Genomic DNA, 72,089 nt, shown 5'->3' on the forward strand with positions numbered 1-72,089 from the left:
ACCTCCAACTTTAGGGTTAGGTTTTGTACCATTGCGAATTGGACCCTTGTCTACCAAAGTGACCACGTGTAGAAAAGGGCATGACTCTGATGATGAAACAACACCTAAGGTTACTCGACCTAAAACTGATTCCAATGAATGGGAGTGGAGTTCCTTTTCTTCTAGCTCCTATGCCCTTGACAATATTTTCCTTGACCCTGATGATTTGCCCATGGAAGACAAACATGAAATAACTCCCCCTCTTAAAACATGTCCTAATGCTTGGATAGAGTCATTCTGGGACCCAAGCTCTGAATCAGATACGAGCAGTTTAGATAGTGTTACCACAGACGTTTACATCTTTACCATCTTGACCCTTTGTCTCCTTCAAACTGATGATGACATGCCCCTTGTCTATCCTCAGCTTATCCAACGTGACCAACAAGAACCACTCACATTAGATTGTTTTCAAAATGACGAAGCAATTGCCGAATTTCTTGGACTACGAAAAGGCATACCACAAGGTGATCATAAGGTAGGGTTTACTATTGATCTAGATTCCACAGCATATTTTGGGGAGTCAACTCCATCTTCTAGTCATAAAAATGAAAAAGAAAAAGAAAAAGTAAAAAATCAAAAGAATGGGTCTTTGACTGAAAATCATAAGGCACTCTCTGATCATGAAAAAGTAAAAATAAAAGATGTACCTGCAAGTGAAAACCTCTCTGAGGTTCCCAAAGGTGGAAGATTGGACATACCCTCATCAAGTCAGGATAAATCAACATTGTTTGTGGAAATGACTAAAGAGATAAATTTGGGTACACCTGACAACCCTAAGGTCATTCATTTCACCGCTTCTCTATCAAAACAGGAAAAGATAGATTTTGTCAATTTCTTTCTTGAGAAGAAGATTAGTTTTGCATGGTCCTATGCAGATATGCTTAGCCTTGATCTAGAGTTAGTCCTTCATCACTTGCCATTAAAATTAGATGCCAAGCCCGTCAAACAAAAACTCAGAAAGATGCATCCCCAAGTGGCTCTCTTGGTCAAGGTAGAACTAAAAAAATTATTAGATGTGGGCTTTATCAGACCCATTGATTATGTAGAATGGATTTCAAATTTGGTACCGGTTAGAAAAGTAACTGGAGGCATTAGAATCTATACGGATTTTAGGGATCTTAATAAAGCATGCCCTAAAGATGACTTTCCACTGCCAAATATCGACATCATAGTTGACATGACTACCGGATATGAGATGCTATCATTGATGGATGGTTTTCTTGGATATAATCAAATTTGTATTGCTCCTGAAGATCAACATAAGACTGCATTCACATGTGCTTGGGGTACCTATTGCTAGAATGTGATGCCCTTTGGTCTTAAAAAAGCTGGTGCAACATATCAAAGAGCTATGATGACAATTTTCCATGATTTTATGCATACTTTGATGGAAGACTATGTTGATGACCTATTGTGCAAATCCGTCACAAGAGATAGTCATCTAGCCATCCTTGGCCCAATCTTTGATTGAATGGAAACCTACCATATCAGTTTGCAAAAAGCATATTTGATTTGTTGATTCTTCCATGTCTTCTATAATATATGTGGACCGGGGTTCCCTATCAATTTTTACCTCCTATCCATTGATTGGAATCATAGCATATGATAAATCTAACTGCACATACCCACCAATCATGTTCGACCATTGCCTAGATAGCAACATCCCATAGTTTGGAGGGACATCCACCACAGTAATATCTGTTTTGTACAATGCATCTAGACAAGCTGCCAATTTGAATTCTACATCCTTCATGATACCAACCACTGGGACTGACCTGTTGTCCATGGCATAACACTTCCCAAAGGTAGTATCAACTTCCAATCCAAGCTCTTTCATCACTCCAATAGGCATAACATTCATGGCTGCACCTGAGTCGATCATACAATTCTTCACTTTCTTATTATTTACCACCAAAGTGAGATAAAATGGGTCCACTTGTGTTGGGTTTTTGGTTATGGTGGACCCTAAATATATAACTAGGGCCATTTGTTCATTATTGTCACCTTTTGGAACCTCTTGTTTCTGTTCATTTACCTTTTCCTTTTAGACACTTGAAATGATTTCTAGAGTCTTTTCTCTATATTCAGGAAATTTCATTATTTCCATCAATGGAACATAAAATTTTAATTGTGTTAATGCATTTGAAATATCAAATGAAGTGGAGTGTTGTGCTAAAGGAAATTTTTCTATTTCTTCCTTTTGAACATCAAGACCCCTTATATTATTCTTTGGTACAACTTCCTTAGTCTTAGCTACTTTATTTGTTTGCTTGGGTGTCTCATCAGTTTCTTTTATAAAAAGACTAGCAAGTTTACCTTGCTCTGGATTCACCATTCTATTCCTCAAATCGTAAGTCCTTTTTGCTTGTACAATGGCATAAGTTGTAATTCTTCTTTTTTCTTCTTCAGTGGGGATTCTGAGCTTAACACCTTCACCTATGTTGGTGATTATGGGTAATATAGAGCATTGATCAATGTCCATGGAATCTGATCCTCCTTCTCCTGCAAAGGATATCATGTTAACAGTCGGGTCGCCCATATGCTCTTCATAACCATTCTCTTCCTCCTGCAATCCTCTTGCTACAACACACAAAGAAGGAGCATGTGGCATATTGCAGGCATAACACCACATGTCATCATCTTGAGTGTAGTTTACTATTTTTTTAAAAGGATCTGGGACTTGTTGGTTATCTTTGTGGTTCCTGTCTACTGGTTTTCCATCTTTCCATGTACTGTTATAGGGCATGTCATGCAACCTGGGCCTTTCAGGATGATAGTATTGCTGCTTCTCTATTTTGTTTACCCTCACAGATAAATCTTTTAGAGCATTCAAAACTTTGTCAAGCTTATCCTCATCCTTATTAGTTTTGGGTGCTTTAGGATTGTACAACCTTGCATCTTCTCTTTTTCCCACTTTACCAGCGGCCTTCCTGTTATTTTCTATAACAATGGTAGCTTTCATAACATCCCAGAGGTCTCTAGGATTTCTGGTTCTCAACTCAAAGTTTGTTTTACTATCATAAGCATTGATGTAGTATGGAATGCTTACCTCAGGTACCGGCTTCATCCTATTGGGAATTTTGTTTAGAACCCTGTTAAATCTTTTGTTAAAATCTACCACTGATTCATTTTGCTCCTTTTTTATGCTGATGATCTCATGCAAAGCAAATTCAAGGTTGTTATGGTCTCCATACTATTCAAGGAATAAGCTTTTGAATTCTGCAAGACTTCTAATGGATGCATCAGGCAATGCTCTAAACTAATCTCTTGCATCTTCTGTTAATGACTGCATAAATAACCTAATCTTAACATCTTCATGTGGTAAGCCAAAATCCTCTATTACTACATCAAAAGCCTTACAATGAGCTTCCCCTATAATTGCATTACTTCCAGTAAATCTTGGTATTGCAGTCCTGATTTCATTCGGGATAGGATATGGGTACACCATCATTCCTGAGAAATCAAACTGCCTCATTCATTCCATATTCATTAGCCCATGTCCCCCATGAGGATTCCTAAAGTTTTGGTTCATGTTATCATATAAGGGCATTTGATTTTGATAAGGAAAAGGGTATTGATTCTGGTATTGATATTGAAATTGATCAGGGGGTGGACATTGGTTATAAAATTAACCTTGAGGCAGAAACTGGTTATGAGTAGCAAAGTTATTATGTAGATTCGGCTGGACTGGTGGTGCACTTGATTGCACATGATCATTCCTTTTGTCACCAAACAAGGGGTTCTCATAAGCCTTAAAATCATTACTCTTTGTTTTACTCACTCCCTGATCTGTCTGAGCATATTTTTTTCTGTAATTGTTTACATCTTGATTAAAGTCATCCTCACCAACATTTATGCCTAATTTAGCACATAGCTCCAAACATTCTTGAGTCCTTCCAGAATCTCTCATTTCAGCAGTTGCCTCCATCATCTTTTTAGTTAAATCTGTAAATCTATCTGCAGGATCTGCCATACCTGATCCTAATGAAGGCGATGTGTTTTGTCTAGATCATGCTTTGTGATATTCAAAACCAGAGGGAATTTGATATTGGCCCTTTTGGGCTCTATATGCTGCAACCAAATCCTCGTTCACTGGGCTTGAAGTAGTTGCTTTATCCTGTTCTCTTAAAGGTGAATGTTGGTTTTTTTCATACTTATACTGATTGTACCTTTCTCTCATGAATTCATGCATGGATTCTTCTTTGTTTTTGTTCTTTAGTTGAGAGAAATCTAACTGGGATAAAGGCTATCCTTTTGTGACTAATCTCCTTCCATCCATAGATGTTCCTCTCCCTTTTTTTAATTCAGAGTCGCCATCTCTCTTCTTAAGAGGAAAGTTTTTTCTTTCTTATGAGTTCTCTCCCACAACAGAGTCTTAATAATTCATCCCCAGCAGAGTCGCCAATCTGTTGGGTCTCAAATCAATAGATTGGATAGGTTCTAAGGAAATGCCAACTCCTATGATCAAACCCTCCAATTGACTTGGCCAACTTATAGAGTGAACCTATTTGGTTACTAACTCTCTCACTTTAGGCTCTGTAGAACCTAGGCGGGTATACCTATTCACTAGTTGTTTTCAATGACTAGTGCCTTTTATAGCAGATTAAGTATCTTGATCTGGCTTCCTCCTATCTCGGAATGGCATAAGTTCCTAGGATGGAGATATAGAAGATGGGTTCAAGATTGTTGATGTTGAAGCTATTTGATCTTTGTGCTTAGAATTTTATATGTATACACTATTGCCAACTTACTCTATGCTTCCTACTCAATTACTCCTATTGTTTTAAAATAAAATGTGATGAATATGGTGATAAGTTGTAACTTATAAATGGCCAGTGCCTTCTTTGTTGTCTGGGCTATAGAGTCTTTATATTTCCTTAGGACTTACTGTGTGAACTTGTGAGACAGTTTTTAAACCCACCCCTTTATGGATCTGTCAGTTACTATTTCTTATGAGATCAATTGAATGCCTACATCATAAGTTGCTTGAATGAATTTAACCCTACCTTTAAGGGACCATTGAAGTAAGCACTACAAAGAACAATTATAATTCACAAGCAAAACTTTTATTTCAACCTTATAACATATAGCATAAATTTCACTCAAAGAATATGAATAACCTTATCTCCTTTAGATAATATCACAAGCAACTGCCAACAAAATGAAACAATCCACAACACATATGCAAAGAAAAGATGACTGATTATATTATGTATCCATCAAAATTTGTATAACAGGAAACTTACAAGCTATCATATATTACTGTCTTCTTCCTATGATATCTCTTTTAAAAAAAAACAAATTACAAGGAACCTCTCTCATATATATATGAGAGAAAAAGCTATCTATGAAAAGACGTGTCTTTTCGAAATACTAATTGTTGATTTGAACACTCCTAACAAACTTAAGTAAAAAGAGATTAAGCATCCTTAAATGATGAATGTAATCATCTTCTTTAAAAGTCTTGATCTTGATGCTCTGTTTCTTTAATTCTTCTCCTTGTGAAAGGTATTTGAATATCATCTGGTTGACGGTAGGGGCCATGTCTTTGCTTCGATCCAATCTTGACAGAGCCTGATCCTTGATGCTTATAAGTTCACTCCACCATTCCTCCATAGATATTAATTCTCCCTCTTTATAAATCGAGGGCATTCCAATAGGGCTCCCATCATCCAATTCTTGAAGATCTCTTTTTAGCGCATCTTCGTATTTAACATGATTCTCCATATACAAAGTTCCTTCTATTTTCTCCTCTATCATCATTACATCATCATTGCTTATTACTTCATGCAATCGTTCTTTTAACCTTTCATGCTCTCTTAATGCCTTTATGGTTCCAATGTACACCCTCCAATAATGTTCAACATGTATGAGCATGGTGTTGAACCTGTGTTCAATGATATCATTAACCATTTTATCCATCTTTTGTTGAATATTACTCACCTATTTGGTAGCCTTTTCTACTTGATATTTCCAATACAGAACATCAGAGACATCATCAAAGCTTCATCCTATGGGATATGCACCATATTCATTTAAAGGAGTTTCTGTCTCAAATTGCAATATCCTTGCTTGTAGCCTCTAATTCTCCTCTTTAGTTCTTTCATATAAACCCTTATAGGTAATGTTTTCCCTGACCAAAAACTCCGTCTGATCCAAATTTAATTTGGCTACATCCAAGTTTAATTTTGCAGTGACTCAAGGGTCAGTCTTTCCTACCTGATGGATCATAAGGTGTCCAAAGGTTTCTTCAACATCCACAATAATTGGTCTTTTTCCTCTCGGATACAGTGCCCATTGTAAGAGAGCATTTTGATCAGGATCACATCCTAAGCCCATGAACAATTTATCTATCTCTTGAGGCAATACCTATTGATTTAGGTCTTGCTTCTTCAAGAATTCATCAAATAGAAGTGCTGAATTTATATCCCAACCTGAAAAGATGATAACACTAGCCTCCTTTAATATTTTCCTCCCTTTCTCAGGGGTCATGTCTTTCATGTGGGCATCTATCTCATCTTGTAGCCTTCTCATCTATTCTTCTTCTGATCTCCTAGCCATACTTCATCTCACATGAGCCCCTTTGTACTGGTATAAGAATGAAAGGAATTCTCCTGAAGAAGCCAATCCGTCATCCGCAACAAAGTTTTCATGCTCTGTCATCCTTATATCAACTATATCTTTAATATTAAATTCACCAGTGTCCACATCTACCTCTGCTTCAAAACTAGGGGGATAATCTTCTCTAGGGGAGTCAGCACCGATGCTACTAGCAGCTGATTTCAGTGACATGTGAGCCAATGGTTTACTATCTTTTCCAGTGTTGACAAAATGGAGGAACTGTGGGGGTACTCTATGCATAATCTCTACCTCATGCTGAAGTAGTTTTTTGGCTATCTCCAAAGGATCTTGGAGGTTTCCAAGTAGGTCTCCATCCACCATCCCCCTTTCTCTTTTCCACTTGAAAGCTTCCCAAGTCATCTCACTTCTTTCTCTCAAAACCTTGGCTTCTTCCCTTTCGAGGTTTCTGATTAAATCATCTGGCATTTGAGCCACATGTATTCCAGCTTTTAGTTTCTATGATGCCCTTGCAGCTCTTATATATTCCTCAGGATCAAAGTTCTCTCTAGGATCACCTAGAGTCATACCATAATAATCCAGCTTATTTTGAAGTAAATGATAGCTTTTAGAACTTTTAACAATGAAATCAAAAAACACCAATAACCCTGGCACAATAGATTGTTTACCAAAATCTGTGAGATGTTTGGCACTGACAGCAGACAGTTGTCTTACAATCTCTAGACTAGCCACCCTGTTTGGCACTGTAATTGGAAGCATGTATGGCTTTCCTTCATACCCGAATACCCTAATTTCTATATGATTAAGGTGGCAATACCAGTCACCCTAGTTGTGATCGATCTGAGACTCTGGAGAGAAGTCTTTTGGCCTGAGGAATCTCTTGATTTCAGGAGACAAAGTATAATTTCTATGTTGTTCGAAGGCTGCACTAAGTGGTTTTACAAAATACTCCTGAAAGTGCCAATATTGGTTGTTTATAAATCTTTGATCCCATGCAGAAACCCACAACTGGACTGGTTTCTTCAAACCATTTTTATCATAAGCTCTGATGCAAAAATCGTCTGACCAAAAATTGATTTCTTGTCCACAATAAAGAATAATGTGCATTAATAAGGAATACAATGAGAAATGAACATTTACAAGGTCTCCTTTTAACTTTTCCAACCCATGATTTAGGGCTTCCACAACATAAGTGGCTTAGTCAAATGGCCTAGGGTCTTTTGATTGTAGATCAACACATAGAACCATAACCCCAATATCCATGAGAGGATGAGCCTCTAAGCCTAATACTTGGGCTGCAACATAGTATGTATACTTGAAATATGGCTGAAATTGGTTGACATCAAAAGGCACCTTGTCATCTTTACTAAAAGGAACTAAGGACTTTCCCACTTTTGGCTAGTGAATGGGTAGTCTCCATGTCCTATAGATGTCCTCTAAATTGAAGAACTCTTGCGACAGTTTCTGTATGTCAATTTTCTCTTCTACCTCCCAGTCTAGATCGAACACCATATCAATGGTTTGTTTGTTAATTACCACCATAGGATTCCCTTGGTAGTCACATATGGTTTTGGTTTTTGGATCATAACAATCTACTAGGGCTTTCATTAATTCGACATCCACAAATACATTCAGAACTGCCAATTTCCCTAGATTTTTCTTCCACAGGTTACTCACGGGCTTAGGAGCATCCCTTCTCTTGTAACCAAATAAGAACAACTCATGTCCTCTGATTTCAATCCATATGTCTCCTAGATGTTCAAATCTATCTTCCAGCCCTTCCTCTTCACTTTTGATTTTTTTGGACCTCGCACTGGATGTTGGGCACTGGTCTAACAGATCCTGAGCTAAAGCTCTACCCTCCTTTTTCTGTCGTTTGGGTTTCTCTTCAGGGTTCAATTCCTTTCCTTTCCTACTCTTTTTAGAAGAAGAAGAAGGTTCCATAATTTCAATCAATGTGAGAAATCACACTTACTTGGAGAATTGTCGAGCTCTTCTGACTGTTGTTTACGAACTTCAACTAATTCCTTGTAACTTTCCATCTTTTGGCAACAATTTGGTTCTTATGAATATTCGATCAATTCAGCTGTAATTGTGTGAGCAACTTGTGCAATAGTTAATGTCTCTATGTTTATAACAGCTACTCGAATGTTTAAACTTAATTGCAGATGTGACATCCTCAACTTGAGCTTTTAATTCCTTCGTGGGAAGTACTGTACAACTTAAATGATTGTGAATCGAGTTTTCGATGAAACCCTTGTCTTTAATTGAATGCTTTAATCTTTTATCAAAAGTTCACTTTCCTCAATATCACCTTATTAGTGAATGGCCCTTTTCGAAAAACCATCTTCTAGTCTCCCTGAAGTCATCCTTTCTTCGATGAAATCTTTATCGATGAGTTATTCATGAGTTTCATCGAAATCATACTTCGATGAGTTTTATTCTTCGGTGAAAGTTCATGCAAGTCCTCTGAAATCCTTTTTTCTTCAATGTCCTTCTTTTATCGATGAAACCCCTCTGCTTTTATCGACATATCATTGTCGATAAGATTTGTTCTTCGATGAATGTTTTTTTAGTCTCCTCGACAATTTTATTTCCTCGACTTCACCTTTTGTTGGCCTTTCGCTTTTTGATGAAACTGGAATATTGATGAGTGGTCTCTTTCATTTGCCAAAAGAGATATTTTGCTGAAGTCATCTTAACTTATTGTTTTACACTTTATGCTTTATTTCGATGAAACTATTCTTTCGGTGAAACTCTTTCTAAGATGCTCGACATGATATTTTTGGCCGATGATCTTTTAGCTCTCATGCCTTTGGGAAGATTTTTAAGTTCAAATATATTGTTCAATAGTATGAATGATTATAGTCTCATCTTATGAAGATAGGATTTCAGAGAACAAGTGAGGATAGCAACATCTACTTGAAATCTAAAGGTGTTCAGATTTTGATGTGTGAAGTGTTTGTAGATGACATAATATTTGGAGGAGATGATGAAATGAGCCATGGATTTGTAGATGAAATGAAGAAAGAGTTTGAGATGTCTTTGATTGGAGAGATAAAGTTCTTCTTTGGTTTATAGATTTAGCAAATGAAAGGGGTTATCTTTATTACCCAGTCCAAGTATGTTAAAGAGGTATTGAAGACCTTTGGCATGGAGGAGAGCAAACCGGTTAGTACACTGATGGTGACTGGATGTAAATTGACCAAGGAAGATGATTCAATGTTGGCGAATGAGAAGGAGTATCAGTCAATGATCGGTAAGCTACACTATGTGGTACACAATAGACTAGATATTGCTCATGTAGTGGGTATTGTGGCAATTTTTCAAAAAAGTCCAAGAGAATCCCACTTGGTAGTAGTCAAGAGGATTCTTAGATACCTAAAAGGGAAAGTTGATTATGGATTAGGGTATCCATACAATGGTGATTTTAATCTTAAAGTATATACCGATGCAGATTGGGGAGGTAATGTGGACGACCAGAAGAGCACAACTGGTGGAACATTCTTTCTTGTTGGAAGACTAGTCTCATGGACAAGTAAGTGATAAATAAATGATGAATAGTGAGTACCAAACCAGTACTGAGAGGGGGGGATAAATCAGTACAGGCACAAATTTTTTTTCCTAAACTAGTTTAATTATAGACTGTAAACTACTAGCAATCCCTAACACTGGTGTGAACCACATTACTACCGGTTAAACATAGTGCAACTGTGAAATACATGAACTGGTCAATCTTCCTAGCTTTCCATACAACCTACTCCCTCATTTCCACTTTGTCCTTATGCATAAATAGATAATCTATCATTAGAGATACAATGATTTACCACTAAACAAGAAATAACAAAACATCACATGAAAGAGGCATCACACCTGACACACATATTTTTTCATGTGGAAACCCAATTGGGAAAAACCACGATGGGGATGAATACCCACAAGCTACTTTTGAGCTCTTTAGAAGTCTGCTTTGTTAGGAGCCAGGTCCTATTAAAGACTATTACATGAAGTTCTATTAGGAACCAATCCTGTTAGGGATCACTCGGTTAAGGGATGGCTAGAATACCTGATTAAGGGTTAAACCCTATTAGAAGTTACCTTGTTAGAGGATTTTCTAAACTCAATGGCTTTGAGTCACCCTGTTAAAGCATTTACAGCAAGCTCGTTAAAGCTAACCTATTAAGGGATTTTCCAACTATTGAAGTGGTTAGAGATCAATAGGTATCACAATGATCTAGTAATAGAACTCAATGCTAATGTAGATCCACTTTAGTTCCTTCCTTCTACATACACACTATGCAGGTATCAATCCTCTCAACTAGTCTGGCAAGAATCACATATCTTTGCACATAGATACACACACAACATTTGCCAACAACCTCAGCATGAAACAACACATCAACCTTATAGGAAACAGATAGGTTGGTAGCATAAACCCTAAACCCTAAACACTTATGTTGAAAAATTTAGTTGGTTCAATCCTAACCATTGAACAATTTGCATTTGAATACAATGGTCTTGAACAGATCTCAAGACATTCTCCATCATTCGTTCTTCACTGCTCCTTGGAGGCAATAACCCATCACGCATTCTCCACCATTTTTAGAGACTTATACATTAGATAGGATCAATCTCCTTCATGCAAGATTCTTCATGCGCACAAGGATGACGTGGTGACACGCTCTAACCTCCATTATAATGCTCACTTCAACCAGAAACCCTGAGACTAAGACTACCAATTGGTAGTCATGCCATATGAACCCTTGATACAAAACATTCCATATACCAGTTCTCATTCTGACATACTAGTTTCGGTTCACAACATCATACCGGTTCTCTTGCTCTCTTTGCGACATACTGGTTCACTTGGACAAGCATACCACTTCAGGTTTTTACATATGTCAGTTCACAAGATCATACTAGTTCTCTTTGTCAATTGCTTAACTTCAATATACTGGTTCATTCAGCACATTGACATCAATGACAACATACAGTATTAACATGTCATCATGTTCTATACATATGCCAACAATTTCCCCTTTGGCATTGATGGTAATATACAAAGATATCTCTCTTTCTACATCACATCTTCTCCCTATTGTTGCAGATATCTTCCCCACTTTGCATCTTCTCCCCCTTTGACAAGAATGCCAAAGTGGAGGCACAAGCTCCCTTGTTCCACTATGATGCTCCCCCTGAGGAGTAGCATCCTGAAACACATCAATCCTGAAACAATATATCAATGGAAGACCTGACTGATGTGGAGCATAGAATTTTAATTTACCTCTAGAAGGGGCAACACTCCTAATTCACCTCTCAGATAGGTAAAGGTAACCTTCATTAGAGGCTTGGTGAATATGTCTGCTAACTGCTCCTTACTGGAAACATGTTCTAATACCACCTCTTTGTTCTGAACCTTTTCCCTCAAGAAATGATACTTGAGTTCAAAGTGCTTGGTTCTAGCATGTAAAAATGGATTCTTGGAAATGTTAATTTCACTTGTATTGTCACAAAATATACTTACTAGCTCAAATACATGAACTTTGAAACCATTCAATACATGCTTCATCCAAATAGTCTGGGTTTAGTTCATAAAAGCTGCAACATACTCTGCTTCTGCTGTAGACTGAGAGATACAACTTTTCTTTTTACTCATCCATGAGACCAGTCTACCACTCAGAAAGAATGCACCACTGGTTGTGCTCTTCCGATCATCCACGTTACCAGCCCAATCAGCATCTATGAACACTTTTAGGTTAAAATCATCATTGTATGGATACTATAATCCATAGTCAATAGTTGCCTTCAGATACCTAAGAATCTGTTTGACTACTACTAAGTGGGATTCTGTTGGGCTTTGCTAAAACCAAGCGGTAATACCCATTGCATGTGCAATGTCTGGTCTACTATGCACTACATAATGGAACTTACCAATCATTGATCAATATTCCTTCTCATTTACCAATGTTGAGTCATCCTCTTTTGATAGTTTATAATCGGTCACCATTGGTGTACCAACCAGTTTGTTGTCTTCCATGCCAAAGGTCTTCAACACCTCTTTGACATACTTGGACTGATTAATAAAGATTCCATCTTTCATTTGTTGAATCTGCAGTCCAATAAAGAACTTAATCTCCCCTAGGAGTGACATCTCAAACTCCTTTTTCATCTCATCTACAAAGTCATGACTCATCTTGTCATCTCCACCAAAGATTATGTCATCAGAAAATACTTCACAAATAAGAATCTGATCTCCTTCTGATTTTAAGTAGATATTGCTATCTTCACTTGTTCTTTCAAATCCAATCTTCAGAAGATGGGAATGCAAGCATTCATACCATGCTCTAGGTTCCTGCTTCAGTCCATACAAGGCTTTATGTAGCCTACACATCATGTCATTTTCTTTTGATAGGGAAAACCCATCTGGTTTCTCTATATACACCTCCTCTTGAAGTATTCGATTTAAAAATGCAGATTTTACATCCATTTGGTATACCTTGAATCCTTTAAAAGCTGCATATGCAAGAAGCATATGAACTCCTTGCAATCTTTCTACTGGAGCAAAGGTTTCTCCATATTCTTCTCCTTCTTCTTAGGAATATCCTTTACATACTAGTCTGGCTTTGTTCCTTACCACTGTGCCATCCTCATTTAGCTTATTTCTGAAAGCCCATTTGGTTCCAATGACATTTTTATGCTCCGGTCTGGGTACCAAAGACCATGTACCATTCTTTTCTATCTGGTCAAGTTCCTCGTCCATTTCCTTGATCTAGTCTTCATCTTTGTGTGCCTCTTTGAATGATTTAGGCTCAAATTCAAAGATCATGCATGAGCTTTCTCTGACCTTTCTTCTTGTGAAAATTCCTGCATCTTTGTCTCCTATGATCTGCTTTGGATCATATAGAGTTTGACATACCTAGGTATGTTCTTAACAACTTCCTCTTACTTTTCTTCATCATACTCATCTTCATCAGCATCAACATCTACTGGTGTAGGAGCACAATTACTAGTACTAGGCTGATTTGCAACTAGTTCCCAGATAGTTACTACCGGTTCATCTCCTACTTGCTTACTGTCGATTCCCTCTGATTTCTCAAAGTTTTCATCAACCCTAACATTGATGCTTTCAACGATTCTCTATGTCCTATTATTGAAACATTTGAGAGCTTTACTTTTTGTGGAATATCCTAGGAATATTCCTTCGTCACATATTGCATTGAACTTGCTCTGATATTCACTCCTCTTGATATAGCATTTGCTACCACATACTTTAAAGTAGCTTACCATAGGTGTCTTATCAGTCTAGTACTCATAAGGAGTCTTATCCTTTCCTTTCTTGATGAGTACCTAGTTCATTGTGTAGACTGCAGTGGTCACCTGCTTCTCTCCAAAAGGTGTGAGCAACCTTTCCTTGGTTCAACATGGTTCTAGCTGCTTCAACCACAGTCTGGTTGTTTCTCTCTGCTAGGCCATTCTGCTGTGGAGTCCGGGGGGAAGATAGTTGCCTCTTGATTCCATTTTATTCACAATATTTATTGAATTCACCAGAAGTGAATTCCCCTCCTTGATCAATTCTAAGGCATTTGATTCTTCTACCACTTTCCTTTTCTACCAGTGCTCTGAAAGCTTTGAACTTTCCAAAGGCTTCAGACTTGTCCTTCAAGAATGTGACCCACATCATTCTTGAGCAATCATCTGTAAGAATTGTAGACACCTAAAATTGTCCAGTCTAATTAAATAAATATTTTATTTATTTAATTACTTTAGCCTAATTCTTCTATTAATTAAATAAATCTTTATTTAATTAATTAATTCATTTATCCTCTTCTAGCTTTATTTCTCATTTAAATAAATACATTTATTTATTTAAATTATCCTTTTCCTAAATTAAATAAATATCTTATTTATTTAATTGATCCCACTTCCTCTATTAATTAAATAAATCTTTATTTATTTAATTAATTCATTAGCTTTTCCTACCCATGACACATGTCATTCATCTCTTAATTCATACACTACCTACCCCTTTCATTATTTTATTATTTCTTTTACCTACCCTCTAATCATAGCCAACCTCCTTTTACACCTCTCAATCTTATCCCTCCATTTCTTATAGTGTCTTCTATATAAGGAGATGCTTCCTTCATTATCAAACCCTAATCAATCATTCTAACTACTTGATCAATTGACTACTTGGCATATGCGATCCTACTTGCAACCACATTTCCATTCTTCGTTGAGCTCTTGTGCACACATAAAATCTGAGAGCAAATATATCAAGCAAGATCAATGGAGATAGGAAGAATGGAGATCCAAACCCTATTGGACATGTGATGGTATAATCGTTGTGATTTCATTTGATTTGCATTGTCTTAGGTAATCTTCATATGTTATGGTGGATTTTTGTTGTTGTTAGGCTAGGGTTTTGTGGTTGAATTCATTTAGCCTTTCAATATCGTTATTATTGTTATCCATTTTCACCATAAACATTTTGGCATGCCCCGTGGGACATGGATTTTTGTTAGATCTGTGTTTTTTGTAGATTTTTCTAACCCTATATTGCTGTTTTGTAAAACAATTTGGAGAATAATCTTGTCCAGCTAGGGTTTTGGACACAAAAAAAAGATCTTGGAGAGATTTGATCATATCTCACAAACCGATAGGAAATTTTGCACCAAATTGTTTTTGCAGGTTGAAGAAAGTATCAGGAGCTCTCAATCCAAAATTCAGAATTTTTGGAGCACATTTTCATTTTCTATGAATTTTTTATGATTTTTCATAAAAAATTAATTTTGAGAGCAAATGAGAGAATTTTTTGGATTTTCTTACATTTTTGGAAATCTCTCATAATTATACATAGGATCTATTCGTTGTGATTTTAATTTTGATACAAAATATTTCCCTAAAAATGAGATCTTTAAAAATTAGGGTTTTTCCTTATTTTGATCATATCTCAAAAATGGCTTCGAATTTTGACATCAAAATTTGTGTGCAGGTCAGGGAAAGTATTAGAAGCATTTATAAAAATTTCAGATTTTTTGGATCATTTTGTCAATTTATATGAATTTTTTTATTATTTTTCATAAAAAAATTAATTTTGAGAGAAAATTAGGGAATTTTAAGGATTTTCTTCAATTTTTGGAAATCTCTCAGAATTATACACAGGATCTGTTCTTTGTGATTTTAAATTTGATGCAAAATTATTCTTCAAAAATCAGATCTTTGAAAATTAGGGTTTTGCATTATTTTACTCATATCTCACAAACTGCTTGGATTTGTTCCAAAAACATTTTTGTGCAGGTTTGGAAGACCATCAGGACTCTCCAGTTAAAATTTTAGACTTTTTGGATCGATTTTGCATTTTATATGAATTTTTTATGATTTTTCATAAAAAATTAATTTTTGGAGAAAATTAGCAAATTTTTTTGATTTTCTTACATTTCTGGAAATCTCTTGAAATTTTACAAGTGGTTTTTTTTTATGATGAATCAGATCTTTGAATTGGTCGACAAAACGCATTGTTGAAGGCCCCTATTTCACAAAGTCTTTTGGATCTAAAATTTACCTAACTTGTGTGCTTGCAGGAAGGGGTGATTATTTCAAACAATCCAAACTACTAATAAATCTTTGTTGCAGGTCCTTGGCAAGGGTTTTTGGATTTTTATTGTGTGCCTTGTTTTCATAGACTAGCAAACACTTCAATTGGTGCACTAAAATTGAATCATTGTCTTTTGTGTCTTGAGCAATAGGCTCTTTTTGTTTAATCTTTAGAGGGTCTATCTTCCTGTGTGGTCATTAGGACTACTAGTGAGAAGAGAATGACCCAAGTGGTAGCGAGGAAAACCCACCTCTTCTGAACCACTATAAACAACTGTATTCATGCTGAAAACTATGGATAACGTGTGTTGATTAGTTCATACCGACACTATGTCTCCCCATAAACCCGTTTGATCAAATTTATTTGATTAGTTGTAGGGCGTAACCCCTACTAGTTGGGAGCCTTCTGTATTTATAGAGCTGAAAGTGCCACATGTATGGCCACACGAGTGGATGCCCTTACTAGAACCTTTTTGTTTTAGAAGCCCAAATCCTTCTAGTTGTTGAGGTAGGAGGTCGGACCTCTGGTAGCGGCCCACACACATACGATTCTTAGTAGAGATACAGAGCTCACCACGGGGAGTTTTCGTGGGGACTGATGCTTGGCTGACCCGAGAAGTGAGTGTCGAGGGTGGAGCCAGTGAGGTCAAGCATCTAAGTATCCACTTTGAATAGCATAGCCTCGGGGGTAAAACCCCATGTGGGATCAACAACTATTGTCTTGGCCAGCCATAAGAATTGTGCTTGACTTATTTTAAACATTCAAAACATTCAAGACCAAACAGCAAAACATTGTGTCTTTTGTGTCTTCAAGTGTATGCAAAACATTTTTACCACAAACAACACACTTTTCTTGGAGTCATTTTGAGTCTAAACACTTGCAAACATTGAGTCCTCATCAACATTGTGTCCTCTTGTCACGAAAAAAAGTCAAACATTCAGATTTGGTCACAACCAACAACTTCACAAATTGGAAAAATTTTACAGTCCAGCAAACAAGAGCAATTAGTTTCATAATTCTTGAGCTTCCTAGGTTGTTTCTCGAGGTTTTCATCTAGCATTCAAGTTGTCTTTGGGTCTCACAAAGTCCATCATTGCTTTACATCTTGCATTAAATTTATATTTGTCTAAACTTGAGTCAAAAGGTCACTTGCTTGTCCTCATCATACTTTGTCAACACACTACATACAACAACATTTTGCTAAGTGGTCCCTCATCAAGGTCTATCACCTTTGGGTCTCATTTGGTCTTACTTAGAGTCAAGGTCAACTTACCTCATCAAGAGAAACTATCATCTCTTTGGAAGTCACACCTACTCTACTACATACATACTTGGTCTTACACTTTCGACATTGCAAGTACACCTCAGATTCATTTACATTCCATCCAACCCTTGGTCTTCCATACTTTTTCCATTTTCATCTAGTCTCACACATCTTGGTCAATACCTAGTTCATGGTTGAAACCCGCCTTCAAAAATCTAGGAGAGATACTAAAGAGGCTCAAGAGTCTGCAAACATGAGTTCTTATGAGTATGACAATGATATCTTTTTCAATTCTGATCATACTACATTACCTGACATGGATGCCTATACAAAACATTCCAAATGTTGAGAACATGGACACTACAAACAACAATGCTACACACAATGATGATATGGACAAGTTTTCAGTACATTCAGTAGATGTGGAAGAATCCATTATGAATCCCCATTTCAATCGATTGGTTGAGGAAATAATGAGGAGGGATAGACAATACTTCTTACAAATGATGGCACAAAGTGGAGCCAAGACATCTCATGATTTTGACATGTCTCAAATAATGGAAAATTGACCTTTGCAACAACCTCACTCCAACATGGATCAAAGGAGGCCTAATAGTGGAGGCAATAGAAGACCACATCTTGTGCCTAAATCACCATCATCTTTATTTCAAAAACTAGAGGTCCCACATACACATGGTCAAGCATATGATACTCACCTTCGCAGACCATTATGGAAGTCTTATGCAGAGAAATATGCTCAATCACATATCAACGCTAAGGATCAACCACCAAAGCAATTGGATATTCAAAGGCATGCTCAAAATTTGGACTCAAGAAAACCCCATGTCAAATTTAGGGGCAACACATTAGAACATGACATGCCTGTAGAATATGGTATACATGCACAAAATAGATATGGTGTTCCTCAACATGAATCTATACCAAGTGGTCCATATATGCAGCATCACTATAGACCTCCTCCATATGAACATGTGTATGATCAATATCATCCATATATGCAGCATGCTCCTCCTCCAATTGGTGCCTCAAACATAGGGTATGGTCCAAGAAGTCGATCTCCACCTAAGAACAATTTGTAGCAACAAATCAGGGACTTACAAAAGAAAATGGAGGACATAAATACACCAAAGCCAACATACACAATGAGAGACATATGTCCTTATCCATTTGATAAGAGCATTCCAATGCCTCCTTTTCCTACATACTTTGTGACACCTAAGTTTGATAAGTATAGAGGAAAAGGGGATCCTAAGGCACACATAAGATAGTTGTTCACAACTTGCATTGAGGTAGCAGCAGAAGAGACATATTTGATGAGACTATTCCCATAGAGCCTAGGTGATCAAGCTATGGAATGGTTCCAACTTCCACCTGGTATTAAGTCATGGGGTGATCTAGCCAAGACATTTATTCAACATTTCTCCTACAAAATAGAGACAGACATATCAGTTACTACTTTGTGCAACACCAAGCAAAAGGAGGGAGAGTCTTTTGCATCATTTTTACAAAGATGGAGGAATCTAGCCAGCAGATGCTCTTGTGAAATTCCACAAATACAAATGGTAGAAATGTTCACCCAGAATGTTAACAAAGATATTGGTTATGACTTAAGGAAAGCTTGTTTGTCCACCTTCAAGGACATCATTGAAAAAGGCTTAGCAATAGAGAAGGTCCTAATTGAACAAGGGGTCATTAAGATATTCAAGGAAAATAAAGATGACTTTAAGGGAAAAGACAAGCTGAGATTTTGGAACAAAAACAAGAATATAGTCAATGATGGTGTTGTTGATGCCAACATAGTGTGACCCAAATTTATCTTTTCGGGATCAAGTTCTACAAACAATCAAGTGAATACTCAAACAACTTCCAGATCATGAAGGAAGTACACTCCATTGGGAGAACCACTTGAGTCAGTTTTCAAAAAGCTAGTGGCAAACAAGGTAATCACAATTCTAGATTTTCCTCCATATGAGCCAAAGGTTAAGCCAAATTGGTGGAATGATGATGAGTATTGTGAATTTCATAAGAGCAAGGGTCATAAGATAGGAAATTGTCATCGGCTGAAGAACATTATACAAGATCTCATTAATAGAGGTGACATTGAGATTGAAGGACACTCATCCAATCAAGAACATGAAATGTTTAAGGAACCATTCCCAAAGCATGACAAGGGAAAAGTTGTAGCCACAGATGACTAAACCAACTATACCAGAGCATCTTATAACTATGATTCAACCATCAATCACATCTCGATGGACAATTATGTCTCTACCATTATCATCAAGGACAAAACCCCTGAGAATTCTACCCAGAGACCCAAGATCATTCTGAAAGGCGTTGGATCTTCTTCTGAACCTACCTCTGAATATCATGTCACAACTCATCGAGGTAAAATCACTTTGCAAGGTGCTCCAGCTAAGAACACCACTTCCTCATCAACCAAACCTGAGTATGACCTTGTAGAACAATTAGGGAAGACACCCACGCTCATCTCCATTCTTGAGCTCCTACGCATATCCCCTGCACATAAATCCATTCTTGACAAAATCTTGAGAGAAACTGTCATTCCTACTGATCTGAATGTGGACCAGTTTCAAGCCATGGTGGGATACCTTTCCATTCCATACTCCCTTACATTCATAGAAGTCGATGATGCCTCCGTAAGTCAGCCACATAATGCACCATTACACATTGAAGCCTTCATACACAAACATAGAATCAAATGAGTCCTGATAGATGGAGGAGCAGGTCTAAACATTTGTACATTGAGCACAATTAAACAATTGGGATATTCTGATAAAGCTATGAATTCTACAAACAAAATCACCATCAAGGCATATGACAATGAAGAGCGTTCATCCAAGGGCACAGTCACCTTACCTCTCAATGTTGGGCCAGTTACAAAGGATGTGGTTTGTCAAGTACTTGATCTTGATCTCACATACAACATATTGCTAGGACGTCCATGGATTCATGAGATGAACACAGTACCATCTACATATCATCGATGCATTAAGTTTCCTCACAATGGAGTTGAAATAACAGTTAATGCTGACCCAAATCCATTCATATATTGCAACAATCTGTGACCTAGATCAGAAATAACAATTCCAGCTAATCGAGAAGCGGTTCCATCTTTAGCATATGTGGATCCAGAATCATTGGAAGCTTCTACATCAAAACAAATAGAGCTCAAAGAAAAATTCAAGGTTAAAGACCTAGGATGTGGTGAGTATATATTTCATGTTGACCAACTCCCACTATCTCCTAAGACATTCAGTTGACAAGAACAATCTATAAACAATTTACAAGGAATTGGGTGTGAACCACCTAGTGTTGTGGCTACTAAGTCTGAATGCAAATTTCTTCTAGTGGTGCAAGCATCTCTTGAGATCAATAGTCCTAAGAGTGGTTCTAGAAAAGAATCTATTGAGCATATCGCCAGCCCTCTTGATAACTCACATAGCCTTACCATATCATCCACTCATTCCATTTCCACTCCACTCCTAGACTTGGATCAACAAGAATTACAAAAGCCCTCACTTATTGGCGATCAAAAATCAAGATTTGAAAAGAAAAATCTAAAAGTCAAAAATAAAGAAAAGTCCTCCAGTCCAAATCAAAATCAAAATCTATTGGACTCTACAAAAATCAAAGTCAAGGATAAAAGTCCCATGAAGCAAAAAGAGAAAGAGTTGATCTCCCCTAATATCAAAATAACTGGGGGCAAAAGTTCTAAAATTTCAAGTCAAAAATCATACTTGTTGATCCTAAGTCTCCATCATGCTATCCTACTCTTACTTCCTTTTGCAATCATAAGCCTTCATCACTCATCCACTTGTTCCGTAGATCCATTCCCTTCTGGGGATACATCATGGACCTTTAATGGAGCTACCTCAAGGGACTTTGTTATTAGGGATGCCCAAACTTCTTTAGGTGACATGCATACGGGCCTGTGTAGTCCACACACTAGTAATTCTATCTCAGTTCCTTCATCAAGGAAGATAGTCACTCGAGCTACACATCATTCAATCAAGGAACAATGTAGCTACAATCATAAAGTCAAGCCTCATACATTTGAGGTAGGTGACTTATTTCTCAGAGAAAATCCCAAAAATCAGCAAGACAGAGAGAAGAAGGGCAAGTTCGAACCAAATTGGCTTGGTCCTTACATCATTACAACAACATATGGATCTTGAGCATATCAGCTCTCAACTACAGAAGGTGAACCTTTGGAGGATCCTATCAACAACATGCACCTTTGCAGGTTCTACGCATATCTCTTTGGAATATCCTAATTGAAAAAATACAAAAAAATAAAAAATTTCAAAAATACAAAAAAATAAAAAATTTCAAAAATACAAAAAAATCAAAAATTTCAAAAATACAAAAAAAAATAAAAAATTTCAAAAATACAAAAAAAATTATAGAACAAAAAAAAACATTAGTTGGTGAAAACCTGGCGAACAGGCACCTTGTGACACAAAAAACATTGAAAAATAAAAAAAGTAAAGAGAAATAATTTCGGCCAATGGTGAAAACCACTTTGGTGGTGCCCTGGGCAAGTACCATGGTGAAAACTGAGTCACCAATGCCATGTGTAGAGACATTGCTACTCCCTCCTTCAGGATTCTCTTTCATCCTTTCACTTTGCACACACTCACAACCTATTCATCCATAATAAACTTACACATTCCCATCATGGCTTGTTATTGATCTACCCAAGATTGGTTAGCCATTCATAATAAACCTCCCTTTTCACCTCCCTTTCCATCCATAATAAATCAGATCCTATCTGTGGCTAAGGCAAATCCTACATCTAGTGATGGCTGTGGAACAGAGAACATCACATGTTTCAAGAAGTACAATTTCTTCCAGCTTCCTGCAGTCTATCCACGTACAATCCACAATAAAGTAACATTTGCATCACAGATCTACAATAAAGTTTCATCTTCTCTGCAATAAAGTATCAGTTTCATTGATTTAGTCAGTTTCAGATGAGACACAGTAGCAACAATGGGCTTCAACAAATCAAATCTTTCAACAGACTCAGACAACATATGGTTCAGTGCTATCTATCCTTTCTGTGAAAGTAAACATTGTGACCACAATCAAATAAGACTTATACAAGTTACAAGAGACACTAAACTTGAGGACTATAGTGGATGTTGGTGTCAAGTCTCGGTTTTCTTTTGATTTTATCTTTTTGTGACATGTCTTTTAGCTTTTCCAGGATGTCTTTGACTAGAGATTCTATCTCTAGGATGTCTTTGACTAGAAAGGAGAGGATGGGGTATCGTCACCTATTTTTCTTTGTTGTTTGTGGATTGTCTCTTAGTAATGCTATGACTTGTCCAAGGATATGAGGACACTGTGAGTCTAGTATGAAATAGGGCATTCCTTGTTTGTGTCTATCTTATCTCTATGTAAATAGGTACAATGACTTTCTGGGTCGAACATATGCCTCTATTGTCATAACCTACTTGCCATAATAAAGCTCAATGATGATAATGCACAAGAAGCTCTTTCACTTTCATATCTTCTGTCTTTCATCCCCCTTTCTTGATTGACTTCCATCATCCTTCTCGAGTCCGTGTAGCCTGCTATCACATGACTGAGTATAATGACACGCCAAAAACATTTGCATTTCATGTAGTTTCACCTACATTATCACATGTTAGCATTCGATATATACATATAGATATTACAATTGCATCACATCCTGCACACAACACATGTTAGAACATTTTATATTCTCATCATGTAAATAGTTATTTGCATTATCATATTCATCTGCATTACATACATTCACATTTGCATCATGCATACACATATGAAACATAAAAGAACAGAAAAATATATTGCATTATATCATATACATATTTGCATCCATATCATAAGCATCACATAAGAACATCTCATCACATAGGTACACATGCATATAGCTGCTGCAAAGATGAATCATCTCATATATATATATAAAGTGTCATGATACAATGATGTCAAAATCATATGGCTACAATCACCTGCAGGTGTCTACATCATCATGCAAAAATGGCACAATATTGATACATAGGGAGCCCTCTATGGCTATGATGAACTCCCTCCCTCAGAGCCAGCTAGCCTCGATGGAGTTTGAGCCCTCGAAGGACCCACCCCAAGAACATCTCTCCTATCCCCTCTGTCTCCTGAGCCTAGTTGTCTCATCCTCCTCCTCCCCAATCCTGCAGCCAACCCTTGTGTCTCTCTATCCGGATAGAGGAACCCACTGATAACTCTTACCAACACTGTTGGTAGTGCTAATCCTATCCATGTCATGGTACCCCATGCCACATGTCCCAACCTCATCTCTAATGTTGGATCCTAGAACACTCATCTAAGGGCATCCCTGTCTCCATCTCGATTGTATGGAATCAGCTCCCCATCAATCGGTATCCGCATAATCTTGTATACATCCTCCAGGATGACTGTCATCTCACCCATCGGCAAATGAAATGTACATGTCTCAGAGTGCCATCTCTTTGCCAGCGCAGTCAACAGTCCCATGTTCACCCAAAACTTAGGCACATACAACACATGTCTCAATCCCATAGCCTCGATTGCAGCTCGCTCCTCAGCTGTCAGCTCAGGTTGCAATCTCTAAGTCGATGGGAATCTCTCCTGTGACTCCAACATAGGCAAATACTCCTGCAGTCAAGCAAATCAATCATGTCAGTCATCGTGGCATTCACTGTTCATCACAAAATGCTACTTTTTATCCAAATGCATATTGCTATCTACCCTAGTGACACTCATTGTTCATCACAAAGTGTTGCTTCTACCCTAGTGGTACTCCCTGTTCATCACAAAGTACTACGTGTTTTGCACTCCCTGTTCGTCACAAAGTGCTGCTCACATTTGCACTCCCTATTCATCACAAAGTGCTACTCACATTTGCACTCCCTGTTCATCACAAAGTACTGCTCATATTTTAGTACTCCCTATTCATCACAAAGTACTCTATCTTGATACTCACTGTTCATCACAAAGTGCCTTGATCTATCCTAGTCTTCCCTAGAGCACCTACTTGAGTGTATCCTCTCAGTAGCTTATCCAATTGACAGTGTATGTTCATCATAGAACTGCCGATTTGACCTAGAAGACACAAATTCACATTTTTGGACATAAATGCGCTTTCTTGACATAAATGTGCTTGAAGACTGCACAGATGCGCCTGAAAAACACAGATGCACCTAAAAAACACAGACGTGCCTATGCTCTACACAAATGTGTCTGGGAGACATAGACATGCCTTCTTAGTACAGATGCGCCTACACATCACAAATGCGACCGCATTTGGCACAGATGCGGTTTCCATCACAGACACACCTGGCACAAACACAAACATGCCTAGTGAGCACATACGCGCCTGGCACCAACACAGACGCGCCTAGACGTTTTTGACATTTTTTGGACCCTAACCTAGAGCACATTTATTACATTACCTAGTATACATTAATGAAAACAATAAATGCATCAAAGTACAAGGAGGTTTTGTGGTACTTACTGGCTCTCCTGCCTCTGCTGGCCTCTGGAATCGGCGAATGCAATCGAATCTGTGAACCAAAGCCATCGCTGCTGACTGTTGCTGCTCTTTTCTCTCTCTACACTCTAATCTCTTGGAGGTGTAGATGACAATGAGGATGTATTTCCCTCGTGGTCTATCTTATAGACTGCCCTAGCCCTCGTTTCCCAAGTCAGTCTTTAGTATCTTGTGACTCTGTCACTTTATCTGGTTAGTCCATTCTATCCTGTCTTTCTTATCGAGAGATTGTCTGCAATCTTTTCAGACATTTTCATCCAATCTCTCGAGTGGGCATATCATTCCCATCTTGGGGCAACTCTATATCATTTCATCTTATGTTCTTTGAAACAACGCGACAAGCCGCATTGTCTCAAAGAGGGGCAAAATGTAGATACCTAAAATTGTCCAGTCTAATTAAATAAATATTTTATTTATTTAATTACTTTAGCCTAATTCTTCTATTAATTAAATAAATCTTTATTTATTTAATTAATTCATTTATCCTCTTCTAGCTTTATTTCTCATTTAAATAAATACATTTTTTTGTTTAAATTATCCTTTTCCTAAATTAAATAAATATCTTATTTATTTAATTGATCCCACTTCCTCTATTAATTAAATAAATCTTTATTTATTTAATTAATTCATTAGCTTTTTCTACCTATGACACATGTCATTCATCTCTTAATTCATACACTACCTACCCCTTTCATTATTTTATTATTTCTTTTACCTACCCTCTAATCATAGCCGACCTCCTTTTACACCTCTCAATCTTATCCCTCCATTTCTTATAGTGTCTTCTATATAAGGAGATGCTTCCTTCATTATCAAACCCTAATCAATCATTCTAACTACTTGATCAATTGACTACTTGGCATATGTGATCCTACTTGCAACCACATTTCCATTCTTCATTGAGCTCTTGTGCACACATAAAATCTGAGAGCAAATATATCAAGCAAGATCAATGGAGATAGGAAGAATGGAGATCCAAACCCTATTGGACATGTGATGGTATAATCTTTGTGATTTCATTTGATTTGCATTGTCTTAGGTAATCTTCATATGTTATGGTGGATTTTTGTTGTTGTTAGGCTAGGGTTTTGTGGTTGAATTCATTTAGCCTTTCAATATCGTTATTATTGTTATCCATTTTCACCATATACAAGAATCATAAAATACCTATCTCCCTGCACACTCCTAGTTTTCATAGGACCATACAAATCAATATGCACAAGATCAAGTAAGTTGTCAATTGTGAAACATTTACCTTTGAAGGTTGTGGAAGACATTTTCCCCAGTTGACATTCTCAGCACAAAGGATTTTCCAGTTTGCTCAGCATCAGTGGTCCTCTAACTGCCTTGATGTTACTGGCCTTTATTATGTTATCAAAGTTTACATGTCAGAGTCTCTTATGCCATATCTAGCTATAATCAAACTTAGCCATAAGACATGTACTTATATTTGAATTTGGCTGAAATAAGTTACCTTTGGTCTGCATACTGGTGGCCATCAGTTCACCATTCTTTCCTTTGATTTTTGCACACTCCATTTTTGAATTCCAGAGTGAGTCCATTGTCATTCAGCTGGGCAACACTCAATAGATTGTGTCTGAGACCTTCCACCCAATACACATTGTCAGCATTGCTCTTTCCATTTAGAGAGATGGACCCTCTTCCTTTGACCATACATGGTGCATTGTTACCAAAATGAACCACACCACCATCATACTCTTCCAGAGATATAAACTTGCTCTGGTCACCAGTCATATGGTGAGAACAACCACTGTTAATAATCCATTAATTGGAATTATCAAAGTGGGAGACAAGAGCCTTCTTGTCTGACACATCCTCCTTGATTGCAATAAACACAATATCTTCATTTTCTTCATTTTTTGATTCCTCAGCTGTAACACCTTCATCAACTGCTACAAAATAGTTTCTCTGGTTTCCTCCTTTGAATTTCTTGAACCTTTCCAGTTTGTCCTTGTTGTCACCATTAGGACAATTTATAGCAATGTGTCCTATCTGGTTACAAGAAAAGCATTTCAAAGGAAGCTTACCTATATATTTGCAAGTTCCCTTAGGAAGTCTCTTGGCAAGAAGAGCTTCAAATTCCATCAGAGTCTCCTCATCATCCATTTCTCTACTCTATCTTGGTTCACCATTGGTTCTTGCTTCTTTTCCTTTTCTAGATGGTGCAGTAGATGCTCTAAAAGATGATTCAGTCTTCTGAACACTGCCATCAAAACTATTTAGCTCATAGGTTGTTAATTTTGCAATGATGGAGTCTAGGGATACCTTAGTCTTGTCTATTGATATCAACTCCTAAATAGCAACAACCCTTATTGCATAGACTGGTAATAAGGACCTCAAGACTTTACTAATAACAATAGAATCTTCCATTTTCCCTCCTGCACCCTTGATGTCTCCAACAACAGTCTTGATTCTTATTCCATATTGCTGAATGGTCTCACCTTCAACCATCTACATGTCTTCAAACTTTCCTCTGAGGCTTTCTTCCTTAGCTTGTTTTACATCCTCATCACCACCATAGATATTCTCAAGAGTATCCCATAGTTCTTTGGGATTTTCTTTATCCTAGACATTGATAAACTCAATGTCAGATAAGCTGTTGATTAGGGCTTCCATGACTTGCCCATTCTCTTGGATCTCTCTCTTTTGATCATCGGTGAGAGTACAGGTAGAAATAGCATAGGTATTTTCAACATAGCTCCAGTATTGAGCACCCATGCTTCTGATGTATATCTTCATTCTATCTTTCCATATTTTAAAATTGTCTCTGTTGAACTTTGGACCTTCCCTTTTCATCTTTACAATAGGATCTTTCCCTCAAGTGGTTAAGCTTACAACACAGAGGACCTGGAGGGCACTCTAATACCAATTGATAACTCAATGATGAATAGTGAGTAACAAACCGGTACTGAGAGGGGGGAGAATCAATACAGGCACAAAAAAATTTCCTAAACTGGTTTGATTACAGACTGTAAACTATTGGCAATCCCTAACACCGGTCCGAACTAGATTACAACCAGTTAAACACAGTGCAACTATGAAAGACATAAACCGGTCAATCTTCTTAGCTTTTCATACAACCTACTCCCTCATTTCCACTTTTTCCTAATGCATAAACAAATAATCTATCATTAGAGATACAATGATTTACCACTAAATAAGAAATAACAAAACATCACATGAAAGAGGCATCACACATGACACACATATTTTTTCATGTGGAAACCCAACTGGGAAAAACCACGTTGGGGATGAATACCCACAAGCTATTTTTGAACTCTTTAGAAGTCTTCTTTGTTAGGAGCCAGGTCCTATTAAAGACTGTTACATCAGGTTCTGTTAGGAACCCTTCTTGTTAGGGATCACCCAGTTAAGGGATGGCTATAATACCTCTTTAAGGGTTACACCCTATTAGAGGTTACCTTGTTAGAGGATTTTATGAACTCAATGGCTTAGAGTCACTCTGTTAAAGGGTTTACAACAAGCTAGTTAAAGCTACCCTGTTAAGGGATTTTCCAACTGTTGAAGTGGTTAGAGATCAATAGGTATCACAATGATCTGGTAATAGCACTCAATGCTAATGCAGATCCGCTTTAGTTCCTTCCTTCTACACACACATTATGTAGGTATCAATCCTCTCAACTGGTCTAGCAAGAATCACGTATCTCTACACATAGATACACACACAACATTTGCCAACAACCTCAGAATGAAACACCACATCAACCTTATAGGAAATAGATTTTTTGGTAGCATAAACCTTAAATCCTAAACACTTAGGTTGATTAATTTAGTCAGTTCAATCGTGACCATTGAACACTTTTCATTTGAATACAATGGTGTGGAATAGATCTCAAGATATTTTCCATCGTTTGTTCTTCACCGCTTCTGGAGGGGATAGCCCATCACGCGTTCTCCACCATTTACAGAGACTTCACACATTCCTGAGGTAGATAGGATCAATCTCCTTCAAGCAAGATCCTTCACATGCACAAGGTTGATGCGGTGACAGGATCTGACCTCCATTACAATGCTCACTTCAATCAGAAACCCTGAGACTGAGACTACCAACCGGTAGTCATGCCATATAAACCCTTGATACAAAACATTCCATATACCAGTTCTTGTTCCGACATATTGGTTCTGGTTCACAACATCATACTGGTTCTCTTTGTCAGTTTCTTAACTTCAATATACCGGTTCACTCAGTATATTGACATCAATGACAACATAAAGTATTAACATGTCATCATGCTGCACTAACAGTAAGAAGCAGAGTTGTACTTCCCAATCTATAGTTGAAGTGGAGTATGTGTTAGCATTTATGAACTGCACTCAAGCAATCTGGATGAAACAAGTGCAATAAATATTTCCAAGAATCCGATATTGCATGCTAGAACTAAGCACATTGAGCTCAAGTATCATTTCTTGAGAGAGAAGGTTCAAAACAAAGAGGTTGTATTACAACATGTTTCCAGTAAGGAGCAACTAGTAGACATATTCACTAAGCCCTTACCGAAGACTACATTTATCTATTTGAGAGGTTAATTAGGGGTTCTGCCCCTTCATGAAGTAAACTAAAAATGTGTGCTCCACATCAGTCAGGTAATACAATGAAAAATATTACAAGGTTGATGTGTTGAAGGATGCTACTCTAGAGGGGGAGCAGCATAGTGGAGAATGGAAGCTTGTGCCTCCACTTTGGCATTGTTGTCAGAGGGGGAGAAGATATTTGATGTATCGGGGAGAAGATATCTGATGATAAAGATATGATGTTTTTAGTTTCAATGCTACACTGAGTATTGCTATCAATGCCAAAGGGGGAGATTGTTGGCATATGAAGAACTGATATGATGATAATGTATATTGTAATTGATGTCAATAAGTATAGGTGAACTAGTATGAAGATTGGAAGAAGTTGTTATTGATGTTCAAGTAGGAGAATCGGTATGAAGAGATGTAGTGAACCAGTGTTTGGGTTTCACTAAGTGTGACTACCAGTGGGTAGTCTCAGCTCTAGGGTTTTTAGTTTGCTAATCTAGCTTGTGTGATGCAACCAGTGACATTCTGTGATGAGTTACCTAAGAAATAAGGATGAGATTGAGAAGCCATGTCAGTTTTGTGCACGTGAAGGATTTCCTTGAGGATCTTGCATGTGAAGATCGATTGCATTAAATGTCTACCTCAGGAATGAACATTCTTCTTAGTGGTATGTGAAGAGGAAGTGATGGGTTACTGATTCCCATGTGTGGTGAAGAATGGATGATGCAGAATGGATTGTGATCTGTTTGAGATTGTTTTATTCTATGCAAAGTGTTTGAATAGTTAGGATTGGACCACTTGTAATTGTAAACATAAAATGTTTAGGGTTTAGGTTTTATTCTACTGACCTAATTGTTGTCTATAAGGTCAATGATTTTTGATATTGTAAGTGGGTAAATGTTGTGTTTTGTATTCGAGTGATGAGATACTTGCTAGACCAGTGAGTGGAAAATTGTAAAGTATGATTGCACAGTAGAGGAACTGAAAGGAATCTGCATTAGCATTTAGTGTTGTTATCAGATCAGAGCTTTACCTATTATCTTCTAACTATTTCAACAATGGGAAAATCCCTTTATTGGGTAGCTTTAACAGGCTTATTGTAAATCCTCTAACCAGGTGACTCCAGATCATTGAGTTCTTCCTCTAGCAAGGTAACCTTTAACAGGGTGATCTTTAATAGGATCGGTTCCTAACAAAACCTTATTGTAAAGTCTTTAACTAGACTAGGCTCATAACAGAGCGAGCTTCAAAAGAGTTCAAAAACAAGCTTGTGGATATTCATCCCCATTGTGGTTTTTCCCATTTGGTTTTCTGCATGAAAAATCTGTATGTCATGAGTTGTGCATTTTTCATGTGATGTTGAGTATTCTTTGTTTAGCTGATAATGCATGCAAAGCTAATAGTTATGGTATTACTGATACAACACATGCATATGTATATTGGTGGAGTAATTATCAAGTGTTGAATGTTATTTGAAGTATTCAATTTAACTGGTTTAGATGTCTGAAGTCTTACTATGTTTAACTAGTATTGCCATGGTTAAGTTCAATGATGAAGACAACTGGTTATCATTGTTTTAACTTGATAAGTTGTTGAGAATTTTTTGTTTGTACTGATTCACCCGCCCCTCTCAGTACCAGTTAGGGTATTTGCTGTTCATCATTATTCATCAAAAACAAAGAAGTTAAAGTTGAGAAGTCAAAAGATGCAGGAAAAACCCAAAATCAAAATACTAATGCAAGAAGGCCACCAGTTCGTTAACCTAATGCACAAAGGTACCCATCTTTTAGTGGTTATTGTTTTCAATGCAATAAGTTTGGGCATAAGGCTACTAAATGTAGAAGCATCCATTGTTATATTTGTAAGAACTTTGGTCATAAGGCAAATCTCTGTAGAAATCACATTATGAGTCAAAATTATAATTCAGTTGAAGCAAACAAGATGAATTACAAATTTCATGGATATCAATACACTTGCAATGAATATGGACATAAAGCAATTAGGGTAAGTGCACCAAGATGGTGAGCAAAAATGGGGGTATAAGTGGCCACTTTTTTTCTTCTTTTGAAAACAGGTAAACTTGAACTTCAAAGAGAAATTTTAAGGTCACACACTCAAAACTAGGAGTTGAGAAAAGAATAATAATTGTAGTACTCTGAATCTAGTTTCTAAACTACTAAAGTGTTTTAAAATTGGATAATATTAAGAGGGTCAAACCTCTCTTGCATGAAAAATTGTTCCTGATTTTTTCAGAAAAATATAACATAACTGTTTTCATGCGCTGCACAAAATATATAGTTATATTTAGTATTTTGCAAAACCCTTTGGTAGGATGATAGGTAAGATTGAGATCTAGAAGTTGTGTATTTTTTTGCAATTTTTCATTGATTATTTTTGTTTTTCTTATTTTTTGAAGTGACCACATCCTGAAAATTTGGTACCTATTCGTGCATTGGGCATAACTTGCATCAAAATAATTAAAAATGAACTTTTTTTAATAAATTATATAGAATTTAGTGTAGAACAATAATATGTAATTTATTTTGAATTTGGTCAAGTATATCAGAAGTTATTAAAAAAATTGTAGATGTATCTCTTGGAGGACTGTCAAGGCACTAGTAAAGAAAATTAAAGTTTACTATGCTAATGTTGTCCAAAAATAGAGAAATTTATATGGTCAGAAAGCTAAGAAGACATGTGAGATTATGGTGGTAATTTTAGAGATACCCACTTGATCATTTTTAAACCTGATGATGATGAAGTCGAGAAATCATGTTGGAAGATGAAAAAAATGCGTAAAGGGACAAAAATGGAGGGAAAATGGGCTTGCAAGCCTTAGGGTCATTTTCCATCCCTCTTACCAAGCCAAAACCCACACGGGTTCCGATGTGCAAGATAACCCACTTGGGTTTTGAAAAACAAAAAGTACCATTCATATTTCTAGAACTAAAACCATCATTTTGAGTTTCCCAAAACCCATACGAGTTATGAAAAACCATCATTTCGAGTTTCACAAAACCAGTACGGGTTATGAAGAACATTATTTTGAGTTTCACAAAACCCATACAGGTTATGAAAAACCATCATTTTCAATTTCACAAAACCATTATGGGTTATGAAAAACATCATTTTGAGTTTCACAAAACCCATACGGGTTATGAAGACATCAAAATGTATGCTTGTAAACTTAGCATTTACATATGTATAGACATACATATATAATATGTGTTTATGTATGTATATATGTACATCTGTAATTATAAATACATATATCTATATAGATATATGTATATATGTTTATATACATGCATTTCTCTCTTATTTTCCTCTCTCTCGTCTTCCTTCCCCCATCACCATCTCTGTCTATTATGAGCCCTAATTATCCTCCTTGATTTCTATCTCATCTCTCTCCCCCTCACACTTCTCTCTCTATCAAGTCTCTCACCCTCTTCTTCTTCTCATTCTCTCTCTACCTCATGTCTCTCACCCTCTCCCCTTTCTCCTATCTCTCTCCCTATCCCATTATCTCTCTCTCTCTCTCTCTCTCTCTCTCTCTCTCTCTCTCCTTTTCCTCTCTCTCCCTCTCCTCTCATTTTCCTTCTCTCTCTCTCTCTCTCTCTCTCTCTCTCAATCTCCTCTCTCTCCCCACTCTCTCTCCCTCCCCCTCTCCTTATCATATTTTATCCCTCTTCTTATCCCCTATTCTCTATCTTACCCCTTCTCCCCCTACTCTCTCTCTAACTATCTCTCTCACCCCCTCACTTATCCTATTCTCCCTCTCTTCCTATCCATCTCTCTCTCTTAATCCTATTCTCACCCTCTCCCCCTTCACTTTGTTTCCCTATCTCTCTCACTCTCATCCTATCCCATTCTCTCTGTATCTCTATCACTCTCCCCCTCCCCCTCTCCTTATCCTATTCTATCCCTCTTCCTAGCCCTACTCTCTCTCTCCCTCCCCATCTCCCTAGTCTCTCTCTAACTCTCTCTCTCCCTCTATCTCTCTCACCCCCTCTCCTTATCCTACTCTCTCTCTCTCTATCACTCTCTCACCCCATCTCCTTATCCTATCCTCACCATCTCTCCCTTCTCTTTCTTTCCCTATCTTTCTAACTCCTTTCCTATCTCTTTATCTCTTTGTCTCTAACTCTCTCTCCCTCCCCCTCTCCCTACTCTCTCTTTATCTCTCTATCACCACTCTCCTTACCCTATTCTCTCCCTCTCTTTCTATCCCGCACGGGTTATGAATTTTTTTTCAATTTCATAGAACACGCACGGGTTATGAATTTTTTTTTGCATGTGTCCACTTTTTTGTTCACCATCTTGGTGCACTTACCAATCAATGTAGACATAGATCACATCTAGTAAGATCAGAAAGGGAGGTTATCAGTTGCTTCAAGTGCAAATAGTTTGGACATTATGCTTATCAATGAGAAAATGGAAATATGGAGAGATTTGTTGAGAAGAATGTGATGAAGAATGATGAATCAAAGAAGAAGGAAAATTTGGTATGGAGAAAGAAGCAAGTGAATACAAGAATTGAGCCTGATGTACTAAAATCTGGTGTAGGTACCTCTTCCTTCAATAACTAAGTATAATACTTTGGGTTAGGGGGAGTTCATTTTGAAAGAAAAATCTTTTGTCCTCCTCATATAAGTGGATCATGTCATTGTTATGGCATGACTGTGTTTAGAGGCTATCTAGTAATCGAATAATGTTTTGCTGACATCATCGAAAAGACATTATCTAGTGGCAAGATAAGTATCAACTTTTTCAAATTAATTCTTTCATTATCAATCATTTGTGCTTAAGAATAGTGTGAATAGTTAATGAGTAGCAGAATAAGAGAGCGGTACAAGCAATCATGGAAGGAAAAGTGATTGTCAGAGAATCTAGCAGTGGATTTCAAGTCTTGGACAAGGTGTTTCTAGATGAGTTTGACCTAGAGAAAATCAGGAATGTGGAAGCTAGTCTGAATGATGGTGAATTTCAAAGAATTAAGGAATTGGAGAGCAAGGGTCTAAATTTGTGAACAAAATTTCCTTGGTTTGATGATGCGGAGGTTATCAGAGTAATTTTTAGTCATATGAAAGATAACAACATCATATTGGATAAACCCTATCCAATCTTGAAGGAGTTTATATTAATGATCACCAGTTTGTGTGACAATGGAGAGGTTCCAAAAAAGAAGTCAATAAAGAATAGAAAAGTGGAAGCCCTAACTAGTGTGAAGGGTGGTCAGGGAGCATTGATCATTAACATTATCACAAACCCTATGGTGAGGTATGTTTCCTATGACATTTCTTATAAAATCTATTTTAGGAATAGGGAAGGAGCCACCTTGGCAATTGCAATATATATGACACATGTGCTGGTAATGGAAAACAAATCATTCAACTTGTGTGAATTGTTGAGAGAGTTATTTCTTGAAAATGACAAAATGTCAAAAGAGTAGAACTATCAGTTCCAATTTGGTTCATTGTTAGTATGCTTAGTCATGTCTTGTCTCGGATCCCTTCTAGCAAATGAATATGTCATATTTGAATTTGGTGTCTCAGTTGCAAGGAAAATATTCAAATACTTGAACAGTTTAAGTAATAAAGAAGAAGCTTGTTATTCATACTTTAAATCTTATTTGGACAAGTGGAGTGTTGGACCAATATACCCTATTTTTGGTTCTGGAGGCTCTTCCTCTGGAAAGAAGAGGAGAAAGAAGTTATTTTTTGGTAGCGCTTCAGAGTCAAAGAAAAGAAAGAAGGATTTGATAGAAGGAGATATTATTATGATTGTAGATCCAGAGTCTCCTGTAGTTGGAGGAGATTTGACAACTGTAGATTAGAAAGCTTGGGAAGGCCCTAGAGATCTGGGTAGCTAAACTCCCTTGATTTCCTTTAAGGTTGACATGGTTTCACATGTGTATTAGGGGTGGTGGGGTAGATACCCATGGATATCCCTTATTTGTAAGGATAACATGTGATGACACTAGGTGAACTCACAATAATGGTTCCCACTTTTTTGCCACTTTTGACACTGAGATGAACATTTTTAAAATAATCTTCAACTTCCAACAACTATAACCTTTGAAAATTAAGAATTTGAAGATGATTTAAATTAGTGGTTTGTAGAATTTTGTTTGTAGATTCTAAAAATATATATATATATATATATATATATGTATTTTAAAAATTTTGAAGATTTTTTTTTTTTAATTTCCATCTCCCTTGAAAAGTATTTTTTTACAACAAACTACATTTTTTAAGAGTGATGTGCCTCCCAAAACACATAACTTTTTTTCTATAATTGATAAAAACTCAATTCTTTTGAATTTTTGTTTGTAACATCAATTTCTAGGGCTTGCAATTGGTTTGATAGTGATATGTTGAATATTTTTCATTTTCTTAAGTTTTGAAGTCTAACTAGTTATATTTTAGACATAGATGTATGTTTGAACACATAACTTGTTCTATATATATTGAAATTCATTTTTTTTTTGTTAGAAAGAAGACATCAAAACCTAGTATATAGATATTTTTTTTATTTTTTAGAATTATTTTATTATTTTTCTCAATGTGTTGAACATAGAAGTTCATCTTCGGTGAAACCTATATTTAGTAAAATTTAAAAAACAAGATCATAATAAACTCACAATGTAATAAAATTATAGTTGTTAGAAAGATTTCTTCAACCACTACCATCCTATATTTTTGGGTTGTCAAAATTCTTTCATGCAATACCAAAACTACTACAACAACATACACCATCTGGTCCTTACCGGATAACCTGGTTTAACATCAATGACAATAATGGCAATATTCACACGTCTAACAATCTCCCCCTTTGTCATTGTTGGAAAACATCTTAAAAAGATTAATGCATGAAACTCAAAACTCCCCCTTACTTATATGACTAATATCTTTAATACTCTACCTATCTCTCTATCTCTATTCCTTTCCCCCTTTGACAACAATGACAAAGGGTGCCACCAAAAAGATAGTAAAAAAAGTAAGCAAGAAAAAAAAAGTTCCTTAACTACTCTTCTTCTGAAATATCTGCTTGTACTTTTCTTTCAATTTTGGAAGAAAAACTTCCCAAGAATGCACAACTGATTTAATATTGATAGATAAATTTCTACATTCCATGAACAAATCAATAACATGGGAGAAACTATCTGGAGTAGATGGATTCTACTCATACTCAACTGCACTATTAAGCAATGCTAATAAATGTTCCAATTTTCCCTCAACAATCTCCTTCACCTTCCAAAAACAAATCACAAAGTCTTCTCTTTTCCTTTGTAAAAACAACAAATCAACCTGAATAGAATGTACCTTTTTCCTTTGCTCTCCATCCTTGTCACTCTAGAAATCAAATGACTTACCCAAGGAGCTCAATTCTTATTCAACAACATTATATTTTTCTTTATGCTTCACTCTAATAGCCAGCCATGAAAGATAATATGTGTACTCTTCTAGAACTATTGATGCAACCTCTCATTTCATTTATGCATACAGATAGGGCTCTCTTTGCATAATTGCACTTATCTAGCATACTCTGCATATCATCATCATCTTAATATTCTACATTAACAGTTTGCACACTCAATTTCTCTTTAACAATCTCTGAGAGGGATTCTAGAAGAATATCACCAACATCTCCAATCTTGATATTATTTTGGAGAAAATGATTTATCAGATTTCTCTCAATCCTATCTTCCTCAACAAAAGTAAGCCACATATTTCCAATATTCCTTATCCCATCTACACAACCAATTATCTCCAATAAATTATACTTATAAGATTTAGATACTTTTTCTTTCTACTCAACAACAACTATCTCTCCCCTAGCCACAATAGATTTTGGATCCTCAATCGCAACAATGTCTTTCTCCTTCTGATCCTTATTTTTCTTATTAGATTATGGGATACTGGTAGGCTTAGAATGTAATGCCTGCCAAAATACCCTATAGAATTAAACTAAAATCTGCCAACAAATGGAGATAGTTTTTTTTTCTCTTAAATTAATCTTGACTACAACGCTGATACTAACTTCTAGTTTGCATCATTTTTACCAATAATGCATCATTAATTATATGCATGATCACATGAATCAACATAAACATAACCATGAATCATATTATGCAAGCAGAACATCTATTTAATAGTTAACATAACTACATAATAAAACCATACAATGTTGGCATTTGGCATAACTGATGCAAATGAGTTGATGTAGTTGAAGACTAATGATTCCACTTGTAAAGGATAGGAGTCCATTTGTGATGTAGAGATTGAGATTCTATGATTAGATGACATGATAAATTATTTGTGTTGTCATTGATGGCAGCTGATGTCAAATGATGTTCTTGATGTTTTGTTTTGTCATCTAAGTGATTTGGTTTACTGAAAGACAGGGTTTATTGGCAAAGAACTAAAGTCTATGAAATAGGACTTTAACCAGTAAAGCAAAGCTGTTTTGATTGAATCAGATGATCAGTGATGTTTGGTGATTTGCGAATTAGATGGTGAGATTTTATCATGGAAAGGTGTATCTGACTGAAACCAAAACTCGTGAAAATTACCAGAAGGTGTGTTTCAAATTTCTGATGAAGTTTTGCTAAGGTTTTCGTAGGGTATAAGACTATAGACACCTAAAATTGTCATGTCTAATTAAATAAATATCTTTATTTATTTAATTACCTTAGCCTAATTCTTCTATTAATTAAATAAATCTTTATTTATTTAATTAATTCATTTACCCTCTTCTAGCCTTATTTCTCATTTAAATAAATATATTTATTTATTTAAACTATCCTTTTCTAAATTAAATAAATACTTTTATTTATTTAATTGATCCCACTTCCTCTATTAATTAAATAAATATTTATTTAATTAATTAATTCATTAGCCTTTTCCACCTATGACACATGTTATTCATCTCTTAATTTGTACACTACCTACCCTCTAATCCTAGCTGACCATTTATCTTTTACACCTCTCAATCTTATCCCTCCATTTCTTATAGTGTCTTCTATATAAGGAGATTCTTCCTTCATTATCAACCCTAACTACCTAGACTACGCTTTCAAACTTTCATATGCGATCAAGCCTACTTGCAACCACATTTATGTTCTTTATTGAGCTCTTGTGCGCATATAAAATCTGAGAGCAAATATATCAAGCAAGATCAATGGAGATAGGAAGAATGGAGATCCAAACCCTATTGGACATGTGATGGTATAATCTTTGTGATTTCATTTGATTTGCATTGTCTTAGGTAATCTTCATATGTTATGGTGGATCTTTGTTGTTGTTAGGCTAGGGTTTTGTGGTTGAATTCATTTAGTCTTTCAATATTGTTGTTATCCATATTCACCATATACATTTTGGCACGCCCGGTGGGACTCTTGTCCCTTTTGTATTTAACATCTTTTGTTGCAGATTTTGTGTTTTTGAAGTTGCAGATCTGACATTTCTGACAACATTTTGATATTTTTGCGTTTGCGCATTTTGAGATCGCGTTTCTAAATTTTTGTTGCGTCTGCGATATTTGGACTCACATTTGCATTGTCAACACTAGTTTTATTTTCTTTCACAGATTGCAGGTTGCATTTCTATTCCAAAATCACATCTATGAAGCCTTCAAACGTGTCTATGTTTGGTAATCATGTCTATGTCCCAAAGACGCGTCTATGTCAGATTTAGGTGCATCTGCATTTTTCTATAGCATTTGTGTTAGGTGAAATCGCATCTATGTTTCAGCTTTTAAATGTCGGTTTGTTATCCAGTTTTGGGGTTTTTATTTCGTCATTCAGATTTTAGATTTGGTTTATATTGAGCTAACATCTTCTAATCTAGCTAACAAAATTGGTGCAACTTTTCTTGAAAGAAAAATTGTTTTGTCAAAGACCCCTATTTCATAAAGTCTTTTGGATCTAAATTTCATAAAGTCTTTTGGATCTAAAATTAACCTAACTTGTGTTCTTGCAGGAAGGGGTGATCTTTTGAAACAATCCAAACAACTGACAAATCTTTGTTGTAGGACCTTGATAAGGATTTTCTTTTGATCTTTATTGTGTTGGCAAATGCACACTTCAATGAGTATTTTCTAGCATTGAAGGCCCAGATGAATGCTAGAGTCAGACTGTCATAGGAAATTGTAAATAAATACAAGGATGAGATATGTTTTGTCATCAAGAAGGATGAGATATGGATGGAAGCAGTTATCCCAAGAACAATTTGGGTTACTAAAATGGGTTATGAGACCAATGACCACATCATTGACACATATGCAAAAGCCCTTCTAGAAGCACCCAAGGAACCTAAGGAAGAGGTATTCGGTAATGCTGAAACCATTGAAAAATAGATCCAATCAAAGAAAAATGTAAAGAAGGTTGAGGCAATAGTAAGAAGGGGATCCCGACAGGCAAAGGCTATAAAGGAAGATGTACTCAAGAAAACCAACATCACTGAAGATGAGTTAGAAGCACTGCAGTCTGAAACTTACCTTTCACCGGTTGCTACTTCTTTAGAGAGTGATATGCCTGCAACATTTAAAAGAGTTGTAAGGAAAAGGGAACCTTCATCGGTATCCACACCTTCACCTAGAAGAACCTGACAAAAACAACAGGCAGTGAGGCCCCCGATCAAGAAGTCTACTCCTAAGAAGAAGAAATTGACACCAAAGAAATGGACTCAACAAAATATTTCACTGATTGGCAGAGTGTTGGATGAAATAACAGAAGAAGGAAAACTTAAAAACATCAACAAACTATATGACTCACTATCAGTTGATGATAAAGAAAAGGTTGAAAACAATGCTATTTTACACTTGGATATCTACAAGAAGTTCTTGATGCAAGTTGTAGATGAACTACCAGATGAACTATTCAAGAGACTGGAAGCAAGAAGACGAGCTATTGTAGAGCTTGACAAGAAAATAAAAGTTAAAAAATTACTTGTTGTCTACCCAGTCAACTCTCTGAAAGAAATAGATGATCTAATTGCAGAGGCTAACCAGTCAATATTCTCTACTACACACCGACATATTGCGCTAATGGTTGGAAGAGTAAATGAGATTACAGAAGAAACTAAAAATGCATGGGATATATTCCTTGCTGAGAAGGAAAACAGGAAGAGTATAGAAACCTTGAACCAATCAAGTTATATCAGAAAGACAAGGATAAGGGAAAAGGAAAGGTTGGTGGTCCTCCAAGCATAAAAAAAAGAGATAATTTATCCCCACCGCCTCTGGTTACTCCACCGGTAACAACAACTGAAGATCAACCGGCTGATGAGAGTATGAATGTATCACAAGAGGATACAAATCCTAATTTTGAGGTACTATACACAGTTTATGTTGATACTTAGAAAGTCAAAATTATGATAGACAAGGACACAACTGGTAAGACAAATATGGCTAGTGAGCCACCGGTAACTAATGAAATAGATAACACACAAGGAAAACCAGTAGATGGTAACATAGAGCAATAGGATCCCTCTCAGCAACAGGATCATGTGGAAATAGTGCCACTGGCAACAAGAGAAAAACAAAAACCTTTTCTTAAGGAAATGGAAACACAGATTGACCTACCAGAGGTCACTAGAAGCAAGGATATTCCTCCCACTGGCAGAATTTAGAATGTTGACCCTTCAACTATAGGATTTAAATCAACAAATGTAACTAAAGTTCTTTTAGATTCTATAAAGAAAATAACAGATTGTAGTTCACAGGCATATAAAGCTATAGATGACATAATTCCAATTTTGAAGATGATAGCTCCAAAATGCAATGTAGATAATAAGGATTCTTTGAGTCAACTTGACACTCTGTCTAAATATATTACTGACAACACAGTGACAGTTGAGCAAATAAAGGATGAAGCATTCAAAGAGAGGTTAGAAAAAGAAAAAGAAAAATTCTTTGAGGAACAAATAAAGAAGTGTACAAGGCAATTTGACACACTTCTACCAAAATTGTGCAACACACTTAAGGAGTTCAAAGCTTTGTACAGAGACACTTGTAAGAAAAACTTTTTGACATATGACATAGACACGAAAAATGAGCAAGATATAGGAGGAAATTAATAAGCTAGATGACAATTTTATTAATTCATCTGATTCATTATCAATTTTTGAGAAAAAGAGAACAGGTTTTGAGGAAGAGTTACTAAAGCTAGAAAGAGAAAAGGAGAAAATAAAAAGTAAGGCTAAGGATTTGAAATGGAGATTAAGTCCAAAGTTGGACTACCTAGTAGGTTTAAGGAAAGAAATATCTGATGCATTAGTTCAAGGACAGAAAACACCGGCAGAGCAAATGCAACACCTCACCGGTACAGTTCAAAGAACAGAGGTGGCAATAAAAGACAGTAAAAGGTTTCTTGAAAGGCTAGATTTGGTTTTGGTAGATCTTTTTCAAATTGTAACCACCCGGTTACAAGGTTGAGATAGGAAACTATACTCTAATGACACTTTGACAACCTTTGTCATTGATGCCAAAGGGCGAGTAGTGGTATGAGAAAATAATTAGCTAAAGACTCATTTGCTCAGGGGGAGTTCACAAATTTTTAGTTCACACATTTTTAGTTCACACATTTTTGGTTCACACATTTTTGGTAACATATTTTTGGACTACACTTTTTGAATTTTCTCATGAGTGTTGCCATCAATGCCAAAGAGGGAGATTGTTGGCAAATGCACACTCCAATGAGACATTGTAGATGATTGAAGGTTTTGTCATTGACGATAGCCTTACAATCCCATGACACCAGCAAGGAATTCCACTACCACTAGCAAGATCAGACTCTACAGTGGCACTCAGACCACCGACACCAGCAGTGAAAGGAAGCATACCAGCATAGAGGCTGACAGGATTTTTGTTGTAATATATTTTGTTTATTATTGTAAAATCATTGTAAGCTGACTTGGCAAGTTGTAAAATGACTCTTATATAAGAGAGATCATTGTAGAACATTTGGTGATATATAAAAAAGGAAAATATATAGGTGAAATAAGGTAGACCTATTATGTGAATTATAGGCTAAGGGTTTATGTAAGGAACAGAGCAGAAACTGGTACTAGATCTGTCATTATAGATGCTAATTTGAAGCAGTACAAGACACTGATTTATATAATCCTTTTTGTAAGTTAGTTATACTTCCTATTTTGTATTTGAGTAGCATGTGCAGGCCCCTATTGTAGCAGTAATATTCTCTTATTGGCCAGTAGAGTGAATATTGTGGGTCACAAATCCCACTGAGGTTTTCCCCACATCGGGTTTCCTCGTTAAAATACTGTGTTATGGTGTGCTTTTCATGAGGTTGTTGTTATCTCTATTTATTGCATTACTTTTTGTTTACCAGTATACAATATTAATATGTTCAACATGTTTTAAGTTAAGAAATTGCTCTAACCGGTCAAATACTGATTCACCCCCCCTCTCAGTATCTATGGGAATCCTAGCATATTGTGTGCCTTCTTTTCATAGATTATCAAACACTTCAATTGGTGCACTAAAATTGAACCAATGTCTTTTGTGTCTTGGGCAATAGCTCTTTTTGTTTCATTTTTAGAGGGCCCGTCTCCCCATGTGGTCATTAGGACTACTAGTGAGGAGAGAATGTCCCAAATGGTAGTGGAGGAAAAGCCATCCTCTTCCGAACCACTATAAACAACTTTATCCATGGTGAAAACTATGGATAATGTGTGTTGATTAGTTCATACCAACACTATGTCTCCCCATAAATCTGTTTGATCAAATTTATTTGATCAGTTGTAGGGCATAACCCCTACCAGTTGGGAGCCTTATGTATTTACAAAGCTGAAAGTGCCACATGTATGGCCACATGAGTGGATGCCCTTACTAGCACCTTTTTTGTTTTAGAAGCCAAAATCCTTCTAGTTGTTGGGTCAGGAGGTCAGACCTTTGGAGCAACCCACATACATACGGTTCTTAATAGAGATACAAAGTTTGCCACAGGGAGTTTTCATGGGGACTGATGCTTGGTTTCCCTGGAGAAGTGAGTACCGAGGGTGGAGCTAGTGGGGTCAAGAATCTAAGTATCCACTCTAAATAGCGTAGCCCCAGGGGAAACCCCATGTGGGATCAACAACTATTGTCCTGGCCAGCCATAAGAATTGTGCTTGTCTTCTTTCAAATATTCAAGACCAAACATCAAAACATTGTGTCTTTTGTGTCTTCAAGTGTATGGAAAACATTTTACATCAAATAACACACTTTCTTTGGAGTCATTTTGAGTCTAAACATTTGCAAACATTGATTCTTCATCAACATTATGTCTCCTTGTCACAGAAATATAGTCAACATTTCAGATTTAGTCATAACAAGCAACTTCACACATTGGAAAAATTGTACTTAATTTCTGGAAATGTGTCTATGTCCGATAGACTCACGTCTATGTCATCTAGCTGCATCTGTGCAGGGCAAAAATGCATCTATGTTCTCTTAAGCAACATTACATTTACAAAATCTTAGAAACACGTCTGTGTTTGACAAAACCATGTCTGCGTCATTTAATCGCGGCTATGAATTTTACAGGCATGTCTGTGTTCAGAATTGGAAAACTTTACAGTCCAACAAACAAGAAAAGTCAGTTTCAGACTTATTGAACTTCCTAGGTTATCTCTCTAGGTTTTCATCTAGCGTTCAACCTATTTATGGGTCTCACAAATTTCATCATTTCTTTACACCTTGCATTACATTCACATTTGTCTAAACTTGAGTCAAAAGGTCACTTGCTTGTCCTCATCTTTCTTTGTCAACACACTACATACAACAACATTTTGCTAAGTGGTCCCTCATCAAGGTCTATCACCTTTGGGTCTCATTTGGTCTTACTTAGAGTCAAGGTCAACTTACTTCATCAAGAGAAACTATCATCTCTTTGGAAGCCACACCTACATTACTACATACATACTTGGTCTTACACTTTGGACATTGCAAGTAAACCTCAGATTCATTTACATTCCATCCAACTCTTGGTTTTCCATACAATTTTCCATTTTCATCTAGTCTCACATATCTTTGTCAATACCTAGTTCATGGTTGAAACTTGTTCACAAAAATCTAGGAGAGAAACTAAAGAGGCTCAAGAGTCTACAAACATGAGTGCCCATGAGTATGAAAATGATGTCTTTTTCAATTCTGATCATACCACATTACCTGACATGGATGCTTATACAAACATTCCAAATGTTGAGAACATGGACACTACAAATAAAAATGATACACACAATGATAATATGGACAACTTTTCTGTACATTCAACAGAAGTAGAAGACTCCATTATGGATCCCCATTTCAATTGATTTGTTGAGGAAATAATGAGGAGAGATAGACAATATTCTTTACAAGTGATGGCACAAAGTGAAGCCAAGATCCCTCATGATTTTGACATGCCTCAAATAATGGAAAATCGACCTTTGCAACAACCTCACCCCAACATGAATCAAAGGAGGCCTAATAGTGGAGGCAATAGAGGACCATATCTTGTGCTCAAATCACCATCATCTTTGTTTCAAAAACCTGAGGTCCCATACACACATGGTCAAGCATATGATACTCACCTTCGCAGACCATTATGGAAGTCTTATGCAGAAAAATATGCTCAATCACATTCCAATGTTAAGGACCAACCACCAAAGCAATTGGATATCCAAAGGCATGATCAAAATTTGGACACAAGGAAACCCCACATCAAATTTGGGGGAAACACATTAGAACAAACTCATGAAATGCCTGTAGAGTATGGTATACACGGACAAAACAAATATTTGATTCCTCATCATGACTTTATGCCAAGTGGTCCATATACGCAACATCACTATAGACCTCCTCCATATGAACATGTGTATGATCAATACCATCCATATATGCAACATGCTCCTCCTCTACATAGTGGCTCAGGCATGGGATATGGTCTACGAAGTCGGTCTCCACCTAAGAACAATTTGGAACAGCAAATCAAGGACCTACAAAAGAAAATGAAGGACATAAATACACTGAAGCCAACTTACACAATGAGATACATATGTCCTTATCCATTTGACAAAAGCATTCCAATGCCTCCATTTCCTACACACTTTGTCACACCTAAGTTTGATAAGTATAGAGGAAAAGGGGATCCTAAGGCACATATAAGATAGTTTTTCACACCTTGTATTGAGGTAGCAACAGAAGAGACATATTTAATGAGATTTTTCCCATAGAGCTTAGGTGATCAGGCTATGGAATGGTTCTCCCAACTCCCACCTGGAATTAAGTCATGGGGTGACTTAGCAAAGGCATTTATCCAACATTTATCATACAACATAGAGACAACTATATCAGTCACTACCTTGTGCAACACCAAACAAAGGGATGGGGGTAAGAGCACCAAGATGGTGAATAGAAAAGTGGCCACATGCAAAAATAAATGAAATTTCTCATAACTCGTGCATGTTCTAGAAATTCAAAAATGTGCTAGGCTTGGTAACACCAAGCCTAGCCAAAAACAATTTAAAAACAAAAAGTTCCCCAAAACTCGTACGGGTTTTGAGGAAAATTACATTTTATAATAAAAAATCAAAATTGAACATTATATTTTACAGTAAAAAATCAAAAGTTCCTCAAAACCCGTACTGGTTTTGAGGAACATTATTTTTTTTAAATAAAAAATCAAAAGTTCCTCAAAACACATACTATTTTTGAGGAAAATTATATTTTATAATAAAAAATGAAAATTTCCTTAAAGCCCATACAGGTTTTGAGGAACATTATGCTTTTTAGAAACCTGTGGGTTATGCAAAACCATAAGTTTTTGTCTTAGTTTTGCATAACCCATACAGGTTATATAAAACTAGGAACCAAATAGGAAGTGGGGAGAGAGAGAGAGAGAGAGAGAGAGAGAGAGAGAGAGAGAGTAGGAAGAGGGATAGAATAGGATAAGGAGAGGGGGACGGAGAGAGTTAGAGATAGAAAGAGGAGATAGGAAGAGAGAGAGAGAGAGATAGAGAGAGAGAGAGATAGAGACAGAGAGACAGAGAGAGAGAGACAAAGAGAGAGATAGAGATAGAGAGAGAGAGAAAGAGAGAGTAGGATAAGGAGAGGGGGATGGAGAGAGAAGGGGGAGATAGAGGAGAAGTTGGGAGAGAGGGAGAGGGAGAGGGAGAGGGAGATTGGGGAAATGAGAGGGGAAGAGAGAGAGAGAGGGTGATTGGGAAAAGGAGAGGGGGAGAGGGAGAGAGGGAGATTAGGAAAAGGAGAGGGGGAGAGGGAGGAGAGAGAGGGGATGGAGAGAGGGAGGGAGATTTGGAAAAGGAGAGAGAGAGAGAGAGAGTAGGATAAGAAAAGGGGGAGGGAGAGAGGGAGAGAGATAGAGGAGAAATTGGGAGAGAGGGAGAGGGAGAGGGAGATTGGGGAAAGAAGAGGAGGAGAGGGAGATTAGGAAAAGGAGAGGGGGAGAGGGAGAGAGGGAGGGAGAGAGAGGGAGATTAGGAAAAGGAGAGGCAGAGAGGGAGAAGGAGAGAGAGAGAGAGAGAGAGAGAGAGAGAGAGAGAGAGAGAGAGAGAGAGAGAGAGATTGGGCAAAGGAGAGGGGGTGAGAGGGTGAGAGAGAGAGAGAGAGAGAGAGAGAGAGAGAGAGAGAGAGAAGAGGATAAGGAGAGGGGGAGGGAAGAGGATAGGGAGAGGGGGAGGGAGAGAGAGTTAGAGAGAGAGAGAGTAGGGGGTAGGAAGATAGGGAAAAGGAGAGGGGGAGAGGGAGGAGAGAGAGGGGATGGAGAGAGAGAGAGAGAGAGTAGGATAAGGAGAGGGGGAGGGAGAGATAGGGAGAGAGATAGAGGAGAAATTGGGAGAGAGGAGAGGAGGAGATGGAGAGAGAGCGAGATTGGGAAAAGGAGAGGGAGAGAGGGAGGGAGAGAGAGGGAGATTAGGAAAAGGAGAAGGGGAGAGGAAGAAGGAGAGAGAGGGGATGGAGAGAGAGAGAGAGAGAGAGAGAGAGTAGGGGATAGGAAGAGAGGGTGATTGGGAAAATGAGTGGGAGAGAAGGAGATTGGGAAAAGCAGAGGGGGGAGGGAGAGAGAGAGAGAGAGAGAGAGAGAGAGAGAATAGGATAAGGAGAGGGGGAGGAAGAGAGAGGGGGAGAGATAGAGGAGAAATTGGGAAAGAGGGAGAGGGAGAGAGAGAGGGAGGGTAGAGATGGGAAGAATAGGATAAAGAGAGGGAGATTGGGGAAAGGAGAGGGGGAGAGGGAGAGAGAGGGAGATTGAGAAAAAGAGAGAAAATAGAGAGAGAGAGAGAGAGAGAGAGAGAGAGAGAGAGAGAGAGAGAGAGAGAGAGAGAGAGAGAGAGAGAGAGAGAGAGAGTTAGAGACAGAGAGAAGGGGATAGGAGGAGAGTGAGAGAGATAGGGAAATAAATAGAAGTGAGAGAGAGAGAGAGAGGGGGGGGAAGAGGGAGAGAGAGTTAGAGACAAAGAGAAGGGGATAGGAGGAGAGGGGGAGAGATAGAGAAATAAATAGAAGTGAGAGAGAGAGAGAGAGATAGAGAGGGAGAGAGGGAGAGAGATATGGAAAGAAAGAAAAGGGAGAGAGGGTGATAATAGGATTAAGAGAGAGAGAGAGAGAGAGAGAGAGAGAGAGAGTAGGGGATAGGAAGATAGGGATAGAATAGTATAAGAAGAGGGGTAGGGAGAGAGTTAGAGATAGAGAGAAGAGGATAGGAAGAGAGAGAGAGAGAGAGAGAGAGGAGAGAGAGAGAGAGAGAGAGAGAGAAGAGGATAGGGAGAGGGGGAGGGAGATAGAGTTAGAGAGAGAGTAGGGGATAGGAAGATAGGGATAGAATAGGATAAGGAGAGCGGGAGGGAGAGAGAGTTAGAGACAAAGAGAGAAGGGGATAGGAAGAGAGGGAGAGATATAGGGAAAGAAAGAGAAGGGAGAAAAGGTGAGAATAGCATTAAGAGAGAGAGAGGGTGATAATAGGATTGAGAGAGAGAGAGAGAGAGAGAGAGAGAGAGAATAGGATAAGGAGAGGGGGAGAGAGAGTTAGGTACAAAGAGGGCAGGGGATAGGAAGGGAGGGAGAGAGATAGGGAAAGAAAGAGAAGGGAGGGAGAGAGAGAGAGAGAGAGAGAGAGAGAGAGAGAGAGAGAGAGAGAGAGTAGGGGGGGAAGAGAGGGATATAATAAGATAAGGAGAGGGGAGGGAGAGAGTGTTAGAGATAGAGAGAGAAGGGGATAGGAATAGAGTGAGAGAGATAGGGAAAGAAAGAGAAGGGAGAGGGTGAGAATAGGATTGAGAGAGAGAGAGAAGGGGATAGGAAGAGAGGGAGAGAATAGGATAAGGAGAGGGGGTGAGAAAGGCAGTTAGAGAGAGAGTAGGGGGAGAGGGGGTAAGATAGAGAATAATGAATAAGAAGAGAGGGAGAGAATATGATAAGGAGAGGGGAAGGGAGAGAGAGGGGATTGGGAGAGAGGGAGAGGGAGAGAGAGGGGATTGGGAGAGAGGGAGGAGGGAGAGGAATAGAGAGAGAGAGAGAGAGAGAGAGAGAGAGGGAGAGAGAGAGAATAGGATAAGATAACGAGAGGGGGAGTGAGAGGTAGGGGGAGAGGGAGAGGTAGGCAGAGAGAAAGAGAGAAGGGGGAGAGGGTGATAATAGGATAGGATAAAAAGAGAGAGAAAGAGAGAGAGAGAGAGAGAGAGAGAGAGAGAGAGAGAGAGAGAGAGAGAGAGAGAGAGAGAGAGGAGGAGGAGAGGGTGAAAGACATTAGGTAGAGAGAGAACAAGAAGGAGAAGAGGGTGAGAGACTTGGTAGAGAGAGGAGTGTGAGGGGGAGAGAGATGAGATAGAACTCAAGAAGGATAGTTACGGCTCAGTATAAATAGAGATGGTGATGAGGGAAAGAAGATGAGAGAGAGGAAAATAAGAGAGACATGTATGTATACAAACATATATACATATATCTATATAAATATATGTATATATAACTATAGATATGCATATATACATACATAAACACATATTATATATGTATGTCTATACATATGTGTATTATATGCTAAGTTTATAAGCATACATTTTGATGTCTTCATAACCCGTATGGGTTTTGTGAAACTCAAACTGATGTTTTTCATAACCCGTACTGGTTTTGTGAAAATTAAAATAATGGTTTTTCATAACCCATACGGGTTTTGTGAAACTCAAAATAATGTCTTTCATAACCAGTACGAGTTATGAAAAAAAAAAATTGTTTTTTCATAACCAATACGGGTTATGAAAAACCATAATTTTGGTTTTTCATAACCCGTACAGGTTTTGGGAAATTCAAAATGATGGTTTTAGTTCTACATAGCCCGTATGGGTTATGTAGAACTATGAATGGTACTTTTTTTTTTAAAACCCGAGGGGGTTATCTTGCACATCAGAACCCGTGCAGGTTTTTGCTTGGTAAGAGGGTTGGAAAATGACCCTAAGACTTGCAAGCCCATTTTCCCTCCATTTCTATCCCTTTACACATTTTTTCATCTTCCAACATGATTTATCAACTTCATCATCATCAGGTTTACAAATGATCAAGTGGGTATCTCTAAAATTACCACAATAATCTCACACGTCTTCTTATCTTTCTGACCATATAATTTTTTCTATTTTTAGCCAACATTAGCATGGTAAACTTTAATTTTCTTTACCAGTGTCTTGACAGTCCTCATAGACATATATCTACCATTTTGTTAATAACTTGTGGTATACTTGACCAAATTCAAAATAAATTACATATTATTGTTCTACACTAGATTCTATACATTTTTAAAAAAAAGTTTTCATTTTTGATTATTTTGATGTAAGTTAGGCCCAACGCATGAACAGGTACCAAATTTTCAGGATGCGGTCACTTCAAAAAGTCATTAAAAAAAAAATACTCAACGAAAAATTACACAACTTCTAGATCTCAATCTTACCTATCATCCTACCGAAGGGGTTTGTAAAATACTAAATCTAGTTATATATTTTGTGCAGTGCATGAAAATAGCTATGTTATGTTTTTCAGAAAAAATCAGGAAAAGTTTTTCGTGCGAGAGAGGTTTGACCCTATTAATCTTATCCAATTTTAAAAAAATTTAGTAGTTTAGAAACTAGATTTAGAGTACTACAATTCTTCTTGTTTTTTCAACTCCTAGTTTTGAGTGCGTGACCTTCGAATATCTCTTTGAAGTTCAGGTTTACCTATTTTCTAAAAGAAAAGTAGCCACTTATACCCCCCTTTTTGTTCACCATCTTGGTGCACTTACCCATGGAGAATATTTTTCATCATTTTTACAAATATGGAGGAATCTATCTAGTAGATGTTCTTGTGAAATTCCACAAAAACAAATGGTAGAGATGTTCAACCAGAATGTTAACAAAGACATTGGTTATGACCTGAGAAAACCTTGTTTGTCCACCTTCAAGGATGTCATTGAAAAAGGCTTAGCAATAGAGAAGGTCCTAATTGAGAAAGGCATCATCAAAATATTCAAAGAAAACAAAGAGGACTTTAAAGGAAAAGACAAGCCAAGATTTTGGAATAAAAACAAGAACACAATCAATGATGTTGTTGTTGATGCCAATACAGTACGACCCAAAATCAGTTTTTCTAGATCAAGTTCTACAAATAACCAAGTGAATACTCAAACAACTTCCAAACCATGAAGGAAATACACCCCATTGGGAGAACCACTAGAATCATTTTTCAAGAAGCTAGTGGCAAACAAAATAATAACAATTCCTGATTTGCCTCCATATGAGCCAAAGGTTAAACCAAATTGGTGCAATGATGATGAATATTGTAAATTTCATGAAAGAAAAGGACATAAAATAGGAAATTGTCATCGACTGAAGAACATCATACAAGATCTTTTTGATAGAGGTGACATTGAGATTGAAGGACACTCATCCAATCAAGAACATGAAATATTTAAGGAACCATTCCCGAAACATGACAAGGGTAAAGATAAAGCCATAGATGACCAAACCAACTATACAAGAGCATCTTATAACTATGATTCAACTATCAATCACATTTTGATGGACAATTATGTCTCTACCATTATAATCAAGGACAAAATGCCTAATAATTCTACCCAAAGACCCAAGATTGTCCTAGAAGGCATTGGATCTCTTTCGAACCTACCTCTAAATGTAATGTCACAACTTGTCAAGGTAAATTCACTTTGCAAGGTACTCCAGCTAAAAAAACCACCTCCTCATAAACCAAGTCTAATTATGACCTTGTAGAACAGTTAGGGAAGACATCCGCGCTTATCTCCATCCCCGAGCTCTTATGCATATCCCCTCCACATAAAGCCATTCTTGACAAAATCTTGAGAGACACTTCTGTCCCTACTAATCTGAATGTGGACCAGTTTCAAGCCTTGGTGGGATACCTTTCTGTCCCACATTCCCTTGCATTCATAGAAGCTAATGACGCCTCCATGAGCCAACCACATAATGCACCTTTACACATTGAAGCTTTCCTACACAAACATCAAATAAAACAAGTCCTGATAGATGGAGGAGCAGGTCTGAACATTTGTACTTTCAACACAATAATACAATTGGGATATTTTGATAAAGTCATAAAAGCTACAAACAAAATTACCATCAAGGCATATGATGATGAAGAGCATTCATACAAAAGCACAGTCACCTTACCTCTCAGAGTTGGGCTAGTTACAAAGGATGTGGTTTGTCAAGTCCTACACCTGGATCTCACATACAATATATTGCTAGGATGTCCTTCGATTCATGAGATGAGGGCAGTCCCATCTACATACCACCAATGCATTAAGTTTCCTCACAATGGAGTTGAAATAATAGTTAATGGGGATCCTAATCCATTTATATACTGCAATAGCCTAAGACCAAAAACTAAGACGATCATTTCAAGTAATAGGGAAGTTGTCCCTTCCTCTACATACATTGATCCTGAATCATTAAAACCTTCGACATCAAAACAAGGTGAGCTTAAAGGGAAATATCAGGACACAGGCATGGGTGAATACACTTTGAATCAAACCATGTGCTTACAACAAGTTATGAGTTCACCAAAAGAATATGGATGACCACATCCTTCTAAATGGGTATCCATCATTACACTCAAGTGGGGTCCTAGAATCTTCCAAAAGTGGGGTGAAATGGAAGAAGAAGATTTATACAAAGTGCTTTACAAAGATCCTAAAAATGATACACAAGATCACATTAGCATACCATGTGAAAAATATGGCAAAGGATTCAAGATCCTACAAAAATTTGGGTATGATGGTAAAAGTCCTCTTGGCTTAAGAAAGGAAGGTATCATTTAACCTTTGCAACTAGAATTGACATTCAAAAATGAATGCTTGAAAGTACTTGGTTTCATGTCTTCCAGGGTAAATACTTGAAAGATAGAAGAAGCATTACAAATCAAAGCTGCCAAAGATCAACAAGAGAACCACTATTCCATAGACTCCAATGAATGGGAATGGGGTTCAAACAAATCCTCCAGTGACTATAAACTCACCGAGACATTTAGAGAACCAAGTGAACCCACAGAAGAGGAGGAATTTTATAGAAAATTCAAAGTTGGTCAAGAAACAACCCCTGAGGATCCCACATAGTCCTTCCCACCAGGTTCTATGTTGAAATCATAAAGAATGAGGACACCTATTCTGGAATGCACTACTAGTGATGACAATTTGGACTCGTTCACAATTGAGATAGATGAGGAGAGTGGCAATGATGACCTTGACAACTACCTTGACATACTTGAATATAACTTCATCTTCACCCTTAATCCTATTGACTTTGAAAACATTGAAGGTCTTCCCCTTGTCCACCACCAACTTATTGACTGGCACCATGAAGGACCTATATAGTTTGACACATTCCAAATGATGAAGCCTTTATTGACTATCTAGGAATATGAGATGATCTTCTACTTGGGGACCATAAGGCATGATACACTATAGAGCTCAACACCATGGCATATTTTGGCAAGAGTGTTGGGCCTTCCAGTCGCAAAAATATAAAAATAAAAACAAATCAAGGGTCTTATGGTGAAAACCACGTTGTGGCGGTGTCTGACCCCAAAAAAGTAAAAAGAAAGGATGTATCTAAGGGAAAAAACCTCTCTGAGGCACCTGAGGATGGAAGGATTGACATTCTCCCAGTATCATATGAAGAAAAATCATCTATGTTAGAAGAGGAGACCATCAAAAAAAAAATTGGTACAGAAGAAATTCCACATAACATATTCCTATCTCAATCTCTAATAGAGATAGAAAGACCAAAGTTCATAAATTTCTTCATAGAGCGACAAGTAAATTTTTCATGGTCATACATTGATGTGCCTAGACTGGATCCGCATTTAGTAATGCATCATTTGACAGTCAAACCGGGGGAAAAACTAGTGAAACAGAAATTAAGAAAGATGCATCCACAAGTGGTATTTTTAGTCAAAGTAGAGCTTGAAAAATTATTGGTTGTCGGATTCATATGCCCAATTGATTACCCTTAATGGATCTCCAACTTAGTGCATGTCAGCAAACTAGACTGTAGCATCAGAATATGCACAGATTTCAGGGACATCAACAAAGCTTGTCCTAATTATGATTTTCCATTGCCAAATATCGACCTGATCGTAGATCTCAAAGCAAGGCCTGCGATGTTATCTTTGATGGATGGATTCTTTAGCTATAATCAAATAAAAATCACATCTAAGGATCAGCAAAAAACATCATTTACTTGTCCTTGGGGAACTTTCTACTAGAATGTCATGCCCTTTGGGCTAAAGAATGCAGGCGCTACATATCAAAGAGCCATGACTACTATCTTTCATGATCTCATGCATGTTACTGTGGAAGATTATGTTGATGACCTCATGGGAAAATCAATAGATAGAGATACACATTTGGACATACTATCAGTCATTTTTGATTGGTTGGAAAAATACAAAGTAAGATTAATCCCCAAGAAATGTGTCTTTGGAGTAACCTCTAGGAAGCTCCTGGGATTCATTGTCTCGAAAAGAGGAATTGAAGCTAATCTAACAAAAGTCAAGGTCATCCTAGTGATGCAACCACCAAGAAATATTAGTCAACTTTGATCTTTGCAAGGGCGACTCCAGTCCATATGAAGATTCATAGCACAACTTGCAGATAAATGTCATCCTTTTCGGCACTTGCTACACAAAAACATCAAATTCAAATGGGATGATAACCACCAACAAGCTTTCTAGATACTCAAAGATTATCTTTTGAATCCACCAGTCTTGATGCCACCAATTCCAGATCAACACCTATTACTATACATATCCACTACTTCAACAACACTGGGGGCACTCTTAGCACAACAAGATGTTGAGGGCAAAGAAAAGGTAGTTTACTATATCAGTCATACTTTGGTGGGATATGATCTAAACTACACACCAATTGAGCATGCATGTCTCACTATGGTCTTTACTTTGCAAAAATTATGACATTACATTCTAACTCATAAAACTAAGTTGGTTGCAAGGATCGATCCATTGAAATACCTTCTCAATAAACCAATGCTTACTGGTCGACTAGCCAAATGGGTGATGCTCTTGAGTGAATTTGACATTGAATATGTAGATAGAAAAGCAATAAAAGGACAAGCTATTGGAGATCAATTAGTAGATGCTCCTATGATAGATGATGCTCCTCTAACTTCAGAATTTCCAGATTAATCCATCTTGACAGTATCACATGCAAAGCCTTGGCAGCTATACTTTGACAGCTCATACACACAACATGGTGTAGGAGCTAGCATCCTCTTCATGACACCTCAAGGGGATTCCATACCAAAATCATATCTATTATCATTTCCTTACACTAATAACATAGTAGAATATGAAGCATTAACAACTGGATTACGGATTGTCATTCAATGGAAGATCTAGGAACTTCATGTTTTTGGGGACGCTCAACTTGTAATTCGTCAAGCAACTAATGACTACCAAACAAAAGATGAAAAATTAATGCCTTAGAAAAAAATGGTGGATGACTTGAAACAATATTTCATGAAGTTAACCTTTGAGCAAATACCAAGAGAGTAGAATCGAGCCACAAATGCCATGGCTACTATTGCTTCACTAATTGATCTACCACAAAATGAAACCCGCTATGAGTTCTTGGTGGATAACCTTTTGGTTCCCTCATATGAGATCACTCCTACTGAGATGATATGTGTCGTTGGTCCTGATTCCCAGTAATATGGTTCCCTTTTCACATACCTTCATAATAATACCCTTCCTCCTGATTTATCCAACAATCAACGTCGCACTTTCATTTGCCAATCTTCTCGATACATCATTTTAGCCAATATTCTATACCGTCGAGGTCTAGATGGCACTCTTCTTAGATGTTTAGAAAGGGACAAAGCTTGGATTGTGTTACATGAATTTCATGAAGGGATATGTGGTCCACATTCTAGTGGTCCTACCTTAGCCAAGAAACTCATTAGGATTGGATATTATTGGCCCAATATGGAAAAAGACTCATATCACTTTGTCAAGAAATGTAAACAATGTCAACTTCATGGAGACCTCATTCATGCACCAGTGCAAGAACTTCAACCAATTGCAACTCCTTGGCCCTTTTTACAATGGGGACTCAATCTCATAGGCAAGATTCACCCTCCTCCCTCCAATGGCCACAAATTCATCATCACCACCATAGAGTATTTCACAAAATGGATTGAATTCGTGCCTCTTACACAAGTCACTGGAAAATAGATTGCTACATTCATTCTCAACTACATCATTTGTTGATATAGTATTCCTATTTCCATCATCACCGATAATGGGCATCCTTTCAAAAATCAAGATGTTCATGAACTTTGTGATTGCTTCCATATTACCCATCATTTCTCCACACCTTATTACCCCCAAGGTAGTGGCCAAGCTGAGGTGTCTAATAAAACCATTCTTAAAATCCTAAAAAGGTCAGTCGATGATGTTGGACACAATTGGCATATCCAGCTTAATCCTGCACTTTGGGCTTACCGCACAAGTGTCCGCACACCTACAGGAGCCACACCTTATTCACTTGTCTATGGCACTGAAGCTATCTTGCCTATTGAGGTCGAGTTACCCTCTTTACGAATCTCTTTCCAAAAAAATATTAGTGATAAAGACTACAGGGTCTCTCGCTTACAAGAACTTGAACTATTAGTTGAATGAAGACAAACTACTTTTAATCATCTCAAGGCTTATCAATAATGAATGAGTTGCAGTTACAATCATAAAGGCAAGCCTCACACATTTGAGGTGGGTGGCTTAGTTCTCAAGGAAAATACTTAAAATCAGCAAGATAGAGAGAAGAAGGGCAAGTTTGAACCAAATTGGCTTGGTCCTTACATCATCACAATAGTCTATGGATCTAGTGTATATCAGCTCTCAACTCTAGATGGAAAACCTTTGGAGGATCCTATCAACAACATGCACCTTCACAGGTTTTACACATAGCTCTTCAGAGTATCCTAATTCAAAAATACAAAAAAAAAATCATAAACATAAAAAATCGTTACTTGGTGAAAACCTGGCAAACAGGCACCTTGCGACACAAAAAAATTGAAAACAAGAAAAACATTTTGTCCAATGGTGAAAACCACTTTGGTGGCACCCTGGGAAAGTACCATGGTGAAAAATGGATCACCAACGCCATGCGTAGAGATGTTTCTCCTCCCTCCTTTAAGATTCCATTTCATCCTTTCACTTTGCACACATTCACAACCTTTCCATCCATAATAAATCAGCTCCTATCTGTGGCTAAGGCAAATCCTACGTCTAGTGATGGATGTGGAACTGAAAACATCACATGTTTTGAGGAGTACAATTTCTTCCAACTTTCTTCAATTTATCCACACATAATCCACAATAAAACAACATTTGCATCACAAATCTGCAATAAAATTCCATCTTCTCCGCAATAAAGTATCAGTTTCATGGATTCAGTCAGTTTCAGATGAGACACATTAGCAACAATGGGCTTCAACAAATCAAATCTTCAATAGACTTAGACAACATTATGGTTTAGTGTTATCTATCCTTTTGTGAAAGTAAACGTTGTGACCACAATCAAATAAGACTTATACAAGTGATAAGAGACACTAAACTTGAGGACTTCTATGGATGTTGGTGTCAACTCTTGTTTTCTTTTGATTTTATCTTTTAGTGACATGTCTTTTAGCTTTTCCAGGATTTCTCTGACTAGAGATTTTATCTCCAGGATGTCTCTAACTAGAGATTTTATCTGCAGGATGTCTTTGACTAGAAAGGCAATGATGAGGTATCATCACCTATTTTTCTTTGTTGTCTATGGATTGTCTCTTAGCAATGCTATGACTTCTCCAAGGATATGAGGACATTGTGGGTCTACTATGAACCAGGGCATTCCTTGTTTGTGACTATCTTATCTTCATGCAAATGGGTGCAATGACTTTTTGGGTCAAACATATGCCTAGATTGTCATAACCTACTTGCCATAATAAATCTCAATGATGATAAAGCACAAGAAGCTCTTTCACTTTCATATCTTCTATCTTTCATCCCCCTTTCTTGTTTGACTTCCATCATCCTTCTTGAGTCTGTGTAGCCCGCTATCACATGATTAAGTATAATGACACACCAAAAATATTTGCATTTCATGTAGTTGCACCTGCATTGCCACATATTAGCATATCATACATACATATAGATATCACAATTGCATCACATCTTGCATGCAACACATGTTAGCACATTTTATATTTTCATCATGTAAATAGTTATTTGCATCGTCATATCCATTTGCATTTCATACATTCACATTTGTATTGGCATAACATATAAAACATAAAAGAACAAAAATATTGCATTGCATCATGTACATATTTGCATCCATATCATAAGCATCACATAGAAACATACATCATGAAACATCTCATCACATAGGTACACATGCATATAGCTGCCGCAAGGATGAATCTCATATATATATATATATAAACATAAGTGTCATGATACAATGATGTCACAAATCATATGGCTACAATCACCCGAAGGTGTCATCATACAAAATGGTACAAAACTGATACATAGGAAGCCCTCTAAGGCTATGATGAACTCCCTCCCTTGGAGCCGGTTGGCCTCGATAGAGTCTAAGCCCTGGAAGGACCCACCCTAGGATCATCTCTCATGTCCCCTCTCTCTGGTGGTGGTGGAGGACCCATGACCTCACTGCTTGATTCCTGTCTCCTATCCCTCCCTCCAGTGGTCGTCGTTGTTCGTGATGGTCTACGAAAGCTCCTAGACCACTGCTCTGGTGGCACTGCTCCATAGTATAGGTCTCTCCAGTAGTCTATCTCCTCCCTGGCTCATAGAACATAGGTGTATCTAGCTCTTGTGTCCTCTATTGCCTATCTCCTTTCCCTCAGTGTTGTCTCATCCTCTATATAATGCTAGATAGCCTTATCCCTCTCCTGCTCAATATCCCTCAGCTATCTCCTAAGCCTATCCCTCTCTTGCTCGAGATCTTGGATCTCATCTGCCTATCTCTAGTAGATCTCCCTCAAATCTAGTAACTCATCCTCCTCCTCTCCCCCCCCACCCTATCCCTGTACCTAGGGCTGTTCCTATGGCTGCCCCTATCCCAGTCCTTGTCCCTGTCCATGTCTGGGTACCTGTGTTGCTGGCACCTGTAAAGGCAATCCACCTCTGCCCCTCACCATGTGAGCCTACCAAGCCTACCTCTCCCCTCCACCCTCTCTCCTTGGAGCCACTCTCCTCTCTCCTACTGCACCTTGCCTCCTCCGTCAACCTCTACCTCCACCATCTCCATCATAATCCCCATCAGCTCCACCATCTCCATCTATCGACTCCCCTGGATCTGTCAGCCGTGGAAATAGATGCTCTTCCCAATATGCAGTATGCTCTGCATCCATTCCTGCATCCTCTATGTCTGGCCACATATCCCAAGGCAAGGGAATCATCTCTACCAACTGCATCACTACCTGATCATAAGACAATAATGGCCCGAAGTGCGCCTAATCTCTCACTGTCCGAGCATACATCTTGAAACCCGATGGCATCCACTGTATCTTGTTGAACTGCCTGCCCACCCTATCCACCAACTACCTCTCAAGAAGATATGGCATCTGCCTAATTAGATATTTGCTCCTAAACACACATGGCATCTCCATTGCATCATCCTCCCACTCCTCACACTCTTGGTATGGCCTCCATACTACAATATCAATCTCATCAATGACCCTACACTAGTACTCTAATCTCCCAATCCACGACTGAGATGTGATCATATCATACAGATGTACAAGACTATGTGCATGGCCCCTACCTCTAAAATGAATCGGTCATGTCACCATCAGAGGTTCATATGCCCACACCTACAACAATGTAACTCCACAGCCTAATCCTGATGATCCATGGTATACAAACTGATGTAGCTCATAATACAAGTGTTCTAGTAGACATGGTCCCCATGCAAACTTGGTGTGCTCTATCACCAATGTCTCCAGTGTACTTCCCCATCCCATAGCCAATCCTCATGTTGCCCTATCCGGATAGAGGAACCCACTGATCACTCCTACCAATACTGTTGGTAGTGCTAATCTTGTCGATGCCATGGTATCCCAAGCCACGTGTCCAGCCGTCATCTCCAGTCCTAGATCCTAGAACACTCATCTCAGTGCATCCCTATCTCTGTCTCGATCGTAGGGTACTAACTCCCCATCAATCAACATCCTTAGTATCCTATAAACATCCTCTAAGATGATTGTCATCTCACCCATCAACAAATGAAAACTGCAAGTCTCTTAATGCCATCTCTCAGCCAGTGTAGCCAACAACCCCATGTTCGCCTGAAACTTAGGCACATACAAAATATGTCACAAGCCCATAGCCTAAACTGCTGCTCTCTCCTCGAATGCCATCTTTGCTCACAAACTCTGAGTCGACAAGAATCTCTCTCATGATTCTAGCATAGGTAGGTCCTCTTGCAGTCAAGCAAATCAACTATGTCAATCATAGTGGCATTCCATGTTCATCACAAAATGCTTCTTATTATTCTAGTGCTTATGGTACTCTATCCTAGTGACACTCCCTATTCATCACAAAGTGTTTCTTTTTATCCTAGTGGCACTCCCTATTCATCACAAAGTGTTGTTGTTTATCCCAGTGGTACTCCCTGTTCATCACAAAGTACTACATGTTTTGCACTCCCTATTCATCACAAAGTGTTTCTCTTTTTAGTACTCCCTGTTCATTACAAAGTACTATGTTTTGATACTCCCTGTTCATCACAAAGTGCCTTGATCTATCCTATCCTAGGGCCTCTACTTGAGTGCATCCTCTTGATTAGTTTCCTGATTGAAAAGGTATGTTTTATCATAGAATTATCAATCCTAGCCTTATTTTCTATCCTAGTCTTCCCTAGAGGACATTCTTGAGTGTATCCTTTCAGCAACTTATCCCTTTCGACAGCATATGTTCATCACAGAACTGTCGATTTGGCCTAGAAGACATAAACGTGCTTACATACTACACATATGTGTCTTCTCTACACAGATGCACCTGACATGCATAGACGTGCCTCTGCTCTGCACAGATGCACCCATATAGCATAAATGCACTTGCACAACACAGACATGCTTGCATCTGACATAGATGCCTTTGCATTCATAGACGCGCTTGACACAAATACAGATGCGCCTAGCTAACCCAAACACGCCTAGCACTAGCACAGATGCACCTTACCATTTTTAACCCCACTTGACATATCTAAAAAGCATTAAATGCACTACCTAACATGCATTTATGACAACATTTATTGTGACAAAGTACAAGGAGGTTTGGCGGTACTTATTAGCTCTCCTGCATCTGCTGGCTTCTAAAATCAACAAACGCGATCGAATCTATGGACCAATGCCATCACTACTGACTGTTGCTACTCTATTCTCTCTCTGCACTCCAATCTCTTGGATGTGTGGATGATAGTTAGGATGTTTTCCCCTCATGGTCTATCTTATAGACTGCCCTAGCCCTAGCCCTTGTCTCCCATGACAGTCTTCTTTATCCTGTGACTCTGTCACTCTATCTGGTCAGCCCATTCTAGCCTTTCTTTCTTATTGAGAGATTGTCTACAATCTTTTTAGATATTTTCATCTAATCTCTCAAGGGGGCATATCATTCCCATCTTAGGGAAAGTTTGTATCAATTCATATTATCTTCTTTAAAACAACGCAACAAGCTGCATTGTCTCAAATAGGGGCAAAATGTAGACACCTAAAATTATCATGTCTAATTCAATAAATATCTTTATTAATTTAATTACCTTAGCCTAATTATTCTATTAATTAAATAAATCTTTATTTATTCAATTAATTCATTTACCCTCTTCTAGCATTATTTCTCATTTAAATAAATACATTTATTTATTAAAATTATCCTTTTTTAAATTAAATAAATACTTTTATTTATTTAATTGATCCCACTTCCTCTATTAATTAAATAAATCTTTATTTAATTAATTAATTCATTATCCTTTTCCACCTATGACACATGTCATTCATCTCTTAATTCGTACACTACCTACCCTCTCATTATTTTCTTATTTTCTGTACCTACCCTCTAATCCTAGCCGACCATTTATCTTTTACACCTCTTAATCTTATCCCTCCATTTCTTATAGTGTCTTATATATAAGGAGATGCTTCCTTCATTATCAACCCTAACTACCTGGACTATGCTTTTGAACATTCATATGTGATCAAGCCTACTTGCAACCACATTTCCGCTCTTTGTTGAGCTCTTGTGCACATATAAAATCAGAGAGCAAATATATCAAGCAAGATCAATGGAGATAGGAAGAATGGAGATCCAAACCCTATTGGACATGTGATGGTATAATCTTTGTGATTTTATTTGATTTTCATTGTCTTAGGTAATCTTCATATGTTATGGTGGATCTTTGTTGTTGTTAGGCTAAGATTTTATGGTCGAATTCATTTAGTCTTTCAATATTGTTGTTATCAATTTTCACCATATACAAAGAATGGTGAAGAAATCATCAAATCGGTAATAATTTATGTTATGAAGGTGATCGACAACAAGTATACATGAAGGTGGTAACACAACACAACCCACATGAATGATTTAATTACTCTTTTGGTGCGAATCAAGGAAGAATTTCTTGGGAATAAGTGAAACGCTTAGTAGAGTGTTTAAAGGTTTTGACTTTGGTACATATCAAATTTTCGTGATGGGTTACGATCAACCAATGATTTATATTGCTTTGTAATTTATTGTAATGATCTGTATATTAATTTTTGATGATCTCTTATGATTTGAATTGTAAATTCATGATGTAACTAGGGTTTAGTGGTCGATCTAGTTGAGATGGCTATTTAGGAAGACATAGTTGATGTTTATGATGTTGGTGGTCTTAGAGAATGTGTTGATCCATCCCATTGAAGTGTGAGATCTACCTGAGAGTTTTAGAATGTTGTGCATAACTGGATTTGATCAAGAAAGAAGAGAAGTGCAAGTAACAGATCATTCTTTCTCTTTTGTTCCCTAACAGTTGCAGTAGGTTAAATCCCTTAGCCGTGTAGTTCCTAACAAGCCTTAAACATTTAAGTCCCCTAATAGGGAATCTCTCAAAATAATATTAAATCCTTTCATGAGGTTGATCCTAAAATATCATCGAGCTCCTAACTGGGCTACTAGGAAAATCCCTTAACTGGGTGACTCCTAATAGGGCATACTTCAAAAGAGTACAAGTATTTGTAGGTGCCAACTCTCACCGTATTTTTTACCTATTTGGTTTTCCACATCAAAAAATTATGGTGTTCATGTGTGGAATTTTTTTCATGTGATTTTGTTGTTTATATTTCATTTTATGCATTATTTCTGAGACACCGATTATGATGTTTTATCAAAATTTTATCAGAGGTTACTGATTTTGATAATAATTGGAAGATAAAGTATTTAATATGATTGATGAGGTTAATGATCAAGTTTATGTGACTACTTAAGTGATGAAAGTATTGATTGATGTGGTAAATGATTTTATTAATGTGTTAAGTAAATCTGATAAAGAGGTTGTTAGATCTGATTAAAGAAGTTGAGATATTTCTTAAATGGTTTTAGATCTGAGATAAGTTTGTTTTTGAGTCTAAAGTATCAATTAGTCTTAATACTAATTCACCCCCCTCTTAGTATTAATAGAATCCTCATAGGATTAATAGTTGGTATTAGAGATTTGGTAATCTATGTGTAGAAAGCCTAACTGCTTTAGGGAAAGATTCCAAGGAAGTTAGGATGATTAAGAAAGAGGGTCCCAAGTTCAACAAGGATAACTACAATATCTGGAAAGACAAAATGAAGATCTACATCAAAGGTCTTCATGCACAATATTGGAAGCAAGTTGAAATAATATATGTTGCTCCTACTACTACTCCCTTGACACCGGTTGAACTCAAAGAGAAGCAAGATAGCATGCAAGCCCTAGAAGGTATTGTATGTAATTTATCTAATTCAAAATATATTGATGTTTAAGGATTGGAAAAAGTAGGTGAGGTTTGGGAAAATTTAGAGACAATCTATGGAGGAAATGAGCATGTTCAAAGAGCCAAAGAGGAAAGTTTGGTGACACGAGAATGCTTGAAGGAGAAAATATTGCACAGTATGGTTAGAGAATCAAAAAAGTTGTTAGTGGCATAAAGAGTGCTAGAGGTAAAATAGAAGATGATGCAATAGTAAGTAAAATGCTTTGAACTCTTCAAACCTCAGTATGCTATAAGAGTATTAGAAAACCAAGAACTTAGATCTATTTCAAAAGATAAGATAACTGTTGATTCATTGATTGGTAAGATTACAAATTTTGAGTTAAATAGTTTTGACAATAGTGTGACAAAATCTACTGAATCTCCCTTTAAAGTTTCTGTTACTAGGTTCATCTACTAGAAAAGGAAAAGATATATGTCAAAATCATGAGTGCAGGACAAGTCATGGAAGTAATCAAGGAAATGAAGACAATGAAGATCAAGTGATATAACTTGAGACACTAGCAAGTATAAAGGAAAGCTACCTTTGAAGTGTTTCTCTTGTAGTAAAATTGGTCATATTGCTGCTACCTTCCCTAACAACGATAAGAAAGAGAAGTTTAGAAGATTCAAAGGAAAGGGAAAGAAACATTGTTATGTTGTAGTAGATGAAGGTGTGACTAATGAAGAGTCTGAAGATGAAGATGACAATGAAGAAATTATATTTTTAGATGTGAAGGAGGAACTGTCAGATGAAAAGGCACTAGTATCTCATATGGAGAATAGTGATGAATGGATTATAGATAGTGGTTGCTCACACCACATGACCGGAGATAAAAGTAAGTTCATAACCCTTAATTAATTTCATGGAGGTGTTGTTAGATTTGGAAATAACTCTCCTTGCATGGTGAAAGGTAAATGTTCAATCTCTCTAAATGGGAAGAGTAATGTTGATGATGTATTTTGGGTTGATGGTCTTAAGCATAACCTTTTAAGGGTTGGTCAGCTCAATGGTAAAGGTTATTTGCTTGGGTTTAAAAGTGGAGTTTGTATAATTCTTGGAGGTAATGGTGAACTGATTGCTATTGGGAAGAAAACTAGAGGTAACTTATTCCATTTGAATAGTAGTATTAATAATTGTCTAGTTGCAATAATGGAAGACAATTGGTTATGGCATAAAAGATGTTGTCATGTTAATTTTAATAATTTGGTTAAGATAAGGAAGTCAAGTATTGTAAGAGGATTACTCCAACTTGTCAAACCAGATAGTGTGATATGCAAAGATTGTCAAATCGGTAAGATGACCTTTATTTCTTTCAAGAGAAAGAATTGTACTTCTGAGAATATTTTAAATTTGGTACATATTGATCTCTATGGCCATACGAGAACAAAGAGTTATTACGGTGAAAGGTATTTAATGATTTTCATTGATGACTATTCTAAAATGATGTGGGTGACATTTTTGAGAGAAAAATCAGAAGCATTTAGTAAATTTAAATCATTTAAAGCTTTGGCTGAGAAGGAAACTGGTAAAAACTTGAATTGTTTAAGATCAAACCGAGCAGGTGAATTCACACCTAATGAATTTGTTAAGTATTGTGATGAATAGAGTATAAATAGATGGATGTCTACTCCAAGAACACCACAATAGAATGGAATAGCATATATGATGAACAAAACAATAGTTGAAGCTGCAAGAACCATGTTATTGCAGGAAAATGTATCCTAAATGTTTTGGAGAGAAGTGGTTAGGATTGTTGTATACACTTTAAACTGAGTACTAGTATAGGGAGGTAACAATAAGACACCTTATGAGATATGGCATGGAAAAACTCCTTGTGTAAGTTATTTCAAAAATTTTGGAAAGTCAATGTTTTATTAAGAGAGATAACTACATTGAGAAATTTGATGCAAAATCTGATGAGAGAATTTTTCTTGGTTACTCTTCTAAGAGTAAGGCATATAAATGTTACAATAAAAGAAATAAGAAAATTGTTGAAAGTACTAATGTAAAAGTTGATAATTTATCTAATAAGTCTTAAGGTACAAGAACATATGAACCTAAAAAGGATGATAATGAGGAAAAGTTTGTAATCATTGAACTGGAGACAAAGAATAACAAAGAACCGACATATGAATAACTAATACTCAATCGGTAAGCAATGATAATGAGGAATACGATGAATAACCTGATGCAGAAGATGCAGAACCGATATAGGCAATACCTAGATATGTCAAACTAAATCATTCACAAGAGCAGATAATTGGTGATAACAATACATGTGTGCAAACCAAGAGAAAGATCTGAGAGAACTCATGTTTGATATCTACAATAGAACCCAAGACAGTTAAGGAAGCACTAAAGGATGATGATTAGGTAAATGAAATGAATGAATAATTAGATCAAATTAATAAGAAGAAGACATGGTCACTTATTCCTAGACCTAAGGATAAGAATGTAATTGGAACAAAATGGGTCTTTAGAAATAAATTGGATGAAGAAGGAAGAATTGTAAGAAACAAGGCAAGGTTAATCTGCAAAGGGTATGCTCACAAATAAGGTGAGGATTATGGTGAAATATTTGCACCTATTGCTAGATTAGAAGGAGTAAGGATGCTACTGGCATATGCTACATATAAGGGATTCAAAGTTTATCAAATGGATGTCAAATCAGCCTTTCTAAATGGGATTCTAGAAGAAGAAGTATACATTGAACAACTGGATGGATTTTCCCTGACTGATGATAAGGAAATAGTGTGTAAATTGCATAAAGAACAATATGGTCTAAAGAAGGCACCGAGAGCATGGTATTAGAGATTACATGCACATTTGATCAAAATTGGATTCCAATGTACCAATGAGGACAACACCATTTATTTGAAGATTGATGGAGACAAGATGCTGATAGCAGGATTGTTTGTAGATGACATAATTTTTGGTGGAAATGATGATATGTGTATGGATTTTGCTGAGATAATGAAAAAGGAATTTGAAATGTCTCTAATGGGTGAAATAAAGTTCTTTATTGGCTTATAGGTCTAGCAATTGGATGATGGTATTTTTATTTGGCTACACAATGTTGTCCATAGTAGACCAAACATTGCTCATGTTGTTGGATTAGTGGATAATTTTCAAAAAGAGCCTAAGGAGAGTCACATGGTGTTTGTGAAGAGAATTTTTTGGTATCTCAAAGGTATAATAAATTATGGTTTATGGTATCCCTATAAAGGATATTTTACTTTGGATGTCTTTACTGATGTTGATTGGGCAAGTAATGTGGATGATCGAAAAAGAACAACCAGTGGAGCTTTTCTACTTGGAGGAAGATTAGTGGCATGGATGAGGAAGAAAAAAAACTTGTGTTTCTCAATCTATAGTTGAAGTAGAGTATGTAGATGCATCCATGAATTGCATGCAGGCAATATGGATGAGACATGTGTTAGAAGGATTCAAGATATATATGTCTGAATCAATGACTATCTATTGTGATAATACAAGTGCAATAAACATTTCTAAAAATGTTGTACTTCAGTCTAGAACCAAGCACATTGAATTGAAGTATCATTTCCTAAGGGAAAGAGTTCAAGAAAATGAGGTGAAGATGGAATATGTGAAGAGTAAAGATCAGTTAGCCGATATCTTCACTAAGCCCTTACTGAAGGCTACCTTTGAGTTTCTTAGAGGTAAACTAGGGGTTAGATCCCTACACTGGAAGAAATAGAATAATGGAGATCCATTAATCTTATGGATTTCATGATTATCTTTCATTAAGGATTGATGAAGGTGCATGCTACTCCTTTGGGGGAGAAAGTCTGATGTAAAGTTCTGATTTAATGCTCTGATATTAATTTTCTGAGATGATGGAAGAGGCAGTAGTATAATTGAAAACAAGTAATGCATTTGTACCTTTGCCATTGTTGTCAAAGGGGGAGAGTAAAAGAAATTAGATATGGGAGAAGCAAAGATATGATAGAAGTTGAAGATCAAATTGAAAGAAGCATTGGTTAAGGGGGAGAAGACAAAGGAGGAGAACCAACAGATGTTGTGATATTGTCAAGCAAGTTGCAGATGATGATGTTACTCTGATTGTATATTTGATTAGTGTTGCCCTTAATGCCAAAGGGGGAGATTGTTGGAATTTGGCATAACTGATGTAGATGAGGTGATACAGTTGAAGACTAATCACTGCACCGGTAAAGGATATGTGTCTATTTGTGATGAAGAGATTGAGATTCTATGATTAGATGAATTGATCAATTATTTGTGTTGTCATTGATGGTAACTAATGTCAAACAATGTTCCTAATGTTTTTTTTTGTCATCTAAGTGATATGGTTTACTGGAAGCCATGGTTTATCGACAAAGAACTAAAGTTTGTGAAATAGGACTTTAACCAGTAAAGTAGAGTTGTTTAGATTAAATCAAACGATCAACAATGTTTGGTGATTTATGGTTTGGATGGTGAAATTGTATCATGGAAAGGTGTATCTAACCAGAACTGGAACTTGTGAAGATTACCAGAAGGCGCGTTTCAAATTTCTGATAAACTTTTGCTATGGTTTTAGTAGGGTTTAAGACCGGTGAAGAAATCATCAAACCAGTAATGATTTCTATTATGACGGTGATTAACAACAAGTCTACATGAAGGTGGTAACATGAAACAACCCACATGAATGATTTAATTACTGTTTTAGCACAATTCAAGGAAGAATTTCTCAAAAATTAGTGAAACACTTAGTAGACTATTTTAAGGTTTTGACTTTGGTATAGATCGGATTTTTGTGATGGGTTACAATCAACCAATGGTATATTGCATTGTAATTTTTTGTAATGATATGTATATTGATCTATGATGATCTCTTATGATTTGTATTGTAAATCCATGATGTAATTAGGGTTTAGTGGCTGACCTAGTTGAGATGGCTATTTAGGAAGATACAATTGATATTTATGATGTTGGTGGTCTTAGAGAATGTGTTGAGCCATCCAAGTGAAGTGTGAGATCTACATGAGAGTTGTAGATTGTTGTACATAACTGGATCTAATCAAGCAAGCATAGAAGTGTAGGTAACAGATCATTCTTTCACTGTTGTTCCCTAACAGTTATAGCAGGTTAAATCCCTTAACCGGGTAGGTCCTAATAGGCCTTAAACATTTAAGTCCCCTAACAGGGAAGCTCTCAAAAGAGTGTTAATTTCTCTCACGAGGTTGATCCTAATAGATCATCAACCTCTTAACTAAGTTGCTAGGCAAATACCTTAACTGGGTGACTCCTAACAAGGTCTGCTCCTAACAAGGCGTACTCCAAGAAAGTGCAAATATTTGTGGGTGCCAACTCCCACCGTGGTTTTTCCCTATTTGGGTTTCCACATCAAAAATGTATGGTGCTCATGTGTAGAATGTTTTTCATGTGATGTTCTTGTTTATGTTTCTTTTCATGCATTATTTTTGAGACACCAGTTATGATGTTTTATCAAAAGTTTATCAGAGGTTACCAATATTGATAAGAATTGGAAGAGAAAGTATTTAATCCAATTGATGAGGTTAATGATTAGGTTTATATGTGTTGGTGTAAATAATTATTCATCTTGGATATTATTACACTTACTTAAGTTTACTTAGGAAATGCATTTCATATTAGTTTGGGTATGAGACACTTGGGTGTTTGTGCCACATTGGGATAGTGTGTGTAGGAGAAATTCCACCTTTTATGGTGTTGATCTTGTTGTTACACTCACATTCAGTGGGTGATCCACCTCATGTGGACTATTATATTATTTCTCCTACCTACCCACATCTATTTCCTACCTACCCTTGTTTCTTATTGAGCCACATGTCATGTTTGTGTGCTCACATATCCCTAGCCTTGCCTATATAAGCAAGCTCATCTACATTGTATGTAATTGATATTGATCATTTTCTATTGATGAGAATATAGTTTACTCTTGTCCTATATTGTGTCTCTATTTTGTACATTTCATTGAGCTCTTGATCTTAGCAAAATCTCACATGGTATCAAAGCCATTGGGGCTTCATTGATTAGTCTTGAAGAGGCATTATTGCAATGTCAAGAGGCAAATTTGAAGAGCTGCATCTTTTGGAGGCATCCTAGACCAGATCCAACCCCACCATTGCGTCCAGAAGGTCGTTTCCATGAATTTTGGTTATAAAGTCGGCCTATTTTGGTGAGAAAATTTTTTTCGCCAATTTTGCTAATATTGTATGAATTTTGAAATTTTTTTATATTTTCCGAAAATAAAATTCGAAAAAAATTTCGTCAAAAATTTTTTTTTTGGAAAAATTTAAAAATCAAAAAAAAAAAAAAAAAAAAAAAAGTGCTTTTTTGGGGGGTCATCCCCATGAAACCAGAAAAAGAAACCTAAATATATTTTGCTAGAGTTTTCTTACAAAATTTTTGTGATCATTCTTTTACTAGTCTTGGTATCCATTTATAACATTATGGATGCATACAAGCTTTGAACATTCCTAAAAAAGTTTGTTACAAACCATGATACTCTCTAAGAAACAGTTACAACTCTTTTTCAATATCAATGACCTCTTTCATTTGTAGTTCTGCTACAACCTTTTCTATCTGCTCTAGAGTATCTTCTTTTTGTCCAATATATTTGTCCTTCCACTCCTGGAACACATCATCACTCGGCCAAGAAAAGCTAATAATCTTGTGTTTCATCCCTTCTAGCATTTTTCAAGTGACCCTTAACTACCCAATTTTTGTTTCTATGAAACCATAATATGATTTCACCTTTTCAATCTCTTCAATTGTCTAGACAAATAAGGATGTGTCATCAGTGTTAATGATTTCATTAACCCTTTGGGACACTTTGTGGTCCAACTCTTCTAGCCATGCCTTCTCCTCTTTCAATTGAATTGGATCAACAAAACCCCCTGGAAACAATTCATATTTGTGATCTGAATATTATTTTCTATATAGTTGGTCTTTTCTTTTTACACCTGCCCTTTCCTCTAAGAATATATTCATTTCTTTTATAAACTCACTAGTGGACCTAAGATTGTCCTTTGCCTCTGCATCTGCATGGGATGAACACATGAGCTCTAACTCTTTACCTCTAGGCATCCACTTATTAAGAATTAGTTCTAAGGCGGTTTCATCCTCTCTTAATTCAATCAGAATATTCAGGATCCTTTTCATAGAAATGTGTACAGTAGAGGCCTTGACCGAATCAACAAACTTCAAAATTGTAGCTTTTACCTTTTCTTCATACTTGCTTGCAAACAATGTTTGAGCTTGTTTCAACTTTTCCAACTCGTGTTGGATAGTTTAAGGTGACTGGAAACTAGAAGGCATAGGAGAAGGGGGATATTCTATAATGGGACTAGTAGGTGGAGGTCTTGCTGGAGAGGAGGCTATCATGAGAGTAGAGGATTCACCTAGATGGTGCTGATCTGCCAACTGACTCTGAAGTCTAGCAATAATACTATCTCTGTTGGCTACTCCTTCTTTGGCCTTATTGTAAGCCTTTAAGATGGTTTCCAATTTTAATTAGAGATTAGCCTTCTCTTTTGCCTCCTTTTTTTCTACTACCACAATGAAATTTGTAGTTTCCAAGACCATGCTTACAACTTCCTCCACCCCTGTATCTTGGACTCTTTTTAAAATCATGCCTCCTAAGAGACAAGAATCTGATACACCTTTCCTCCTTTTACTCTCATCCTTCTTTAGTGACCACATGACTAGAGCAACATTATCTTTGTTGAAGGTCACTCCTTCTATGGGTTTGGTTTCCTTCCTTACTGCTTCAAGAACCAGAGCATCAACTATATCCCATTCAGAGAGGATTAAAACATCATCCTTAGACACCATCTCTCTTCCTTTCTCAGGAGTAATAGTCATAAACT

Source organism: Cryptomeria japonica, chromosome 7, assembly GCF_030272615.1.
Source record: "Cryptomeria japonica chromosome 7, Sugi_1.0, whole genome shotgun sequence".
In the NCBI taxonomy this organism is placed as follows: Eukaryota; Viridiplantae; Streptophyta; class Pinopsida; order Cupressales; family Cupressaceae; genus Cryptomeria; species Cryptomeria japonica.